The sequence below is a fragment of the Loxodonta africana genome, chromosome 17, assembly GCF_030014295.1.
Source record: "Loxodonta africana isolate mLoxAfr1 chromosome 17, mLoxAfr1.hap2, whole genome shotgun sequence".
Lineage (NCBI taxonomy): Eukaryota > Metazoa > Chordata > Mammalia > Proboscidea > Elephantidae > Loxodonta > Loxodonta africana.
The window spans coordinates 71,289,694-71,361,782 of record NC_087358.1 but is presented as its reverse complement, the minus strand read 5'-3'; the positions used below and the strand labels follow the sequence as shown (position 1 = coordinate 71,361,782).

The 72,089-nt window shown below is 37.8% G+C and overlaps 1 long non-coding RNA gene across 2 annotated transcripts; it reads right to left on the bottom strand.

Moving 5' to 3' along the window:
• Window positions 1–33,501: 33,501 nt before the first annotated feature.
• Window positions 33,502–59,843, bottom strand: LOC111751344 (uncharacterized). 2 transcript variants are annotated; one of them, XR_010318212.1, is made up of 4 exons: window positions 58,929–59,843; window positions 38,754–38,816; window positions 37,705–38,332; window positions 33,502–37,115 (listed from the first exon to the last, which is right to left on the bottom strand). It is a non-coding gene; the product is annotated as an uncharacterized LOC111751344 (long non-coding RNA). The 2 variants fall into 2 exon arrangements; XR_002786421.2 differs by lacking the exon at window positions 37,705–38,332.
• Window positions 59,844–72,089: the final 12,246 nt, after the last annotated feature.

The following is a 72,089-nucleotide window of genomic DNA, read 5'->3' as shown; positions in this document are numbered from 1 at the left end:
CATTGTGAGCATATTTTACCTATTTGTACAAATAATTGTATTTAAGATGAGAACATACATATTACTCTTAAGTTTAAAAAATATTACATTTTAAATTATTTTAATGTAGTGAAAGGAAGACAAACTTAAGTGAAACTGAAAGAATGCTGAGCTTTGAGGAAAATGTTTCTTTACCACAAGAAATTTTATTTCCTAAAATATCTAAGGTTAAAACAATTATGAAAAATTAAGTTTGGTGACTTTTTCTTTTTATCTATATGGTTCAAATTTAGAAATACCAATAGACTGCTGCAAAAAAAAAAAATTTTTTTTTTTTTTTTGGTCATTATTCTGCTAGGTCAAGGCTTTAATGTTTATTTCTGTTTTGTAACACAGATTCCTTTGGCGATTTAGTCTTGATCTGTATTTAAAAATCCTGTGTTCACAACACACCTTGCCCTCTCCTATTTCCTAGCTATTAATTTTGATTCATCACTTAGCTATCTGCTTTTCACTAAGTAGGTTTTTTTTTTTTTTTTTGGTTTGTTTTTTTACAGGGAGTCATGGATGCTATGTCGGCCTTTTTCCTCAATTCTTGAATGACACTTATTTGGATATAATAGTTGTGGGTCATACGGGCTTTGCCTTAAAACTCTGCAGACATTTTTCCTTTTTCTGGATTTGAATATTGTTTAGAGGAAGTCTTAAGGCCAGCATGATTTTTCCCTTTTGTAAATAATTTAGTTTTCTGTCTAGAGGCCTGAAAATTTTTCCCTCCTTTTTTATAGTCAGTAACTTAACCAGGATATGTCTTGATATTATTATGTATTTTTGAACATTTTATTCTACAGATTGAGTCCTTTCATTATTTTGTGGAAATTCTCTTCTGTTGCATCTTTAAGTGCTTTTTCTGATTTATTTCTTGCATTATGTGCTCGGAAACCCTGGTAGCGTAGTGGTTAAGTGCTACGGCTGCTAACCAAAGGGTTGGCAGTTCAAATCCACCAGGCGCTCCTTGGAAACTCTTTGGGGCAGTTCTACCCTGTCCTGTAGGGTCACTATGAGTTGGAATCGACTCGACGGCACTGGATTTTTATTATGTACTCGGAGATGAATCAACCTTATGTCATCTTTATCTGCCTTACATATTTGTTATCTTCTTTGCAATTACTTTGGTCTCCTGTTCTTCTGCATACACTAATTCATTTAAAAAGTTCATCCATGAGCTAGAATTTATTGAGTGGCTACTATGCATATACCAGGTGCCAGTGATAAATAAGATCACACCCCTGCCTTTATGAAACTTAGGTTTTATTGCGGATGAGGGGTGGGAGTTTGTAGACAATAAACTTAAAATGTCAGGTAGTAATTGTAAGGAATTGGGTGCCAGGGGTGGGGGGCAAGGGACTGTGGTGACGCCTCTTAGAACAGGTAGAAACAGGCCTCTCTAAGACGACATTTGAGAAGAGATATGAAGTAAGAAGTTATCTGGGCAAAGACCTGGGCAATCCAGATAAAGAGACAGCAAGTACAAAGACCCTGCAAGTGGGCAAGTGGTCTGGTCAAGACAGTGAGTGACTAGACGCAAATGAGTAAAGGGGAAATGGTGGCAGATGTGACTAGAGAAGTGGATAGGCCAGATCACAAAAGGGATTGTAAGCCATAAAGAGAATTTGCATTTTGTTCTAAGTATGATGAGTAGTCTTTGGAGGGTTTTGGGCAGAGATGGTTTATGCTTTAGAGGAATCTGGCTGCTGCCAAGTGTATCAACAGCAACAATTTAGTTTAAGGAATTGGTTAAACAGGTGTTAGAGAACTAAAAAAGCAAAAAGGGAGCCTTGAGATAACAATAACTTTGGAAAGCAGCTACCACCCCTAGTACTGATAAACACAGAGAAGACTCTGAAGTTATTAGAATCTAGAAGCCAGGAAGAGAGACTCTCCAGGGCTGGGACCCTGGCCTCAGAGGAGGAGGTGCTGCCCATTTGCTGCTGGTACTTCTGAGAGGGTATTCAGGCTGGTCCTAAGAGTGTGGGAAATAGTTGAAATTTGAGCTAACTGCAGCTCCCAGGGTGAAGGTCCATAACTGAGGCAATGCTGACAGGTCCAAGAAGCAAGCAAGAAGGAGCAAGTCTTCCTCTAATGCTGCTTTTATCAATGGAACGTAAGGACTGAACTGGCAACACAGAAATGTAGTGCGCAGAGTCCCAGCTCCAGCATCACAAAGCAGAGTATGGAAGGGTTGATCGATGGGAATTAACAGCTTAATAACGGGCACAAAAGGGGAATTAAGAATGATTTCTAGGTTATTTCCTGAGCAACTAGATGAAAATAACACCGTTTATTGACATTGGAAGACTTGGGGAGAAATAAGCTGCGGGAGAGAAGAAAATCAAGTTTTTTTAAATGTGTTAACATTGAGGTCCTTATGAGACATCTGAGTGGAATCATTGGGGAGGGAGTTGAATATAAGTCTGAAGCTCAACAGAGAAATCAAGGCTAGAATGCAAATGTTATGAGTTTTAAGAACCAATAACCAGAGGCTAGCAAGTTGATTCCAACTTAGAGTGGCCCCATGTGTGTCAGAGTAGAAGTGTGCTCCGTAGGGTTTTCAATGGCTGTGATCTTATGGAAGTAGATTGCCAGGCCTTTCTTCCATGGTACCACTGGGTGGATTCAACAATCTTTCTGTTAGTATTGGATGCAAACTGTTTGCACCACCTATGATGCCTCCTAAGAAGATAAACCTATTGCCTCCCAGTCCATTCCGACTCAGTATCCCTACAGAACAGAGCAGAACTGCCCCCTAGGGTTTCCAAGGCTATATATAAATCTTCACAGAAGCAGACCGCTACATCTTTCTCCTGCAGAGTGGCTGGTGGGTTCAACCACTGACCTTTTAGTCGGCCAGGGCTCCTTCCTAGAAGGAAATGAATGTTGATAGACAAGAAAAAAAGGGTGAGGACTATGCCTGGGGCTCCCAAACATTTGGGAAGAGGAGAAGGATCTGGCAGTAAGCCTGTAGTTGGTGATCTCAACAAGAGCAGTTGAGGTAGAGCTAGGGAGACGATCCTAACTGGAAATGATTGAAGAGATGGTGTAAGGTGGCGATGTAGAGACTAAAGTACAGACAGTTTTTGAAAAGCTTTGTCTCAAAGGGGAGCAGAATAATGGGGCTGTAAGTAGAAGGGGATATGGGGCCTAGGGTGACGGTATTTTTTAGGATAGGACATTTTACCATGTGTTTGCTGACTGGAATAATCCAGTAATGAGAAATTGAGGACGCAGGAAATGGAGGTAATAATCGTAGGAACAAAATCCTTGAATAAGCAAGAAAAGATAGCATCCAGGCCACAAGTGGAGGGGCTTGCCTTAGATAAGGGCAAGGATAGTGATGCATTCTAACAGGAAGAAAGAGGACAGGCAGGTGGTACGAAGATGAGGTACTTCTCTTGTGACAGCTACTGAGTTCAGAGTGGGGCAAGGTGGGAGATTTCGGAGAGAAGAGATGAGACATAGTCATCTTGGAGAATTAAGAATGCATTGACTAGGGAAATGTCCTGAGATTGCCAGCCTTTCCTTTTGCTGTGAATTTGATTTCCAGCTGTGTATATTTTGTTTCTTGCTGTTCCAAATTTATTTATTTTGAAACAGCATTACTTTGGCCTTTGGTTGGTTTAGGTTGTGGACCTTTTCTTTTTTTCAGGTAACTTCTAGTGCTATTTTTATTGTTGTTTGTTTCTTTTTCCCATTAATATAAGGTATTTGAGGAAGGTGATACTGTGTTCTGCCTTCACTCGCTGTTTTTATCTGGAAGTTTAAAATAACATTCTTAAATGAACTGCATTTTATATTTTTTCAGTTCACCCTACATGTAGCAATATAACAGATTAGAATTCATGGTAATATTATATATTACTATAATAGCCACTCACAATGCCTGTGTGCCACTCACTATGCTAGGCACTTTACAACGTGATCTCTAACACTTAGAACAGACCTATCAGCTAAGTATGGTTGACTGTTATTCCCACAAGAAACTTTCTTCCTGTGATGTCAGTTCACAGAATCCTACATGAAGCTCACAGCTGGCCAAAATGAACAAGGTAAAAACCGTTTTTTTCTCTCCTGTTTGTCAAAAATTAGCAATTAAGAGACTGTACTTTCATTATGATTATGTTTTAGGTAAAAGTTTGCGGTACTAATTCGTTTCTCATTCAAAAATGTATACACAAGTTGTTTTGTCCCTGCAATGTGTCAGCACTCTCCCCCTTTCACTCCACACTCCAGGTTCCCCGTGTACATTCCTCCAGGTTTCATGCCCTATCCTGCTTTCTCCTATTTGCTTTTGGGCAGGTGTTTCCCATTTGGTCTCATACACTTGATTAACTAAGAAGCATGTTCCTCATGTGTGTTATTGTTTGTTTTATAGGGATGTACAATCTTTGGCTGAAAGGTGGACTTCAGAGTGGCTTCCGTTCTGAGTGAACAAGGTATCTGGGGGCCATAGTCTCAGGAGTTCCTCCCGTCTCGGACCAGTAAGTCTAGTCTCTATTGGTAAATTTGAATTTTGTTGTACATTTCTCTCCTACTCTGTCTGGGAACCTCCACTGTGATCCCTGTCAGCAGTTGGCAGTAGTAGCCAGGCACCATTCTCATTTTTCTGGGCTCATACTTGTGGTTCATGTGCTCCATTAATCCTTTATCGAGTGCCTTTTCTGCATTGTCTGAGATGATCCTGTGATTCTTTTCTTTTGTGGATTACGTTGATTGATGTTCTAATGTCGAACCATCCTTGCATACCTTGTATGCACCCCACTTGGTCGTGGTGTGTTATTTTTTTGATATGATGCTGAATTCAGTTGGCTAGAATTTTGTTGATATTCTTTGCATCTATATTCATGACAGATATTGGTCTATAATTTTCTTTTGTTGTGTGGTGTCTTTGCCTGGCTTTGGTATCAGGGTTATGCTGGCTTCATAGGATGAATTTGGGAGTATACCTTCCTTTTCTATGCTCTAAAACAGTTTGAGGAGTACTGGTGTGAGCTCTTCTCTAAAATGTTTGGTGGAATTGTCCAGTGAAGCTGACCAGGCCAGGGATTTTTTTTAGTTTTTTATTATTATTTTTTTTAATTACCTCTTCAATCTCTCTTGTTAGAGGACTGAGATTTTCTATCTCAGTTTGTGTTAGTTTAGGTAGGTGGTGTGTTTCTAGAAATTTGTCCATTTTCTCTAGGTTCTCAAATCTGTCGGAGTATAATTTTTCATAGTATTTTGTTAGGGTTCTTTTTATGTCAGTTGGGTCTGCTGTAATATCCCCCATCTTATTTCTTATTTGGGTTATTTGCTTCCTCTGCTGTGTTTCTTTTGTCAGTTTGGCCAGTGCTTTGTCGATTTTGTTGATCTTTTCAAAGAACCAACTTTTGGTCTTATTAGTTCTTTCTATTGTTTTTCTGTTCTATATTTCATTTATTTCTGCTCTAGTCTTTATTATTTCCTTTCTTCTGTTGGCTGCAGGCTTCTTTTGCTGTTCTCTTTGTATTTGTTTGAGTCATAGGGTAGTGTTTTGATTTTGGCCTGTTCTTTTTTGATGTGTGTTCACTGGTATAAATTGACCTCTGAGCACTGCCTTTGTGTGTCCCAAAGGTTTTGGTATGATGTGTTTTCATTCTCATTTGATTCTAAGCAAATTGTTATTCAGTTTACATGTTATTTGATTTTTTTCCCCCTTGTTCTTGCTGCTATTAATGTCTAGTTTTATGGTGTTGTGATCAGAGAATATGCTTTGTATTATCTCAGTGTTTTGAATTTTGTTGAGGGTTGCATTGTGGCCTAAGGTGTGCTATATTCTGGAGAACGTTCCATGTGCATTGGAAAACAATGTGTGCTTTGCCACTATTAGGTGGAGTGTTCTGTATAAGCCTATGAAGTCAAGTTGTTTGATTCTGGCCGTTAAATCTTATGTAATAGAAGAAATTAATGAAATTTAAAAATTCTTAGAATCAACTGAGACTTAAAACACAACATACCAAAACCTGAGGGACACAGAAAAGCAGTGCTCAGAGGAGAATTCATAGCAATAAATGTATACATGAAAAAAGAAAGGGCCAAAATCAATAGCTTAACCCTACAACTTGAACAAATAGAAAAAGAGCAGCAAAAGAACCCCACAGTCACCAGAAAAGAGGAAATAACAAAGATTAGAGCAGCAATAAGTGAAATAGAAAATACAAAAGCAATAGCAAGAATGAACAAGACTAGAAGTTGGTTCTTTGAGGGGATCAATTAAAACAGGCAAAACACCGGCTAAACTGACAAAGGAATAGGATGAGAAGATGCAAAGAACCAAAACAACAAATGAGACGGGTGACATCACAACAGAACCAACTGAGATTAAAAGGATCATAACAATACTACAAAAACTGTACTCCAACAAATTTGAAAACGTAAATGTACAAATTTTAGAAACACTACCTACCTAAACTAACACAAACGGAGATAATTTAAACAGACTCATAACAAAAGAAGAAATTGAAGAGCTCATTAAAAACTCCCACGAGACCAAATGGGCAACACTGACCCAAAAGCAAAGACAGGAAGGCAGGAAGGGACCAGAAAAATTGGACAAATGGACACAGGGAACCTGGGGTATAAAGGGGGAGAGTGCTGACACATTGCAGGGACTGCAAGCAATGTGACAAAACAATTTGTGTATAAATTTCTGAATGACAAACTAATCTGTGGTGTAAACTCTCATCTAAAGCATAATAATAATTAAAAAAAAAAAAAAAGCTCCAGCCCAGATGGCTTCACTGGAGAATTCTACTGAACGTTCAGTGAAGAGTTCACACCAATCCTGCTCAAACTATTCCAGAACATAGAAAAGGAAGAAACACTCCCAAATTCATTCTGCGAAGCCAGCATAATCCTGATAGCAAAGCCAGGCAAAGACACCATTAAAAAAGAAAATTGTAGGCCAACATTCCTCACAAATATAGATGCAAAATTCTCAACAAAATCTTACCCAGCAGAATTCAATAGCATATCGAAAAAATAATACACCATAACCAAGGTATTCATACCAGGTATGCAAAAATGGTTTAACATTAGAAAATCAATAATGTAATTCACCACATAAATAAAACAAAGTAAAAGAATCACATGATCACGTCAGTCAGTGCAGAAAAGGCATAAAATTAACAATACCCATTCTTAAAAAACTCTCAACAAAATAGGAATAGAAGGGAGATTCGTAAACATAATTAAGGGCATATGTACAAAACCAATAGCTAACATTCTTCTCAATGGAGAGAAACTGAAAGCATTCCCCCTGAAAATGGAAACTAGACAAGAATGCCCTTTATCACCACTTTTATTCAATATTGTACTGGAAGTTCTAGCTAGAGCAATAAGGCAAGATAGGAAAATAAAAGGCATCCGTATTGATAATGAAGAATTAAAACTATCCATATTCACAGATGACATGATCCTGTACATAGAAAATACCAGAGACTCTACAAGAAAGATACTGGAACTAATAGAAAGATTTAGGAAAGTGGCAAGGTACAAGATTAACATAAAAAATCCACTGGAATCAAGAGAACTCCGAAAAGGAAATCAGGAAAACAATACCATTTACAATAGCCACCCCTCCCCCCCTGCTCAAAAAAAAAAAAAAAAAAAAGATAAACTACTTGGGAATAAACCTATCAACATACAAGACTTATTAAAACTACAAAACACTAAGAAACCACAAGAGACTTAATAAATGGAAAAACATACCATGCTCATGAATAGGAAGACTTAACATTGCGAAAATGACAGTACTACACCAAGCAATCTACAGATATAATGCAATCCTGATCCAAATTCCAACAACATTCTTTAACAAGATGGGAAAACTAATCACCAGCTTTATATGGAAAGAAAAGAGGCCCCAGCTAATTAACGCATTACTGACGAAGAACAAAGTAGGAGGCCTCACACTCCCCAATCCCAGAATCTACTATATAGTCATGGTAGTCAAAACAGCCTGGTACTGGTACAACAGTGGACACATAGACCAAAACAGAATTGAGAATCCAAAAATAAATCCATCCACCTATGGATAGGTACTCTTCAGCAAAGGGTTGAAATCCATTAAATGGGGAAGAGAGAGTCTAACAAATGGTGCTGGCAAACTGGATATCCATTTGCAGAAAATGAAACAGGATCATACCTCACACCACACACAAAAACTAAAGGTGAATCAAAGACCTAAATTTAAAACCTACAACCATAGAGGTCATAGAAGAAAAAAATAGGGACAAACCTAGGAGCCCTAATTTATGGCATAAATAGACTATGAAACAACTGAAAAAGCACAAACAGCAGAAGATAAACTGGATGATTGAGACTTCTCAAAATCAAATACTTAAACGGCAGAAGATAAACTGGATGATTGAGACTTCTCAAAATCAAATACTTAGGCTCATCAAAAGACTTTTCCAAGATTAAAAAGAGAACCCACAGATTGGGAAAAAATTTTAGCTACAACATATCTGACAAGGACCTAACCTCTAAAATTTATAGAAAACTCCAACAATTCAACAACAAAAAGAAACAACCCAATTAAAAATTGGGCAAAGGGCATGAGCAGACACTTCACCAAAGAAGACATCCAGGGAAGCAACAAATACATGAAGAGATGCTCGCGATAATTAGCCATTAAAAAAACCAAACCCATTGCCTTCGAGTTGGTTCTGACTCATAGCGACCCTATAGGACAGAGTAGAACTGCCCTGTAGGGTTTCCAAGGAGTGGCTGGTGGACTCAAGCTGCCGACCTTTTGGTTAGCAGTTGAACACTTTAACCACTACGCCACCAGGGCTCCATTAGAGAGATGCAAATCAAAACTACGGTGAGATAACATCTCATATGGCTAATAATGACACTGATTAAAAAAAGAAAACAAATATTGAAGAGGCTATGGGGAGCCTGGAACTGTCATACGCTGCAAGAGGGAATATAAAATGGTGCAACCACTATGGCTAACAATATAGTACTTCCTCAATAAGCTAGAAATAGAAATACCATATGATCCAACAATCCCAATTCTAGGTATAAATCCCAGAGAAATAAGACACAAATAGAAATATGCACACCCATGTTCACTGCAGCATTATTTACAAGACCAAAGAGATGGAAACAGCCTGAGTGCCCATCAATGGATGAATGGATAAACACAACGGAATGCTACACAATGTTAAGGAATAACGACAAATCCAAGAAACATCTCACAACAGAGATGAACCTGGAGGACATTATATGCTAAATGAAATAAGTCAATGACAAAAGGACAAATATTGTATTACCCATTACCCACTGCCATCAAGTCAATTCTGACACATAGCAACTCCAGAGGACAGAGTAAAACTGCCCCATAAGGTTTCCAAGGAGTGGCTGGTGGATATGTACTGTTGACCTTTTGGTTAGCAGCCTGAGCTCCTAACCACTGCACCACCAGGGCTCCAATATTATATTAGACCACTGTTATAAAAAATCAAGAAAGGGTTTTCAAAAAATATATATAAGCATGCACAAATATCTTTTGAATACATATTCAACTGTATCTTCATTTGTTTATTCTCCAAACAAGTATTAAGTGCTGACTGACCATCATTTGGTAGCTTCAAAAACTAGTAAAATTGCAGGCTTTATTAAAATTAAAGTTGTGAAAATTCAGGAAAGCTTCTATGCTTTTTCACACTCTACATGCCCTTTCAGAAATTCTGACACACACTTCTCTCTCCAACCTTCTCACTGCCATAAAGATCTTAATATAAAATGGCAGTCACACAAAGACTTTAGTTACATTGCCATTCTGAAAACAGCCCAACTGAGTATTTTTGGTCAGGTTTTCATATACAGAAATAATTAGGTGTGTATACGTATTTTACACAGCTCCATTTATATACGTGGGCCCTGTTTTCTTTCAAAATGTTTAAAAATTATAAACAAAATGTATTAGAGAAATGTTGAAAACCACAAAAAAGTGTTAAGTCACCTGTAATCGCACTAGCCAGAGAAAAACCAATGCTAGTAATACTCCTGTATGTTTCCTCCCCATGTTTGTAAACTATATAGTCACTAAATACTATAGATATCATTTTATATACTTTCTTCCCTCATTAGTTTATAATGATCATTTTCTCATGCAAGTGAATATTTCTGAAAACATGTTTTTAACATCTGCATGTATTCCAGCATATGGATATACCAAAATTTATCCATCCCCTCATTGTATACGTTTAGACTGTTTTCTTTCTAATTTATGCAATTAGAAAGATGTTTGAGAATCCATATTCTTCTGTCTTGTTCCTTTTGTAGGAGCCAAACAAAGTCATACCGATTTCTCTTCTCATTTACTGCAGCCTCTACGTGGCTTTCTCTCAACATAAAAACTCCACTCTGGAGCTGTCCTTTCTCCTTTCTAAAACAGTATCATCCCTGAGTGAGGTCCATATTTCTAGAGCTCCCCTGCAGCAAAAGAATGTGAATTAAAGCCAATTCCATGCCTGCATAAATTCTGGATAATGTACATTTAAGCTTTAGCAAAAGTTGAAATCCATGAGTTTAAAACCCAACCAGCAGACAGACAAGCAGACCATCATTTCAATTAGCTATACCAAAAAATGTGATTTAGCACTAAATATACACACACACATACATGTGTATATAGGAGAGGGACTTATATAAGTAAATAAGTGTGTATATATATATGATTTTTGTATGTATTGAGAGAGAGATATATATATAAAGTTAACTACGACTTTGGTGATTTTACTATGATCCTGAACTTGCTATGGTATGAACTGCTGTTATGCTGAAATTTTAGAGTCTAAATATACAATTACAAAAAGTAAAATTTACGGTTTTAACTGGTAGATTCGGTGAAAAGCTACACAATCTGCTATCTGGGTTTTTTTTTTTTTGTAGCATGCTATGTTATTTAGATTAATATATCATTCTGCATTAGCTTTGATACTTCTCCACCCATTGAATAAAGTACAGAAATCAGAGAGGTGACATACTGCTTTAAAATTACTCTCCAAAAATAAACTAAATGAGTTTTAAAAATTTTCCATTTAATAGCTTTTGCTTGGGAGAAGAGTAGGACCTCTGTTGTGCCCATTTGATTATGAACTGGAGAGAGTTTATAATACCAATTTGGAATTTGAAAGCATACTCACGTTCTGATAGCTGTAGACATTATAGTCATAGCCGGTAACATTCTAGTGAATAAAGGGATCTCTGAGGTCATATAATCCAACTTGCATATTACAGATGAGGAAAGTAAAGCCCATTAATAGAACATTTTTACTACTCAGAGCAGTAAGTTCTTTGTGGGGATGGGGCAGAGAAGTGGGGGGGGGTCCCCAAACACTCTGTTTTGGCCTAAAGCATCCAGAGGGTAATACGTTATGGGAAGCGTATGTAGCCAACACAGTTGAACAAACCCAAGAAAGAGATTTGATTTGGATCCTAAGTAAACATTTTCCTTTTATACTAGGGAGAATAATCCATTCCTTTCCACTTTTCTCTGCTACAACAAAAGGCAAGTGCCCTCACCAATCAAAGCCTATATGCAGTAAAAGCCAAGTTAAGAGAAAAGCTGGAGTTAGTTTGGCAAGCCACAGGGTTGTACAGTTCCTTGGGGAAACATCTACATATGTACATATAGCCTCCTAATTGTGCTTCAGGAGAGGCTGTTGACGTAGATTAACAGGTAAATGGTGCCCCCTGGAGTTTGCATCATTGGGACACTGCATTATATAAGGTTTGACTATGGGGTTGCTATGAGTTGGAATTGACTCGACGGCGCTGGGTTTATATTGAATTAGAGTAGGTGAACTGCCATAACAGATCAACCCAAAAATATATAAAACCAAGCCCATTGCCGTTAAGTCATTCTAACTCATAGCGACCCTATAGGACAGAGTAGAACTGACCCATAGGGTTTCTAAGGAGTGGCTGGTAGATTCGAACTGCCCACCTTTTGGTTAGCAGCCCAGCTCTTAACCACTGTGCCACCAAGGCTCCCAAAAATATACAATAGCTCAAATTTGTTTCTTTTAAACAAGTTAGTTTAATAAGTAGTTTCCAATGTCTTTCAGTATCTTATTTGCAAGGTCTCCCCGGGAAGGGGGGGGTAGGGGGTTATTCTATATTTCGGTCTGTTGGAAGGTTTTTTTTTTTAAGGACAAAAAGGACTCAAAGTAGTACAAGTCACTTTCATTTTCATTCCATTGGTTATAACTTAGTCACATGCCCACACTTAACAGCAAGGAAGGCTGGGAAGTGAAGTTTTTGGTGTGTGTGCCCAAGAAGTGAGGACGTGGAGTTTGACGCCTAGCTATTAGCTCGTGAGTGCTAGAGAGCTCACTCACAGCAGCTCGCTCTCTATCTACACAAGTACACACACATTCTGAAGTAGTTACCAAAAGAAAAATTAACTCACAAAATTATGCCTCAAAATAGAACAAGTTAATAGTGAAAGAAAGGAGCTTTTATTTAAGAATTGCATTCATCTCTACCCTTTTGCTCCTTAAAAACCAAAAAAAAAAAACCAAAACCATTGCCACCGAATAGATTCTGACTCACAGCAAGCCTGTAAATCTTTACAGAAGGTGACTGCCACAGAGCAGCTGGTGGGTTTGAACCGCTGACCTTTCAGTTAGCAGCCAAGTACTTTAACCCCTGTGCCACCAGGGCTCCTACTTTACTCCTTAAAGCAGAATTGTTAATTCATGCATAACAATAGTCAGCTGGCAACTGAAATGTCAAAATGAAGAAAAAACACTTTTGCAAGCATTTGTCGTTATGTATTAGAGGAGTTCTGGCTTGGTTTGCGAAAACTCACTAGTCAAATTCAAAACCAAGACTCATGTTTTAGGGTCACAAGGACATCAAGTTCCCTTTTAACTACACTATTAGTAAACGTTTGAAAAATATTCAACTTTTTACACAATGAAGACAGCAGTCACACAAATGAAGACAGCCATTTAAGTCCAGTGTGTGTGTTTTCTTTGGGTAAGTTGTCATTGTAATCCTCAAACTTCTCAATTATTTGTTTTTTAAAAAAAGCACCGCATGGTTGCACTTCTAAAATCATTAACAGGAAGTGTTCTATACAAATATAAATAAAACTGAAACTCAATTCACTGGTTTACTATTTACTTTCCCCTGTATTTTGAAGTTAATATCTAATTTTATGTATACTTAGAATGATTGCACACAGGCAAATAGTAGTATTTCCTGATCAGTTTGCTTCAACAGCTTAACACTTTGGGACATGAGGGAGATCTGTGGAATAACCTAAATGTTGCACACTTTCATGGAGGGAATGGAAAGGACCTAGAAACTGCTGCTGATTTGTCATCATTTAAAAAAAAAAAAAAAAAACCCACTGCCGTCGAGTCAATTCCTACTCATAGCCACCCTATAGGACAGAGTAGAACTGCCCCATAGAGTTTCCAAGGAGCACCTGGAGGATTTGAACTGCTGACCTTTTGGTTAGCAACCATAGCACTTAACCACTATGCCACCAGGATTTCCAATTGGCATCATTAGAAACTGCTTTTATGGTTGCCCAACTTAACTCTTGTCAGAAGAAGACAGTATGGATGGAGAAAGAGGCCAGAGAATAAATGACACTTCATTCAATTATTTGAAAATCCATTATAGGATACACTGTTACACTTTATACAGTCTTATTTTGATACCTCAGCACTTCCTTGAATGTAATTCCCTCCTAAGACAACAAAGGAGTATTTAGCATAAGTACTGGGAAAATGTAGGATAGTATCTGATTCTTCTCTGTGAAAAAGAAATTAGCGGTCTTCTTATAATTCACTAGTAATTATATATTCGATATAACACTTTCCGTTTCTCTGCTACATGGACATTTCTACGGGAATCCCAAGAAAAGATTCAGATTGACAGATCAGAACTCTTAAATATTTCTAGAGAAATGTTACCAACATATAAATGCTTCTAGAACTTAAAATTTTTTTTTCTTTACCAAACTGTTCCCTTTTTTCAATTTGTTGTTAAACTGAGCACTGAATGAACAATTTTCTCAAATCACATAATCTGTGAATGAAATAGCAAAAAATAGAACCTATGTACCTAAACTCCCTTTCCAAGGCAGACCACTAACTCAGGGAATATGGCTTAAAATACAAGGCCTACCTTCCTATCGAGTATTGACTTTTCTGTAGCACGTGAGACACCGCTGAGTGGCATATAGTACGTTTTGTATTGTTGCTTGCTGCCAAGTAGATCCTGACTCACGGCAGCCTTGTGCATGCAGAGTAGAACTGTGCTCCACATGGTTTTCAAGGCTGTGACTTTTCAGAAGCAGATTACCAGGCCTGTCTGCCAAGGTGCCTCTGAATGGGTTCGAACCATCAACCTTCCAGCTAGTAGTTGAGTGCTTAGGCATTTGTGCTATCCAGGGACACCAGCATATATATATGTAGAGACAGACAGACAGAAAGAGTCAGTCTCTGGGTGGCACAAGTGGTTAAAACCCAAAAAACCAAACCCGTTGCCATCGAGTTGATTCTGACTCACAGCGACCCTACAGGATAGAGTAGAACACCCCACAGAGTTTCCAAGGAGCAGCTGGTGGATTTGAACTGCCAACCTTTTGGTTAGCAGCCATAGCACTTAACCACTACACCACTAGGGTTTCCACAAGTGGTTAAGTGCTCAACTATTAACTGAAAAGGCTGCACTTCAAACCTACCCAGAGGCACCTCAGAAGACATGCCTGGCAATCTACTTCCAAAAGGCCACAGCCTTGAAAACTCTATGAAGCAGTTCTACTCTGCACACTGGGGTTGCCACAAGTAAGAGTTGACTCAATGGCAACAACAAATGTATTTGCTTGGAAAATACAACATATGTAGAAAAAATGTGTTATGTGAAAAATAACATAAATAAGAGTATATTAATGCATTACGAACTACAAATAATTGCTCAGGGGGTATAGGAAACCCTGGTGGCATAGTGGTTAAGAGCTACAGCTGCTAACCGAAAGGCTACCAGTTCAAATCCACCAGGAGCTCCTTGGAAACTCTATGGGGCAGTTCTACTCTGTCCTATAGGATTGCTATGAGTAAGGACCAACTCGATGGCAATGGGTTAAGGGGATGTAGAAAAATGAACTGGTTTAAGAGTATATTGATAACGGATAGAAGCTTACTGGTACAGGCAAATCTTAGATAGAACTGTAAAGGAGCGATGGATTGGGATTGCCAGAAAGAAAAAAATAAGCATTCATCCATCAAATACTAACTGTGTGCCAGGCACTGTTCAAAGCACTAGAGACACAGGAGTAGGCAGATCAGGCAGGTCATCTTTGAGCACAGTAATTAGTAGGAACACAGAACTGAAGTAAGAAGGTAGAGAGACATGAAATAAAAGAAAAAGAGCTGATAATGGGCTTATACTAAAAGACCTTAAGTGCTAGAGTGTTTCTAAACAGATGTTTGTATCACTGTGGTCAGAATATACTGCTTTCTCTTCTTTGTTGGTCAGCTCTCCTGGCCTCCTAGGTAACATTATAATTAACAGTATACCACAAACCAAATAAATTAGTGCACATAGAAAGATTCCCAAGTGAAGTATGTGGAGAACAGAAAGGGAAAGGATGGCCAGCAAAAGATTGAATTTTCTGTCTCCTTTTATCTTCCCAATTGTTATTATGTATTATCATCAGTCTCTTCCTAGCAACAGTCTCCCATTGGTTATTTGTGATTCAATTCCTGAAGGTTCTGCACTTCTGCTTTCCTTCCTGGCAGAACCATTGAAACAATTAAGTTCCCCATATCTAGCCAATCAGGTTTTCTTTACTCAACCTGCAACAGGTCTCTACAGAGTACTACCATAGGTAAAAAGTATTTTACGTTATGTGTAAACCCATTGCCATCAAGTGGATTCCGACTCACAGCAGCCCTATAGGACAGAGTAGAACTGCCCCATAGAGTTTCCAAGGAGCACCTGGTAGATTTGAACTGCCACCCTTTTGGTTAGCAGCCATAGCTCTTAACCACTATGCCACCAGGGTTTCCACATTATGCATAGGTTGGTGGAAGGCGCCCTGGTGGCCCAGTGGTTCTGTGTTTGGCTGCTAACTGAAAGATTAGAGGTTTGAATCCACCAGCTGCTCCATGGGAGAAAAGACCTGGTGATCTGCTTCTGTAAAGATTACAGCCTGGAAAACCCTATGGGGCAGTTCTCCTCTGTCCTGGAGAATCACTGAGTCAAAATTGACTCAACAGCACACAACAACATAGGTTGGTAGGGAGGGATGTGGGCAGGATGGGACATTAGGGAGAAAATCAAGAGCCTACGTGTAGTAAAAGCTTGGATTAAATAGCCAGTTTTAAAAATGAAAAGGGACATAGCTAAAGGACATTATAAAGGAGTAACTATAAGAAGAAACAAGTTCAGCAATAGCTTATCCACGGAAGACAAGAAAATAAAGGAGAGGGAGAATGTGTAAGCTTGAAGGTCCAAAATACTGTGATGTCACCAACAATAGCCAAGAAAGTTGGAAGAAAATGCTTGAAGAAAAAAAAAAAATGAGCCTGATGTCAGATTTAAGATGACTCAAGAAAGGATAAACTATCTGGCCTGGAGATGTATATGTATATGTGAAAGTCATTATCATATAGGAATAACCAAAACTCTATGGGCTAATAAGGGAACGTCAATTTCAGAGCAATTTCAAAGCAGATGATCTAGCTTTGAAAGTGTCTTTCCTTCAGGGCAGACAAAGCTGTCCTTTTTATACATTTATCTCTTCCATTTGGCTGACAAGAGTAGGTGAGGATAACAAATTGAATGAATTAAGTTGAAAGACAGCTTTTTTGGATTATCTCACTCTATGTTCTGACTTTTTATTTGAATGCGCTCCTTGCCAGCTTACACACATTCTGTGCCCTAAGATAAAACAAAGAATGCATATGTGTAGCTTTTCTGTGAAGGCTATGGTTTCAAAATCATAGAATATAAAAGACACATTAATACAAGTCATCCCGATTATTTAGCTTTTTAAATATAGAATTGGCTTCAACATAAAACTGTCAGGGTCAACATGAATTTCCACCTCCTAAAGCAAATCTTGGCTATAGACCTATGTAAACAGAAAACCGATTTTAAAGACCATTTGATGTTAAAATGTGTTATTCTATGTGTTTCTTTAAATAGGAAAGGATTATGCTTAATACTCTCTGAACTAGATGTTTTTGGAATCTACGTGACACATTTTCTGTAAACAAGGTATTATATCATAAAATGCTTTTAGCATTTCATCATTATCCAATCCAATATGGCTTTGGGTTCCTATAGTTAAGAAGAAATATCTTCATAGTAACTAGCAGTAGAATATTTTTTTTAATACATACAGTATGTTGGACACTATGTTAAGTGCTTAATATATACTATCCCTTTTAATGTTCACAACAACCCTATGAAGTATTACTAATCCATTTCACAAATAGGCAAAACTGGGGCTCAAATTAAGTCACTTCTCCAAGGTCATATGGCTGGTGAGTGGGCAGAGCCGGGATTTGAATCCAGGCCTGATTCCAATGCTGTTGTTCTTAGTTAGCACCCTGTGCCACCACTCACCTGTCAGTGGAGGATTGCATGTTGCTGTGATAATGAACAGGTCTCGGCAGTTTCCAGACTAAGACAGATGAGGAAGAAAGGCCTGGTGATACACTTCCAAAAACCAGCTAATGAAATTCCTATGGATCATAACAGTCCAGTTCTGTTCTGTGTGGGGTTATCACAAATTGGGAGCCAACTGATGGCAGCTAACAACAACCCTATGCTCCAAAAAAGTCACCAAGTTTTGTCTATTAAACTCTACCTCAAAAAAAAAAAAAACCAAACCCAGTGCTGTCGAGTCGATTCCAACTCATAGTGACCCTACAGGGCAGAGTAGAACTGCCCCATAGAGTTTCCAAGGAGCGCCTGGTGGATTTGAACTGCTGACTCTTTGGTTAGCAGCCATAGCACTTAACCACTATGCCACCAGGGTTTCCGAACTCTACCTAGTAACGGGATAATTGTTTTAGAAGAGATTGGATTTTATTCTTCATGTGTTCTTGCTTACTCTCTTGGCTTCAGCCAAGAAGATCTGAATATTGAAAATGGAATTGTGGCAAATAAACCAAGTATGTTAAGCTCATGCTTCCTTCTTAGTGCCAAGTATATTCTAATCTACATTCAGCAGTCATACCAGGCAACATGTTGATTGGTAAAAGGAGTGTGGGAGAAGTAGGTAACACAGTCTAAGTTAACAGTTACCTGTAGTAATATATACTGTGTCACCCCTGGTTTTTAAAGGGAGGAAGTCTGGTGTAGAAAAGTATATATTTTAGGATAAAACAAGTTTAAGTTTGAATCTTGACTATACTATTTACCAGTTTTGACCTTGAAAAGGTTACTACCTTTCTGAGCTACAGTTTCCTCATTTTGTAAAATGGAAATAAAAATACGTAGCTTAATGGTTATCTAAAAATTCATTACAACACCAGCCTACTCAGGTTTGAATCTCCGTTGCCTCCTTTCGAAGCTGCGTGACTGTAAAATGGGGCTAAAAGTAGTTTTTACCTCGACAAGTTGTAAGCATCAAGTAATATCTGTAAAGAGTATATAACAGTGCCAGGCACATAGAAACTGATATATTTGTGTATACTACAATTCTTATTTAACACCTACCCAGCACCTGGCCCATATCATGTACCCAATAAATGTTAACCAGTTGCCATTGAGTCAATTCTGACTCATAGCAACCTCATGTGTGTCAGAGTAGAACTGTGCCCCACTGGTTCCCCATTATGTTTCAGTGTAAATTATTTTCCTTTATTCTTCTTTCTGGGTACGTTTTTGTGTGTGTGTGTGTGTGTGCTTTCAGTGAAAGTTTACAAATCAAGTCAGTCTCTCACATAAAAGCTTATATACACCTTGCTACATACTCCCAATTACTCTCCCCCTAATGAGACAGCCCGCTCTCTCCCTCCACTCTTTTCGTGTCCATTTCTCCAGCTTCTAACCCCCTCTACCCTCTCATCTACCCTCCAGGCAGGAGATGCCAACATAGTCTAAAGTGTCCGCCTGATCCAAGAAGCTCACTCCTCACCAGCACCCCTCTCCAACCCATTGTCCAGTCCAATCCCTGTCTGAAGAGTTGGCTTCGGGAATGGTACCTGTCCTGGGCCAGCAGAAGGTCTGGGGACCATGACCACCAGGGTCCTTCCAGTCTCAGTCAGACCATTAAGTCTGGTCTTTTTATGAGAATATGGGGTCTGCATCCCACTGCTCTCCTGCTCCCTCAGGGGTTCTCTGTTGTGTTTCCTGTCAGGGCAGTCATTGGCTGTAGCCGGGCACCATCTAGTTCTTCTGGTCTCAGGATGATGTAGTCTCTAGTTCATGTGGCCCTTTCTGTCTCTTGGGCTCGTAATCGCCTTGCATCCTAGGTGTTCTTCATTCTCGTTTGATCCAGGTGGGTTGAGACCAATTGATGCATCTTAGATGGCTGCTTGCTAGTGTTTAACACCCCAGATGCCACTCTTCAAAGTGGGATGTGGAATATTTTCTTAATAGATTTTATTATGTCAGTTGACTTGGATGTCCCCTGAAATCATGGTCCTCAAACCCCTGCCCCTGCTACGCTGGCCTTCGAAGCATGCAGTTTATTCAGGAAATGTCTTTGCATTTGGTTTAGTCCAGTTGTGCTGACTTTCCTTTCTGGGTACATTTTAAAAGACAGTTTTATTAAGGTGTAATTTACATTCAATAAACTGCATATATTTAACGTGTATAATTTATAACTTTTAATAATATATATTTTTCAATGTACAGCTTTTAAGTTCTAACATGTACACATCTGTCAAACCATCACCAAAATCAAGATAGAGAACAAATCCATCATCCTTAAGAATTTTCTCCTGCTTCTTTATAATCCCTCCCTTCCCACACCTCTCCCCCCCCCGGCAACCACTGATCTGCTGTCACTATGAAGTTTCTAGAATTTTATATATGTGGAATCAGACAGTTTGTACCCTATATTTTGTCTTTCTACACTACTCAGCATAATTACTTTGAGTCATCCATGTTGTTATGTATATTAAGTTTAATCCTTTTTATTGCTGAGTAGTATATTTCAAAAAAAAAAGAACTTGTTGCCACTGAGTCAATGCCAGTGTACATTTCCCTTGTATGAATACATCAGAATTTATCCATTCGCCTGTGGACAGACATCTGAATTGTTTCCAGTTTGGAACTGCTAAAAATAAGGCTTCTGTGAACATTTGTGTACAGATTTTTGCAGGAAGATACCCCTTTACTGAAGAAACGCCTAGGAATGGAATGACTAGATAATACAGTAGACGTATATTTAACTCTATAAGAAACTGCCATTTTCCAAAGTAGTTCTATCATTCTACATTGTCACTAGGAGTGTATCAGAGTTCCAATTCTTTAACATACTCAACGAAAATTTTTCGTTTTAGCCATTCTAATAGGTGTGTGGAGACCTGGTGGCAGAGTAGTTAAGAGCCATTGCTGCTACCCAAGAGGTCGGCAGTTCAAATCCGCCAGCGCCCCTTGGAAACCCTATGGAGCCGTTCTACTGTGTCCTTTAGGGTCACTATGAGTCGGAACTGCCTCGATGGCAACAAGTAATAGGTATGTAGAGGTATCTCCTTATGGTTTTACTTTGAATCTCCCTAAAGACTAACGAGGTTAATGAGGTTGAGCATCTTTTCATGTGCTTATTTGCCATCTGTGCATCTTCTTGAGAAAGTAACTGTTCATATCTTTTGCCCATTTTTTATTGGATTTTTTTCTCACTATTAAGTTTTGAGATTTCTTTATATTGTGGATACAATTCTTTTATCATATATATGCTTTGCAAACATTTTCTCTTAGTCTGTGGCTTGTCTTTTCTTTCTCTTAGCAGCAAAGGATAGAAGTTTTAACTTTTGATGAAGTCCAGTTCATCAATTTGTCCTTCTGTGGATTATGCTTTTGCTGTCATAGCTAAAGCTTTGCCAAACCCAAGGTCACACAATTTTTCTCTTATGTTTTCTTCTACTAGTTTTAAGTTTTACATTTACCAATCTCTCCATTTATTTATGTCGTCTTTAATTCCTCTCAGCAGTGCTTTGCAGCTTTCAGTGCACAGTTCATACCTTTTTGTCAGATTTATTCCTATGGCTTTCATATTTACCATGCCATTGCGGATTTTTTTTTTAAATCTATTTCTAATCGTTCATTGCTAAAATGTAGAAATAAAATTGTTTTATATTGATCTTGTATGCTACAATCTTGCTAAACTAACTAGTTCTATTAGCTTTTTATAGATTCCATCAGATCTTCTACATAGGTAATTATTGTCAGTTTTCTTTCCTTTTTTCCAATCTAAATGGCTTTTATTGGTTCTTTTTCTTGCCTGATTTTACTGGTCAGAACTTGCAATGCTGACTAAAAGTCATGAGAGCAGACACTCTTGTGTTGTTCATGACCTTCTGGGAAAAGCACGCAGTCTTTGACCTTTAAATATCTGTAGATTTTTCATAGGTGCTCTTTATCACATTGATGAAGTACCCTTCTATCAGAATTGGATTTTTTCAGATTATTTTTCTGTATCTATTCAGATGATTATATGTTTTTCCTTTTTTACTTTAATGTGGTGAATTACATTGATTTTTGAAAGTTAAAACAATCCCGTATTCTTGGGATAAAAACCCCACCTGATCATATTATCCTTTTTATACATTGATTTGATTTGTTAAAACTTTTAAAGAATTTTTACATCTATGTTTACATCTATATTTTCATCTATCTCATGAGAGATACTATTTGTAGTTTTCTTGTAATGTCTTTTTTTTTTTGATTATCAGGACAATGCTGGCCTCAACAATGAGTTGGGAAGTATCCACTCCTATTCATTTTTCCAGAAGAGTCTGTATAGTTGGTATCATTTTTTCCTTAAATGTTTGAAAGAATTCACCAGTGAAGCCCTTAGGGCCAGTAGTTTTCTTTGCCATTTCAATGCTTTCTACACGTACAGTAAAAAAAAATAAATTTTTTTTTCAGTAGAGTGACATTAATTATATTTATCATGTTGTGCAGATAGCACTGCTGTTTCCAAACTTGTCATCACCGTCAACAGAAGCTGAATGCACCCTAAGCAATGCCTCCTTCTTACCCCCCTTTCTCCCACCCCTGGTAGAAAAAAAAAAAAACTCTGGTCTCTACATGTGTACCTATTGTAGATATTTCATATAAGTGGGATCACACAGTATTTGCCCTTCTCTGGCTGACGTATTTTACTTAGCATGTTTTCAGAGTTCATCCATGTTGTAGTATTTATCATAACTTTGCTTCTCTTTATGAGTAATATGCCTTTGTATGTATATAGCACATTTTGTTTATCCAATCATCTGTTGATGGTCATTTAGATTGTTACCACCTTTTAGCTATTATGAACAGTGATACAATTAACTTTGGTGTACAAGTATCCAGTTGTGCTGCTGCTTTCAATTCTTTTGGGTATTGTCTTAGTTTTACCGAATGCTGCTATAACAGAAGTAACCCAAGTGGATGGTTTTAACAAACAAATTTATTTTCGCACAGTTTAGGAGGCTAGAAGTCCAAATTCAGAGCTGGACCTAAGAGAAGTCTTTCTCTATCGGCTCAGGAGGAAGGTCCTTATCTCTTCAGCTACTGCTTCCTGATTCCTTGGAGATCTCCATGTGGCTTGGCATCTCTCTTAGACCATCTCTGCTCTGCTCCCTTGTTTAATCTCTTTTGAAAAGAGATTGGCTCAAGATACACCTTACACTAATTCTGCCTCATTAACATAACAAAGACAACCCATTCCCAAATGGGATTGTGACCACAGACATAGAGATTGGGATTTATAACACTTATTTTGGGGGGGTATAATTCAATCCATAACAGGTATATACCTAAGAGTGGAATGGCTGGATCACATGGTAATTCTGTGTTTAACTTTTTGAGCAATGGCCAAACTGTTTTCCACAGCAGTTCTACCAGTTCACAGTCACACCAGCAGTGGTTGCGTGTTCTGATTTCACTACACCCTTGCCAACACCTGTTTTCTTTCTTTCTTTTTTTTTTTAAACCATAGCCATCTTAGTGAGCGTGAACTGATACCTCATTGTGGTTTTGATTTCATCTCCTAACGACAAATGACCTTGAGCATCTTTTCATGTGCTTGTCGGCCACTTGTGTTTCTTCTCTGGTGAAATGTGTATTCAAGTCCTTTGTATATTTCCTAATTGGGCTGTTTGTCTTTTTTGTGGTTAGGGTGTAGAAATTCCTTATATGTTCTGAGTGTAAACCCCTTATCGGATATCTGGTTGCCAAAAATTTTCTCCCAATCTGTAGGCTGTTTCATTTTGTTGATACAATCCTTTGATGACCAGAAGTTTTTAATTTGATGAAGTCCCATTTATCTATCCTGTCTTCTGTTTCTTGTGCTTTTGGTGTAATATCTAAGAATCCATTGTTAAAAATAGGTAATGAAGCATTACCCCTATGTTTTCTTCTAAGAGTTTTATGGTTTTATTTCTTACCTTTAGGTCCTCGATCCATTTTAAGTTAATCTTTATATATGGTGTGAGGGATGGGTCCAGGTTGATTTCTTTGTGGAAATCCAGTTGTCCCAGTACCATTTATTAAAGAGACTATTCTTTCCCCACTGGATATTCTTAGCACCTCTGTCGAAAATCAACTGAGCATAGACGTACGGGTTTATTTCTGGACTATCAGTTCTATTCCATTCGTCTATATGTATATCATTATACTAATACCAGACTGTTTTCATTACTGTAGCTTTATAGTACATGAAGTCACCATAAGTCAGAATTGACTGGACAGCGACTGGTTTTATCTTACAGTGTATTCTGAGATCACATGGTGTGAGTCTTCCTACTTTGTTCTTGTTTTTCAAGACTGCTTCTGCCATTTGGGGCCCCTTGCCATTCCATATAAATTTGAGGATTGGCTTTTTCATTTCTGCTAAGAAGGCTGTTGGAATTTTAATGGGAATCACATTGAATCTACCGTATTTTAACGCAAATAATACATGCCTTTTACATTTGTTTGCTGCTCACACCTTCCCCCCAACCCCCTGCATGAGGCAGCCTCACAAGCACCTCCACGCCAGTCCACTTCCAAGTGTTGCTGTAATACCAAAATGAGCAGACAGCGCTTACTAAAATACCTTGGTCGGGAGAAATGCGGCCAGTCAACAAATGCAGAAGGTGCACATTATTTGCATAAAAATACGGTATACATTCCTGTAGGTACTATTGACATCTTTATTACAACATACATCTCTCGATCCGTGAACAGGGACTGTAGGTCTTCTTTAATTTCCTTCAGTAATTTATAGTTTTCAGTTGTACAAGTCCTTCACTTCCTTGGTTAAATTTATTGCTAGGTATTCTTTTAGATGTTACTGTAAATGGAACTGTTACCTTAATTTCCTTTTCAGAATGCTCATTTTTGATGTATAGAATCCCAGCTGATTTTTGTGTGTTGATTTTTTATCCTGCCACTTTACTCAACTCATTAGCTCTAGTCGCTTTCTTCTGGAGTCTTTAGTCATGTGATCTGTGAAAAGGGATAGTTTTACTTTTTCCTTTCTAATTTACTTCTGGCCTAAATGCTCTGGCTAAAACTTACAGTAAAATATTAAATAGCAGTGCTGAAAGCAGGCATCCTTGTCTTTTTCCTGACCTTAAGGGGAAAGCCCTCAGTCTTTCTCCATCGAATATGATGTTAAAACCCACTGATGTGGAGTCAATTCCAATACACAGTGAATCTATATAGACGGAGTAGAATTGCCCATAGGGTTTCCAAGGCTGTAAGTCTTTACAGAAGCAGATTACCACATCTTTCTTCTGTGGAACGGCTGGTGGATTTGAACCACCGACCTTTTGGTTAGCAGCTGAACACTTTAATCACTGCACCACGAGGGTTCCCGAGTATGATGTTAGCCATGGGTTTTTCGTAAATGTCTTTTATCAGGTTGGAGAAATTTCCTTCTATTTTTAGCTTAAGTGAAACGGTATTGCATTCTGTTAACTACCTTCTGTGCGTCAACTGAGAGGATCCTTTGTTCTAATCATGTGGTGTGTGACATTGATTCATTTCCTAATGCTGAATCACTCTTGCATTCATGGGATAAATCTCACTTGATCGTGGTATATAAGTCTTTTTAATATGCTTTTGGATTCTGTTTACTAATTTTTTTAATAATTGTTATTATGCTTTAAGTGATAGTTTACAAATCAAGTCAGTCTCTCACACAAAAACCCATATGCACCTTGCTACACACTCCCAATTACTCTCCCCCTAATGAGACAACCCGCTCCCTCCCTCCGCTCTCTCTTCTCGTGTCCATTACGACAGCTTCTAATCCCCTCCACACTCTCATCTCCCCTCCAGGCAGGAGATGCCAACATAGTCTCAAGTGTCCACCTGATCCAAGAAGCTCACTCCTCACCCGCATCCCTCTCCATCCCATTGTCCAGTCCAATCCATGTCTGAAGAGTTGGCTTCGGGAATGGTTACTGTCCTGGGCCAACAGAAGGTTTGGGGGCCATGACTACTGGGGTCCTTCCCGTCTCAGTCAGACCATTAAGTCTGGTCTTTTTATGAGAATATGGGGTCTGCATCCCACTGCTCTCCTGCTCCCTCAGGGGTTCTCTGTTGTGTTTCCTGTTAGGGCAGTCATTGGCTGTAGTCAGGCACCATCTAGTTTTTCTGGTCTCAGGATGATGTAGTCTCCGGTTTATGAGGCCCTTTCTGTCTGTTGGGCTCGTAACTGCCTTGTATTCTTGGTGTTCTTCGTTCTCCTTTGATCCAGGTGGGTTGAGACCAATTGATGCATCTCAGGTGGCTGCTTGCTAGCATTTAAGACCCCAGATGCCAGTCTTCAAAGTGGGATGCAGAATGTTTTCTTAATAGATTTTATTATGCCAGTTGACTTAGATGTCCCTGAAACCATGGTCCCTAGATCCCTGCTCCTGCTACGCTGGCCTTCAAGGCATTCAGTTTATTCAGAAAACTTCTTTGCTTTTGGTTTAGTCCAGTTGTGCTGACCTCCCCTGTATTGTGTGCTGTCTTTGCCTTTACCTAAATTAGTTCTTATCTACTATCTAATTAGTGAATGCCCCCTCCTACCCTCCCTCCCTCCCCCTCTCGTAATCACAAAAGAATGTTTTCTTCTCAGTTTAAAATATTTCTCAAGTTCTTGTAATAGTGGTCTTATACAATATTTGTCCTTTTGCAACTAACTTCACTCAGCATAATGCCTTCCAGGTTCCTCCATGTTATGAAATGTTTCATAGATTCCTCACTGTTCTTTATTGATGCGTAGTATTCCACTGTGTGAATATACCATAATTTATTTATCCATTCATCCAATGATGGGCACCTTGGTTGCTTCCATCTTTTTTCTATTGTAAACAGTGCTGCAATAACCATGGGTGTGCATATATCTGTTCGTGTAAAGACTCTTATTTCTCTAGGATAAATTCCAAGGAGTGGGATTGCTGGATTGTGTGGTAGTTCTATTTCTAGCTTTTTAAGGAAGCGCCAAATCGATTTCCAAAGTGGTTGTACCATTTGACGTTCCCACCAGCAGTATATAAGTGTTCCAATCTCTCCACAGCCTCTGCAACATTTATTAGTGTTTTTTGGATTAATGCCAGCCTTGTTGGAGTGAGATGAAATCTCATTGGAGTTTTGATCTGCATTTCTCTAATGCCTAATGATCCTGAACATTTCCTCATATATCTATTAGCTACCTGAATGTCTTCTTTAGTGAAGTGTCTATTCATATCTTTTGCCCATTTTTTAATTGGGTTATTTGTCTTTTTGAAGTTGAGTTTTTGCAGTATCATGTAAATTTTAGAGATCAGGTGCTGATCAGAAATGTCAAAGCTAAAAACTTTTTCCCAGTCTGTAGGTAGTCTTTTTACTCTTTTGGTGAAGTCTTTGGATGAGCATAGGTGTTTGATTTTTAGGAGCTCCCAGTTATCTAGTTTTGCTTCTGCATTCTTTATAATGTTTTGTATACTGTTTATACCATCTATTAGGGCTACTAACGTTGTCCCTATTTTTTTTCCATGATCTTTATCGTTCTAGATTTTATACTTAGGTCCTTGATCCATTTTGAGTTAGTTTTGTGCATGGAGTGAGGTATGGGTCTTGTTTCATTTTTTGCAGATGGATATCCAGTTATGCCAGCACCATTTGTTAAAAAGACTGTCTTTTCCCCATTTAACTGTTTTGGGGCCTTTGTCAAATACCAACTGCTCATATGTGGATGGATTTATATCTGGATTCTCAATTCTGTTCCATTGGTCTATGTATCTGTTGTTGTACCAGTACCAGGCTGTTTTGACTACTGTGGTGGTATCCCACTAGGTTCTAAAATCAGGCAAAGTAAGGCCTCCCACTTTGTTCTTCTTTTTCAGTAATGCCTTATTTATCCGGGGCCTCTTTCCCTTCCATATGAAGTTGGTGATTTGTTTCTCCATCTCATTAAAGAATGTCATTGGTATTTAGATCGGAAGTGCATTAAATGTATAGATCGCTTTTGGCAGAATAGACATTTTCACAATGTTAAGTCTTCCTATCCACAAGCAAGGTATGATTAATATTGCCACTCCTCCTCTTTTTTGATTGTTGTTTGCTTGATATATTTTTTTCCATGCTTTCAGTTTTAGTTTGTTTTTGTCTCTAAGTAGGCAGCATATAGATGGATCTTGTTTTTTAATCCATTCTGCCACTCTCTGTCTCTTTAATCTCATTTAGTCCCTTTACATTCAGGGTAATTATGGATAGGTATGAATTTAGTACTGTCATTTTGATATCTTTTTTTGTGTGTTGTTGACAGTTTCTTTTTCCCACTTGATTTTATGTGCTGAGATTTTCTTTATATATTGTCCTTTCCTCATATTCGTTGTTGTTGATTTTGTTTCTGCTGAGTCTGTATTTTTCCCTTGTATTTTATTTTGATGAGTAGGATAGTTTGTTTCCTTTGTGGTTACCTTATTATTCACCCCTGTTTTTCTAAATTTATAACTAACTTTTATTTCTTTGTATCGCCGTATCTTTCTCTCCATATGGAAGGTGTATGATTACATTTCTTAGTCCTTCTTTATTATTTTAATGTTGTCTTCTTTTATATAGTAGCATCGCTGTTACCCTGTTTTGGGCTTTTTTTTTTTTTTTTAATAATCTTACTTTGCTTTTTTGGATTTTCCTGCCTGGGTTGACTTCTGGTTGCTCTGCCCAGTGTTCTAGTCTTGGGTTGATACCTGATATTATTGATTTTCTAACCAAAGAACTCCCTTTAGTATTACTTGTAGTTTTGGTTTGGTTTTTACGAATTCCCTCAACTTGTGTTTATCTGGAAATGTCTTAATTTCACCTTCATATTTAAGAGACAGTTTTGCTGGATATATGATTCTTGGCAGGCAATTTTCTTCCTTCAATTTTTTAAATATGTCATCCCATTGCCTTCATGCCTGCATGGTTTCTGCCGAGTAGTCCGAGCTTATTCTTATTGGCTCTCCCTTGTAGGTGACTTTTCTTTTATCCCTCGCTGCTCTTACAATTGTCTCCTTATCTTTGGTTTTGGCAAGCTTGATTGTAATATGTCTTGGTGACTTTCTTTTAAGATCTACCTTATGTGGAGTTCGATGAGCATCTTGGATTGATATCTTCTCATCTTTCACAATATCAGGGAAGTTCTCTGCCAACAAATCCTCAACAATTTTCTTTGTATTTTCTGTTATCCCTCCCTGTTCTGGTACTCCAATCACTCGTAGGTTATTTCTCTTGATAGAGTCCCACATGATTCTTCAGGTTTCTTCATTTTCTTAAATTCTTTTATCTGATTTTTCTTCAAATATATTAGTGCCAAGTGATTTATCTTTGAGTTCAGAAATTCTAGCTTCTACTTGCTTAATTCTGCTCCTCTGACTTTCTACTGAGTTGTCTAATTCTGTAATTTTATTGTTAATCTTCTGAATTTCTGATTGCTGTCTGTCTATGGATTTTTCCAGCTTATTAAACTTTTCATTATATTATATTCCTGAATAATCTTTCTAATTTCTTCAATTGCTTTATCTGTGTGTTCCTTGGCTTGTTCTAAGTATTGCCTCATTTCCTTCCTGATGTCTTGAAGGGTTCTGTATTATTAAACTTTTGTATTCTGCATCTGGTAATTCCAGGAATGCACTTTCATCTAGAGGATCCCTGGGTTCTTTGTTTTCAGAGCCTGTTGAGGCAATCATGGTCTGTTTCTTTATGTGACTTGATATTGACTGTTGTCTCCAAGCCATCTATAGTAATCGTATTAGTTTATACTTGGTTACTGTGTTGTAGCTGCTTGCTTTGTTTTGTTTGGGTATACCCCTACGGGTTGCTTGAGTGAGCTAGCTTGATTATTTTCGCCTTTGGAGCTCTGGTGTCCTGTCCCCAGCTGGCTAGAGCTATTATCAGGTATATCAGTCTAGGAGTCCATTCAGTTTTCTTGTATGAATTTAGCTCAGGTCTCCAGGTAGCTGATCATCAGGTGTGTGGTACAGGCTTTGTCCTACAGTCCTAGAGGGGCAGGGGTGATTGGCATATATACTGGTATCTGATTGCAGCAGGGGGTCATGCTTGAACAAGGCAGAGGGCTGAGAACCGACCCCAAGTGTCTCTGAGGAAAACGTGTCTCTGTTCCCTAGAGCATGCTGGTGGGTGGGTTCTGCAGAGGGACCATGAGGACCCAAAGTTTTTGGTTGTCAGGACTGGGAGGTACCAGTTCTCTTTGGACCCCTGTTAGGGAACAAGAGGAAACACTTCCTAACTCATTGTATGAGGCTAGCACTACCCTGATACCAAAGCCAAAGCCACCATAAGAAAACTATATCCCGTATGAATATACATGTAAAAATCCTCAACTTAAAATATTAGTAAACAGAGGTGGTGCCAAGATGGCAGAATAGACAGATGCTTCCAGCGAGCCCTCTTTACAACAACCCACCAACCCAATTTTGTTGTCTAAGCTTGCCTTTGATGCTCAGGGCTCCCAGCTTGTCAGAAATATACTCGTTTCACTTGTTTGGGGTCTTTGCTGGTCTAATAAGAGGTTTGTTGATTTTATTGATCTTTTCCAGAAACCAACTTTAGGTTTCATTATTTCTCTCTCTTGTTTTTCTGTTCTTCGTTTCATTTACATTTGCTTTGATCTTTCTTATTTCCTTCCTTCTAGTAGCTTTGGGTTTGGTTTGCGCTTCTTTTTTAGTTCCTCAAGTCTTAAAGTTAGGTTATGGATTTTAGATCTTCTTTTTCAATGTAGGTGTTAACCACTGTGAATCTGCCATGAAGCATTGCATCCCATAAGTTATTTTTTCATTTTTACTCAGTATGATTTATTTTCTGATTCCTCTCTTGATTCTCTCCTTCGCCCATTAGTTGTGTAATAGTGTGTTGTTTAATTTCCACATATTTGTGTATTTTACAGTTTTCTTTCTGGTATTATTTTTTAGTTTCATTCCATTGTGGTTGGAGAAGCTGCTTTGTATGACTTGTGATTTGACATACGGTCTATCCCGTATAATGCAGGATAGATTATGTGTGTGCTGGAGTGTAGGTATATTGTGCTGTTGTCGGGTGGAGTATTCTCCACATGTCTGTTAGGTTTAGTTGGTTTATAGTGTCATTCAGGTCCTCTATTTCCTGATTGATTTTCTTTCTAGATGTTCTCTCAATTACTGAAAGTGTTAAGGTGTGTATATACTTAATAATTGTTATGTCTTTGTGATGAACCAAGCCTTTCATCATTATATAATGTCCTTCTTTGTCTCTTATAGCAGATTTTGACTTAAAGTTTATTTTGTCTGATACTGAAATCACCACCCCAATTCTTTTTTGCATGGAATATTTTTTCCAATCCTTTCACTTTCAATCTATTTGTGTCCTTGGGGCTAAGATATGTCTCTCATAGACAGCATTTAGCTGGATCTTTTTTTTTTTTTTTTTTTTAATCCATTCTGCTGCTCTCTGCCTTTTGATTGGAGCATTTACTCCATTTAAATTCATGGTAATTACCAATAAGGAAGGACGTTACTTCTGCAATTTTGTTATTTGTGTGTGTCATATACTTTCTTTTTCCTTCAATTCCTCCAATATTCCCAACTTGTGTTTTCTTGATTTTTTTTTTTTTTTTTGCAGTGAACCACTTTGATTCCCTTCTCCTTTCCTTCTGTGTGTATTTTTTAGATATTTTCTTTGTGGTTACCATGAGAATTGTATTTACCATCTTATAACAACCTGGCTTATGTTGATACCAACTTAACTGGTGATACCTAATTAATACCTATTCTTTTCCTCCCCCTCTATTTATGTTCATGGTATCACCTATTATATCTTTATACATCATGTACTCTGTAACATAAATGTATACTTATTTTTTATGCATTTGTCAGTATAAAGCATGAAGGAAACTGCCCTTATACTTGCTCCTGCAATTGCATTTAATGGAAATTTTTTTTCTATGTTCTATGTTCGGGTTCAAGTTATTTTCTAGTGTCCTTTCTTTCCTATTTAAAGGACTCCCTTTAGCATTTTTATAGAACCAGGTTGATGGTTATGAACTCCTCCAGCTTTTGTTTATCTAACCCAACCCCCAGTGCCGTGGAGTCGACTCCGACTCAAAGCGACCCTATAGGACAGAGTAGAACTGCCCCATGGAGTTTCCAAGGAGTGCTTGGCGGGCTCAAACTGCCAACCCTTTGGTTAGCAGCTGTAGCACTTAACCACTACGCCACCAGGGTTTATCTAGGAATGTCTTAATTTGACCTTTATTCCTGAAGGACAGTTTTGCTAGACAGTTTTGCTACTTGGAGTTTGTTGAGCTTCTTGGATTTGTAGATCCATGTCCTTCATCAAATTGGAACATGTTCTGCCAGTATTTCTTCAGATATTCTTTCTGTCCTTTTCTCTCTCATCTCCTTCTGGAACTTAATTATCTAGTGCTGCTATAACAGGAATACCACAAGTGGATGGTTTTGGCAAACACAAGTTTATTCTCCCACAGTTTAGGAGGCTAGAAGTCCGAAATCAGGGTGCTGGCTTCAGGGGAAGCCTTTCTCTTTCAGTGCCAGGGAAGGTCCCTGTCATCTATCTTCCAGTGACCTAGGAGCTTTTCAGCACAGGGATCCCGAGTCCAAAGGATGTGCTCCATTCCTGATGCTTATTTCTTGATGGTATGAGGTATCTTTTTTATATCTCAAAAGGGATTGGCTCAAAATACAACCTAATCCTGTAGAAAGAGTCCTGCCTCATTAACATAACTGCCTCTAATCCTGCCCCATTAACATCATAGAAGTCAGGATTTATAACACATAGGATAACCACATCAGATCACGAGATGGTAGACAACCACACAATATTGGGAATTATGGCCTAGCCAAATTGATACACATTTTGGGGGGACACAAGTCACAACTGATTTTCTTTAGTTCTTTCTCTGTGTTTTTCTTTAGTTCTTTGAGTTTATTTACTATTGTTGTTTTATATTCTTCCAATCTGTTCATTATTGTGCTTCCAAAATATGATTTCGCTCCCTTTGTATTGTTCACTTCAATCAGCCATCATTTCCCATTTCTCTATGTGTCCTGTGATTTTTTGTTGTTGAATCAGAACATTTGAATTTTACAAAGTGTTAGCTCTCTCAGTTCCCTCAAATATACAGTGCTTTTGACAGTGCTGATTCCTGCAAGAAATACTGAAGGCAGGCACTGCCTTCACACTTGGCTTATTACTCCCTCTCTCTCCCAAAGATATCTCTGGTTTAGACCAGAGCCAGGTTTCTGTCCTTCAGCAGCTCCCAGACAAATAAAAAACAAACACTAATGAATATGTCCTCAGAGAGGGCAGTCTTCAATCCTTAGTTACCATTCCCTCACTTGCTCTGTTTTGGCCAGATCATGGTTTCAGACTTTCAGAGTGCCTCAGGACTGGTCAGAATATATGCTCTGAACAGTCTGCTAGCAAGATCTGCCCTGTATTTTTCAGAGCCAGAGATTGGAGCCATTCCCAGTGCACAGGAGGGCTGTGTATTGGCTGGGATGTGGGTGTATCTGTGGTTCCACTGCAGCCATCCATCTGCAGTACTAGGATAAGGAGGGGCAGGAACACCATGAACAGTCTGCCAGAGAGATCTGTTGTATTTATTTTGGAGCCAGAGGTCAGGGCCCTTCCTAGTGCACATGCAACCCATGAGCTGGCTGGGGATGTGGTGAGGCTACAGATCAGGTGCAGCTGTCTGTCTGCTGCACTGGGGGGGGGGGGGGGGGGGCGGGCGGGAGGGCGGAGGAGAGGAATGGTGGAAGAAATGCTTTTCCTACTGCCTGATATTTGCTCTTCTTTTGATTCAGTATGAAGCTCCCTGATGTAGGTCTTTGCTCACCATTTCAGAATTCTAACAGGGCTGACTACAGACTTCTAGTTGCTTTTCTTGTTGGTTGTGAGGCAAGGGTCAGGTTCTTAGATGCACTTATGCTGCCATCTTCCCAGAATCCCCTGGATGAAGTATATTTTATGATTCCATTTTATCTCCTTTGTTGACTTATTAGCTATAACTATTTTGTTATTCTACGGGTTGCCTTGTTGTTTCTGTTCCAACCCATAGCAACCCTATGTGTAAGAGAACGAAACACTGCCAGGTCCTGCACCATCCTCAAAATTGTTGCTATGCCTGAACCCATCGTTGCAACCACTGTGTCAATCCACCTCATTGAGGGTCTTCCTCTTTTTCGCTGACCCTCTAGTTTATCAAGTGTGATGTCCTTCTCCAGGGACTGATCCCTCCAACGTGTCCAAAGTATGTGAGACGTAGTCTTGCCATCCTTGTTTCTTAGAAGCATTCTGGTTGTACTTCTTCCGAGACGTATTTGTTCATTCTTTTGGCAGTCCGTGGTATATTCAGTATTCTTCGCTAACACAATTCAGAAGCGTCAATTCTTCTTCGGTCTTCCTTATTCATTGTCTAGTTTTTGCATGCATATGAGGTGATTGAAAACACCATGGCTTGTGTGAGGCGCTCCATAGTCCTCAAGGTGACATCCTTGCTCTTCAACACTTTAAAGAGGTCTTTTACAGCAGATTTGCCCAATGCAATGCACCTTTTGATTTCTTGACTGCTGCTTCCATGGGTGTTGATTATCCCACCCCAGACCCCAGTGCCGTCGATTATAGATCCAAGTAAAATGAAATCCTTGACAACTTCAGTCTTTTCTCCATTTATCATGATTGGCCCAACTGGACTGGTTGCTTTAGGTGTTAAAAAAAAACCAAAACCAAACCCAATGCTATTGAGTCAAGCTGATTCATGACACCCCATGTATTACAGAGTATAATTGCACCATAGGGTTTTCTTGGCTATAATTTTTACACAAGCAAACCATAAGGCCTTTCTTCCATGGTGTCAGTGGGTGGATCTGAACCATCAACATTTCAGTTAGTACTCAAGAGCAAACCGTTTGTGCCACCCAGGGACCTTATATAGGGGTAAAAGTTTACAACTCTAACTTATTACATTCTACCTTCAAATGATATTATACCACTTTACATATAGCAGAAGAGCCTCACGATAGTACATTCTATTTCACCCCCAGCCTTTATTTTATTTCGTTGTCATATATTTTATTTATGCATATTGTAAATCCCACAATGCTGTAAGTACTGTTGTTTAGTTGGTTCTTTTTAAAAGAGGTTAAATAATAAGAAAAAAATCCTATATATTTATCCATGTAATTACCATTTCCAGTGCTCTTCATTTCTTTGAGAAGATCAGTATTTCTATTTGGTATCATTTTCCTTCTTCCTGAATGACTTTAACATTTCTTGTTGTACAGGTCTGCTAGCAATAAATTACTTCAGTTTTCCTAGCTCTAAAAACATCTTTGTTTTTATTTTTGAATATTTTGTTGGGTATAGAATTCTAGGTTAAGGGTGTTTTTCTTTTAGAACTTTAAAGATGTTGTCCCACTGTCTTTGCACTTGCAGTGTTTTTGATGAGAAATCTGTCATCCATCGCTGATCTTGAGCTGTGTGATTCTGATGTACGCTGGTGTGGGTTTTCTTCTTTGTGTGTGTGTGCATATGCTTGGGATGCAAGAAGTTTCTTGGGTTCTTTAATAGTTTTCATCAAAGTTAGAACATTTTGGGCATTATTTTTCAAATATCTCTTGTTCCCCTACCTCTCTCCTCTCTCTGGGGGCTCCATTTGCATATATGAAGCCTCTAGACATTATTCTCACAGCTCATCAATGTTTTGTTTGGTTTTTTTTTAATTCATTTTTTTTCCATTTCATTTGGATGGTTTCTACTGCTGTCTCTTCAAGTTCATAAATATCTTCTTCTGCAATGTGTAATCTGCCATTAATGTCATTCAGTGAATTTTTCATCTCAAACACTGTCATTTTTATCTCTAGAAGTGTGATTTGATTGGATACAAGGCAATGTGAATTTTATCTTGTTGGGCACTGGATATTTTTCTATTCCTATAAATATTATTGAGTTTTGTTCTGGGATACAGTTGAGCTACATGGAAAAGTTTGATTCTTTGGGTCTTGCTCATATGATTTGTTAAGCAGTGCTCAGTCTAGAGCTCATTATTTAAGGAACTATAATGCAGTAGCTGAATAACATACCACAGGATAAGTTTAGGATGTAGTTCTGCATAAGGCTAGACGACTTTGGCAACATATTTAATCCCCTTCCTAATGAAAGAAATAATTTTAGAATATTTACTGGCATTAAAAACTACAGAGCACTCTGAAAAGAAAAAGTGAGAGGGAGGGAAAGAAAGAAATTGAGGATGGTGGGTGTTTCAGTAATTCTTTTTGTGGGCAGAGATGAGTGTCGGTAAGAATTGTTCTATAATACACCAATGTATTTTATTCTAAGAACAGTGGTTAAAAACATAGATATCAGGGACAGATAAACTTGGATACACATCAGACTCCTCCACATATTAAAACACAACCTGTTTGAGCCTCAGTTTTCTCACCTGTGCACGGCCATGCTTTTTTACAAAGTAAAATGGAAGACAGAAAACTGTTAAGTCTACCAAATGAAAATGTAACCGAGAAAAAGTAATTTAAAATCCCCTGGTAACCAAGTGAATTATACATCTAACTTGGATATTATCCCTTCCCTTTCTCCCTCACAATTTTCTAACGGTTTAAAATGAATCACCTGAAAAATCACAATTACAAAACACATTCCTAGTGAGAATATGTAATTCAAACCATAGACACTTAATCTCTGCTCAGTTTCTTGTAACACAGTTATTACTCTGCCTGTATAAGCCTATTAATACTTTGTTATGTTGATTTTAGAGCCCCATGATTTTTAAACTGAATATGAAGGATAATGCTATACCAGATAGATTGGCAGGCTAAAACTAAATTTGATGTAACTCCTTTATATGCCAATACCAGACTGCCGAGTAGGAGCAAGAACTAATGCTTGAACCTACAGCTAACAACATAAGTGCATTATTCTTGAGTAAACCTTATTAGACAAGACCAGGTCAAATCCTTCCCATTCCTGAAATATTAGCATTTATGACCAAATATGTCATTTATAAGAAGAGAGCATAAAAGCTATATGAATCTCTTTTGTCTGCCTAACAGCTCGAACCAGAAGCTTACAGAATAAAATAGGGTCACTCTGTGCCTACTCCTTGAACTCCTGGCTTGTTTTTAGATTTAAGAAGAAATGATAAAACTCATAATTTGATAAGTATCTTAGAATATCACTAGATGGAAATCTTAAAAAATTACAAATCAGGGACCTCTGCTAACTCACCTTGTGATCTATATTCTTTCTTCTACCAAAGAAGTCTTCATTTAGGAAGCACTGATTTGTTTATTTTTATTCTGGCTTTTTCATTTCCCAGCAGTCTGCCTCATGTCTTCTCTGTATTGCATTCTAAAATGATACTGTCCTCAGCTGTATGCCTGTGTGCCAGATTTGAGAGACAAGAAAATTCAAAACGGTATACTTTGCTTCTTGGATAGCACTAAAATATTCTTAACCTATTAATTCTGAGATCTGAGGGGTGCTTATGACTTACACCCCTCTGCCCCCTCAATAAAAAGGTTGAAAGGAAGGAGAGGGGAAAAGAAAGAAAAAAGACTGTTCTTAGCACAGTTTAAAAAGGGTTCTGTGGTCCAGGAGGGAGTAAACACCATCTCTTGTTACATGTAACTCTTTTCCTTTTGCTATAAATGGAAGGGCCCCCAACTGGGAGTCAAGAAACCCAAACTATAGTCCCAACTTTGCGACTGTTCTGCAGTGTGGTATACAGCAAGCCATTTAGTTTCTCTAGCTGCTTTCCTACTCTAAGCCAGATGAGGCCAGTCAATCCAGTAATAATTATTAACAATGTCAGATGTATTTTACAACTCTCACCCTAAAATGTCAAAACAGACTCTGAAGTATATTACAGAGTTGTTGGGTTTTTCTTGTGTCAGGCCCAGTATTGATTCTATACTATCTAAGCCTTTATACATGAGGGCAGTGATGGTTCAGTGGTAGAATTCTCACTTTCCGTGCAGGAGTCCAGGGTTCAATTCCTGGTCAATGCACTATGCAGTCACAACTTGTCCTTCAGTGGAGGCTTGTTATGTTGCTCTGATGCTGACCAGATTCCAGGGGAGCTTTCAAACTAAGACAGACTAGGAAGAAAGGCCTAGTTATCTATTTCTGAAAATCAGTCAGTGAAAATCCTATGGATCGTAATGGTCCGATCTGCAGCCAATCATGGAGATGGGTAGGACTGGGCAGTGTTTTGCTCTATTGTGCGTGGGGTCATTGAGTCAGGTGCCAACTTGACAGCAGCCAATAACAACAAAAAGCCTTTATATAATTACTACTATAAAATATACAAATGAAAAAAGCTAAGTACTGAGCTCCAAGGCACCGTCTTGTTTTTGCTTATTCCTAACCTAAAACTTTAAAAAATTATTTTTAAGAAAATATTTACAGCATTAACAACATAATTTAATCTTTTCTTAGTGACTTAGGGTCATCATTATGAACACTATACTCTCCATTCCCAGGCCCCTTTTTCACTTGAACCACTGAAACAATGTAGAATCTTCATAATTGGTTTCTCGCCATCATTCTGTCTTCAGTGTAAGCCATTCCAGGTATTACAGCCAGAATTGCCTTCCTAAAACACAAATTTCATCACATCACAAAATCTATCCTTATTCCTTTGGCTAGGGTTGTATGATTGGAAGGGGCATGAGGGCACTTCTGGGTTGTGGTAATGTTCTTTCTCTTGATCTGGGCACTAATTAAAAAAAAAAAAAAACCAAACCCAGTGCCGTCGAGTCGATTCCAACTCACAGCGACCCTATAGAACAGAGTCGAACTGCCCCATAGGGTTTCCAAGGAACGCCTGGTGGATTCGAACTGTCGACACTTTGGTTAGCAGCCGTAGCACTTAACCACTATGCCACCAGGGTTTCCGCGTACTAATTATATGGACGTAAATTCAGTGACATATACACTAATGACCTGTGAAGTCTATAACTTGTTTTATATCAATAAAAATTACATTAAAAATATTGAACTGCTAAGATACTTACAGAATAATGACTTTATCACACGCATCACTGGCATTTAATTAATGAACACAACAACCACTTTCTCTGTAAGATAAAAGCAAAACTCCTTAGCGATCGGATTCATAACATTTCTTTACAATTTTAACTCCTGCCACCATCCAACCACAAACCCTAATACTATAGAAACATTCCCCAAATATATCAGGTACTCTGGTATGAAAAAACCAAACCCGCTGCTGTCAAGTCAATTCCAACTCCTAGTGACCCTACAGACAGAGTGGAACTGCCCCATAGGATTTCCAAGGAGCGGCTGGTGGATTTCAACTGCTGACCCCTTGGTTTGCAGCCTCTTAACCACTGCACCACCAGGGCTCCCATGTGTGAAATCCTATTCACATTTCAAGATCCAGCTGAGCTATCACTTACTTTGTGAAGCCTTCCCAGTCCTTCCAAGTTTGTTAGAAATACATCTAAAATAGAAATAAACAGTCTCCCTCTTAAAGACCCTATTGGAAACTCTGGTGGCGTAGTGGTTAAGAGCTACCACTGCTAATGAAAAGGTTGGCAGTTCAGATCCACCCAGTACTCCTTTAAAACCCTTTGGGGCAGTTCTACTCTGACCTATAGGGTGACTATGAGTTGGAATTGACTGGACAACAATGAGTTTTGTTTGGGTTTTAAAGACCCTATCAGAAAATCTACTTCTAAGACTCCATTGTAAGGAAATAAGATAAAAATGTAGCTATTAGGTTGTTCCTTTTACCAGTAGAGAAGGACTGGAATCAACAAAAGGCCCCCAAATCAGTAACTGGTTAAATCAGGACAAAGCCTAATATTCCATAACCAAATACTTATCTAGCCAATAAAGTAGCTAAATATTTACTGCTAGGGGAAAAAAAAATACACATGTACGTGAAGAAAAAACAGATATGAAACTTTATTAATGAGGTGTTAACATTGGTTATTCCTGAGGTTATTAATTTTTTTCTATGTCTTGCTCATCTGTACAGTAAAACCTGTGAAAGCTGGAACCTGTATACCGTTTCATCTCGGACACCTGTCAGAGAAGGAAAACTCAAATATTTTCCACTAATAGAGAGCGATAGGAAAGTGGTAAGACTGCACCTTGTCAAAGGTGGAAAACTTACAAGACCAAGAAAAACAAGGCAGTCCCATTGAGTTCCGGCTCTCATAGGTTTCACTGTATTTTCTTTAATATTAATTGCTTTTTATGAAAAAAAAATTTTTTTCCTGCCATACTTAGTCAACATGATGTCATTATTTGCTTATTCATTAATTCAGGAAATACATGCAGCATTGAATAAGACAGAATCCTTGCTTTCAGGGCTGTTATTGAGAAGGTAAAAAAAAAAAAAAGGCATGATCAAACAATCTTGGCAATTTTCTATTCCGCTTTCATCCTCATTACTTAGTTGTCCCGTCATTCCCTCCCTGTTCACTGGGGACTTTGGCATTTGACTCACAGTTATCTGTCCCCTCTGCATTTGCTGCCATCATCATGTGCCACATCAGTGTCCACATGGGCAACCCACCCAACCACCATGAATTCTACCAGTTCTCACAACCACTCTGCTTCATTCAGCAGTCCATATCCAAAGCCACATCTTCACCCTTCTGATTTCCAGGAAACTGCTTCACAGCCTGAACTCCAGTACACCGATCCATGACTACACCACTTATCCTTCCTGTTTTTCACTCCATAACTCCCAAGCACCTGCTTTTTACCTGATGTTCACCTCCATTCCTCAACTCTCACCTTTCCTTTTAAACCACGATCTCCCACATAGCTTCATTATCTTTCCTGTCTCACCTAGATTCCCAGGTACGGCAGTCTCTTCTGCTAATAACCTTGTCCCCTAGGTAATTCCTTCATTCCCTAGGGCATACATTTTTATACCATTACTTCAACTCAAACTGTTACTGCACCTATGCCCTTATCTTTTTTATGCCTTCTTAAGGAAAAATCAAAACTACCAGCTACAAACTCTCTCAACTTCTTGCCTCACATTTACATATGACTATCACCTCCTTCCTTCTCCTTCCTTCTAGTCTCAGAGGAGGAGTTATCCATTCTCTAATACCTTTACCTACACCCTTGATCACTTTCATCTCTACAGAATCTTGCTTCACTTTTATTTCTTCTTTTTAATCTCTTCTCTGCTGACTCTCCACATTTTATAAATATGTTAAACTTCTCTCTGATCCTGTAACTGCTCCCTTTTATCATCCTTTATTTCTGCTTTGAAGAAAAAATAAAAAGCCTTGAAATGACATAAATCTCTTGTAATAAATCTATTTTTCCATCCAACACAGAATTCTGCCACCAATTCATTGAAAGGGTTCTGGCAAACATTAAACAAAAACCAAACCAAACTTGCTGCCAATGAGTTGATTCTGGCTCACAGCAACCCAGCAGGACAGAGTAGAACTGCCCCTTAGGGGGTTCCAAGGCTGTGATCTTTACAGAAGCAAATGCTACATTGGGACACTTGGTTCACAGGATCTGTGATGTGGCGTCTGCTTCTGTAAACCTTACAGCCGTGGAAACTCTACGGGGCATTTCTACTCTGTCCCATAGGGTCACTTTGAGTCGGAATCTATCCAACAGGAACAAGTTAGGTTTTTTTTTTTTTTAAGTAGAAAGGAGAGGTCGCTTTACATCCCCAAGTGTTTCCTACTTTGCTCTCTGATGCCTGAAAGACAGAACCTTTTATTCCATCAGATGTTAAAATGCAGTTTCCTAGGGAAGAATAACTATAAAGTACGGTATTCAATAACCCTAAATGAATGATATCCAGTAACATTAATATACAAAAGACAGAGTCTTATTGGGAAGGAAAGGGGAGAGCAGTGTATTGTCAAGAGGCCTTCAGAAGCAATCCTTCCAATCATTCCGGTTTTTTTTTCTCTCAATTTTTTTCTAATATACATGTATTTTATAATTAGGGAAAAAATGTTCAAAAGCAAGTCTACACTTCAAGTTTTAAGTACAAACTAAAGCCATGTGAAAAGTATTTTTACACCAAGTGCTTTAAGAAGGAACCTGGAACTTTATCATAATTAACAACTGCATCTATTACCATTTTTTACTTCTAAAGGACTCAACTTCAGGAATTTCAACTTTATATAAAACAAAAGGATATCTGGATATAAATAAACGTAGACAGGAGGATCATTATATTTAATTGCATGCTACAAGAATTTGTTACGTTTTGTATCCAATGTACTACATTCACAGTCTTGAAGTTTATTAAAAGTACCACAGTTAAGTCACGTCAGCTTTGGATTGTTTTGCCAATGGCATAAACATCTAGCCGTAAAAAAAATCTCAATGCTCATAAAGGTACACCCTTCAGTAAGGGGAAAAAGTTCTTTGATCAAATATGTATGATAATTCTGTACATGGAAAGCTGAAATGAATTTAATCTTATTTCATATCAGACCCATCTCATTATTTTTAAGAGTTTCTTTAAAACTAGGAATGCAGTTTGTATATGTTGTCCTTAGTTCACTAGGTCAAAAGTTAACAGTATGGGGTCATCAAGTAAATTAAATGTTAACAGCAAAAATTAAAGGACTTAAATTAAAAACATAGGGCCTAATCCTATGATGAAGAAAAGCAAGGAAAAATTGTTCCCACAAGAGCTATAAACTGTTCACCTATTTAAAATAAATTACTTCTTCCAGAGCTGCCTTAACAAGTTCATTTGTTTTAAACACATAAGCATTTCTTGGCCAAAAGAGAATGTGCTGTATTTTATTTTATTCTCCTTATTTCCCCACAGATTAGGTCTACAAGAAATAATTTTTATCAGTTAGAAATAGAAACATAGCATGAGTCTCAGCTGTCTTGGAAAACTGGTCACACATCCTCAGCCATATCCTACTGTAGACCAGAGGGTCTCAATTTTACTTCTGTTTACTAAACATAAGAAAGGAATGTTAATAGATTCCTGGTTCCCTACCCTCCCCAGCTTCCAGGCCCAGATTCATCCCAAGTCAGGAATTTCTCTGAGAAGCCCATGAGTTGTAATTTTTTTAAGTTTTTTTTTACTCAATGTAGTTTATTGTGTTAAAACTTTATAATTTTCTTCCTATAAATTGTCAAGAATAGATCCATTTCTATTATTTATCAGTCCTTTTTATTATCTAAAATTGCTCTACAAATATAAAGACTTTAATGGCCAGGAAACAAAAGGTTAATAACCAACCCTGGATAGATTTCAGACCATACAAAGTATGATTTGCCATCTGGGTGTCACCTTTTGAGAGGGGCCCTGTGAAACTGGAGAGTGACCAGAAGGAATGAAGATGGTAAATGGTGTAAAACCGTAGAACTATTAAAGAAACTAAGAATGTTTGGGAGGCAGAGGGAGAAATCCAGTTGTTTTCAGGATTGAAAACAGTAATGGTCAGATTCAAAGGGTTCTCACAGGTGGGTGGGACCATACTGTTCCCCAGTAGCTCCAGAAGGCATTTCAACAATGGGTGGCATGTTTTAACCTTAAGATGCTATGATTCCAAACCTAGAAATGGACTAAGTTTCCTTTATTAAGCTCTTATGGAATTTACATCATTTTAAAAAACAATGTTAAAAAACATCGTATTTAATAGTTGATCTAAGGCCAGCATTTTCACACTAATTTTAGAAAGTGGATAATTGAAACAAATGTATTTATCCCTGTCCAGATATCCTTATTGGTAGAGGAAAAAAAAAAGTTTATACTTTCTCAATAAATCTTAAACATTATTTAAAAAAAAATTTTTTTTTTCATAAACAAATTTAGTTCAGTCCTTTTATTTGTGACCAAATTATTGAAGCAAAGCAGCTCTTCATACAGGAAAAAAAAAAAACCTTAAAGCACCACAGTCTGGACAGAATCAGAGTGAAAATGCTATGTAGTATATGAATTTGCTCTAACCACTTCTAAAAATGGAAGCTCTAGGCCATGCAAAGTGTATTTCCCAAAACAGAAGTACATTTTCTGTATAAATTTTTCCTCAGTGTAAGACTGACAATTTAAAAATCGTATAAGATGAAAAGAAACTATTTTGAGGGTCATCTGAAACATTTATGCATTATACTTATATTGATCTTTCATTAAAACAATCTACCCAACTGCAAAATAAACCTATGTGTGTAAATAGTGTGTTCACTTAAGCTGATACCTAATTACTTAAAGCACTTAGTTATGTAACACTTATGTAACCTCTAAGGAGGATTTTCTGATTGTTTTTTAATATGTACTTAGCTACCCGTTAACCCGTTGCTGTAGAGTCGATCCTGACTCATAGCAACCCTATAGGACAGAGTAGAACTGCCCCGTAGAGTTTCCAAGGAGCGCCACCAGGGTTCTGCTTAGCTATAAAAATAAAAAAAAAAAAGCTATAGGGAAAAGAAATTATCAAAGTTATTTAACAAAACAAAGATATTCTCAACATCTAAAAATGCAAGCCTGCATTTTAAAAAGAGGATGTGGATGGGTTAATCTGTGGGAAAAACTCATATTCCTACCAACGAATTTCAGTTAACTGTATTAAAACAAAACAAAACAAAAAACCTTGCCTTTGAGTTGATTTCAACTCACAGTGACCCTACAGGACAGAACAGAACTTGTCCCATGGACTTCCAAGGCTGTAATATCTTTGTGGAAACAGATGGAGTGGCTGGTGGGTTTGAACGGCTGAACGTTTGGTTAGCAGGCAGGTACTTAACCACAGTGCCGCCAGGTCTCCTCTAAATGCTGTACAGGTACATGATTTTAGTAGTAGACTAGATGCTATATTGCACTGAACAGTTTTTGGCCAGCCCTAAAAAAGATGAACGACTTTTTATCAAATTATTAAACAAAAAAGGCACAGAAAAATACCTAAGTGTGGTATTTTGAAAACTAAAATATATGTGCTTAACATGATTAGAAGTTTAACTTGAAAATTCCAGGTAAATACTAAATTTGAAAAATAAAAAACTGTAGAAACTAAATAGCTATCGGCAGTAGGTGGGTTATGGATATATGACACATTTAAAACTTTTATTTGGTTTATTCGTAATTTACTTGATACTGCTATATTTTCTTCTGAATCATTAATTTTTGCTTATTAATGCCTTTTTCTCAGAATCAACCCCCCACCATGCGCACACACAAAATCTTGATGCCAAATTTTTTTTTCACTCCCCTTTCCCTCCTCCCCCATCTGCTGATAACCACAAATCTTATTTTGTCCTGGTAGATGTACCTATTCTAGATATTTCACATAAGTGGGATCACACAGTATTTGTCCTTTTGTGTCTGACTTATCTCACTTAATGTAGTGTTTCCAAGGTTCATCCATGTGGTGTGCATATCAGAACATCATTTCCCTTTAGAGCTGAATACTGCATTGTATGGATACACCACATTTTGTTTATCCATTCATCTGCTGAAGGACACTTAAGTTGTTTCCAAGATTAGAAACATTTTTAAACTAGCCATTATTAACACTTGGCTTTTTTGCCTTTATTATAATTCTTCTAGCTGACTAGTTATAATATTCCTGGGGAGGGGGAAAAGCCTAAACATAACCATTTATACCACACTGTTTTAAACACATAATAAACAAGTATAAAACAGTCTTACACAGAATATCTTGTTCATAATGGGTACTCAGTAAATATCAATTTATCCCAACCAGAAAACAGCCTTCACACTCAATACATAACAAATATTTACCATTTTACATTATTTATAATTTTAACTCACAGATTATAAGAACACATAAAACAAACATTAAAACCAGTGATTCTCAGATTTGTTCAGGTGGCAGAGCAATTAGTGTCCGTGTTGCTCTTTGCTGAATATCATTCATTCTCATTAAATATTCATAAATACCAGTAACTGTGCTGCGGACACGGAACAAGGACAGACACAGTCCCTGCCATTATGGAACTTTCAAAACCAGGAAATATGTCTCTTTCCGTATGTATGTAGTGTCTATATGTATGTATTCACTACCATAGCCACACATCAACACACGTACAAAATGGCTGTCTACGTATTACATTAGTTTCCTATTGCTAATACAGTCATATGTCACTTGATGTCCACAATATGTTCTGTGAAATACGATGTTGTGTGATTTGGATGTTGTGTGAACACCATATTATATACAGGTAGTCCCTAGATTACAAAAGAGTTCCATTACTGAATCTGTCTTTAAGTCAAATCTGTACATAAATCAGAACAGTTAGGTACAGCTTCTATCTAACATCAGTTAGTCAAATGTTCGTCTTAGTATATAGCGTACCTTTCTATTCATTTAAAAAACATTAAGGAAACACTTCTAGATACACCAAAACATCTTGAACATAATAATACCAGATACACCAAAACATCTTTAACATAATAATATAGTAATAATAATGTTTTGATGCACAGCGCAGAGCAGCACCCATCTGTTATAACTAACCATTGTATATACCTATATGGAGGTTGGGACCATGTTGCCTGAATGGATGTTATGCAGCACATGACTATATAGGAATAGGAACAGTTGCGCAAACAGCTGAGTGCTCTACTACTCACTGAAAGGTTGGTGGTTTCACATCACCCAGACATGCCTCAGAGCACAGGCCTGGCCATCTGCCTCGTAAAGATCACAGCCTTGAAAACCCTGTGGAGCAGTCCTGCTCTGCACAAATGGCATGGCCATGAGTTAGAATTGACTTGAAGGCAACTAATGACAAATTGCTACTGTAACAAATTACAACAAACTTAGTGGCTTAAAATAACCAAAATGTATTATCTTACATTTCTGGAGGTCAGAAGTCCAAAGCGGGTCTCACTGGGCTAAAATCAAGGCGTCAGCAGAGCTGTCTTCCTTTCTGAGGGCTCTAGGAAAGAATCCGTTTTCTCGCCCTTTCAGCTACTACAGGCTGCCTGCATCCCTCGGCTCATGGCCCCTTCCATCTTCAAAGCCAGCAATGGCCAGTTGAGTCTTTGTCACTTTGCATCACTCTGACACTGACTCACTTCCATCTTCCACATTTAAAGTACCCTTGTGATAACATTGGGCCCACTCACATAATCCAGGATTGTCATTTTACTTTAAGGTCAGCTGATTAACAACCTGAATCCCATCAAAACCCTTAATTATCCCTTGCAATGTAATGTAACAGATTCTGGAGATGAGAGTATGGACATCTGTGGGGGAAGGGAGCTGCTACAATGCCTACCACAGGTACGAATAGTTCTTTTATGTTGCTTCAGGAACTCCATGGACCATCACCCATCTCTGAAATTATATACCAATACTTTACATCTGTGGATTATTATAGAGAGAGGGTCTATGACTTTCAGCAAATCTCAAAGTTTAAGAATCATTAACTAGTTCATAGAACACTAATGTTCCTTCAAAGCATAGTTTCACAGTGTCAACAATGCCACATTTTAGACTGGCTTCTTAACCTGTATCTTTTTAACTGTACTATACTAAACCCAAAAATACATTGCCATGGAGGCGATTCCAACTCATGGCAACCCCGTGTCTTACAGAGTGGAACTGGGCGCCATAGAGTTTTCTTGACTGTAATCTTTATGGCAGCAGACTGACAGGCCTTTCTTCCTTGGCACTGTTGCTAATGGCCAATCACAAACTGTACAGCCTGGGAACCATACAGTGCTATGCTGTAGTCTACTATACTATAACCTAATATGGGCTAAGAATTTTTTCTTCTATTTTTCCTCTGAGTGTTTTAATGAGTAGTTGTAGTCATCCATCTTGTATTTATAAATCTACAATTTTATAAATCATTTATAAATAATTTACAACTTTACATTTATAAATACAAGATGGATGGATAGGTAAGTAATTATACCATTATAGTTTTGTATTTATAATTTTTTTCAATAATTATAATTTTTCTTTTGTTAACTGTATACAGAGCTATTCTTTTTTTCTTAAAGACATCTCTTTATATGTTGAGAATATTAACCCTTTATCTCCTTTATAAGGAGCCCTGGTGGTGTGGTGGTTAAAGCGCTCAGCTAACCTAAATGTTGATATTTCATACCCACTATCACTGCGGGAGGAAGATGTGGCAGTCTATTTCCATAAGGATTGCAGCCTTGGAAGTCCTATGGGGCAGTTCTACTCTGTCCTATAGGGTTGCTGTGAGTCTGAATGGACTTGACAGCAGTGGATTTAGTTTTGGTTTGGATCTCCTTTACATGTTGCAAATATTTTTCAAAGTTTATCTTGTGTTTTGACTACTTATGGTGAATTTTCGCATGTATACATTTTTAAATATTTGTATAGCTACCAAACAGTGTTTACTGGGATTCTGTGGTAAGCCTTTTTATCATTCTACATACCTCCCTCAGTGATCTCACCCAATCCCAGAGTTTAAACTACCATCTACAGTAATCTGTCAACTACTAAATCTAGACAATATCCAAACCAGACCTTTTCCCTAAATTCCAGACTTCTAAACCAGAAGTACAGCCAGAATGCACCTTAGAAGCAAGGATGGCAAGACTATGTCTTACTTTGGACATGTTATCAGGAGGGATCAGTCCCTATCATGCTTGACAAAGTAGAGGGTCAGCAAAAAAGAGGAAGACCCTCAACGAGAGGGACTGACACAGTGGCTTCAACAATGGGTTCATCCATAGCAATAATTGTGAGGATGGCGCAGGACCAGGCAGAGTTTCATTCCGTTGTGCATGGGGTCGCCATGAGTCGGAACTGACTCAACGCACCTGACAACAACAAACCAGAAATCCAGTCCCAACCCCATCTCCAGTTATCTCTAAGGTGGGGGAGAAGGGAAATGTACTTAGCCCACAAGCATCTCAAAATCAACATGTCACATATCAAAATGAACCAAACCTGTTGTATTTTCCCTCTCTCAGGAAACAGCACTGGTAGCTACTCAGCTGCCTACACCAGAAACCTAGAAGTCGTGCTGCATACCTCCTTCTCCCTCCTCCCCATATACAAGGCTCTGCACATCTAGCTCCTACACCTCTTTAGTCTTACCTTTCACCTTTCTCCATTGTTACTTACTCTGCGTCAGCCATATGGGCTTGCATTTTCTGGTCCTTCCTACTCAGGATGTTGACACATGCTCTTCCTTTGTTTTTGGCCTAGCTAATTCCTATTCATCTTTCTAGTCTCATGTTAACCGCCCCACCATAGAAAGGTCTTACATAAATCTCCAGTGTTAGTTGCCTATGGTGTACGCTTTCATGTCACCCTGCACTTTTCTGTTATAGTACTGATCACGGTTGCGATTTGTATGATTATTACATTAATGTCTGTTTTCTCTCACTAGACTAGACCATAAGGGAAGGAGCTGTCACTGTTTTGTCTACCCCTGTATGCTCAGTGGAGCCCTGGTGGTGCAGTGCTTAAGCGTTTGGCAGTTAACCAAAAGGTTGGCGGTTCGAATCTGCCTGCCACTCCTTGGAAACCCTATGGGCAGTTCTGCTTTGGCCTATAGGGTTGCTGTGAGTTGGAACTGACTCCACGGCAATGGGTTTGGTTTGGTTTATATGCTCAGTGCCTAGCATAGTACACAGCACAGAGTAGGTGCTAAATAAGTAGCTACTTTGGAATATTTATATTAGTACTGAATAAATAAATCCAATTCCTTTTATACTTCATGTATGTTCACCCCCACTGTACTTCTCTAGTCCAAGTATTTATTTCCTCTGAAGAATTCCTTACCACCTTCTTGCATTTTCTGATCTGCTTTCCATACCCTTGCTCAAAGTAAATTTCTGAAATGCAAATCTGATTATATTACTCACTGGTTTAAGATTTTTCAATTATATCAACATAAAGGTGGCCTGCAAGGCCCTTCATAATGTGACCTCTAGCAGCTTCATCAGGCTGACTTTTCTTGACTCCTACAAGGGCACCTAGGCTACATATCACAACAAACTACTTGAATTTTCTTGAACATGCCCAGCAGTGACCATACTGTTTTCTTATACTCCATGGACTATGCTTAAAATGCCTTCTACGGCCGATTTCTGTTCTCTTTTACATGGGGATGACACATAACAATCTGCAGGCTCAACCAAGGTATCCTTCAAGACACAGCTCAACTGTCACTCCTCCCAAAGAAGTTTCCTGAGACACCTATTCCTAACCCACAGTAACTGCTCCTCTTATACATTTTTCCCATTATAATTTCTTTAAAGTTTCTCTTCTTTTTATTAGACTTTCAGCTTTTTACTAAAAGGGACTACCGATTTTTCATCTCTATCCAATTTTGGTATTAAAGAAATAAAAAAAACTAAACCCATTGCCACTGAGTCAATTCCTACTCATAGTGACCGTATAGGACAGAGTAGAACTGCCTCATAGGGTTTCCAAGGAGTGACTGGTGGATTCGAACTACCTAACTTCTGTTCAGCAGCCAAGCTCTTAACCACTGCGCCACCAGGGCTCCAATTCTGGTATGGACTCAGGTAAATTAATCAGTAGGTTAATTAATTAATCAATCAGTGTCAGTAGATATCAAAACATATACCAAAGCCACTATTCCCAATTCTGAGAAATTTTCCAGTCAATCAAGAAAATAAATTAGAAAAGGCATATGTATAAAAATGTTCATTTCAGAATTATTTTGTAAAATTGGAAACAAATGTCTACCAATAGAGGAATGGTAAAATCTTCTAAATGATATGTAGCAGAGAAATTTAGAATGAAGATTGTGAAAATGATATAATAACTTAGATGCTTGTGACATGTTAAGTGAAAAAAGTTCAAAGAAAACTGTATCATACAACCGTATAAAATTATGTAGATATACAGATTAGCCAAAAGAAAAAATGGAAATGACATGAATTGTGTAGTTAATGGATTATGATTTCATCTTCCTTTATTCAGAACTTTATAAATGTTGCTGTTATCACCCCAGTTATAATTAATTCAAAATTAAATCTATATCATTGTATATGTATTTGTATGTATGTAAGTGTGTGTGTGCGTATATACTTCCTAGAATTATCATACATATTTGACACCTCAGTGGCAATGAGCACACCTAGCTTTGGTATCTAATACCATTTTCCACTACCAGGAAACAGGGCTCCTTAGATAAATAGCTAATTCCATAGCTGGGGCAGGGTGGGTACACAATGAACCTGGAACATCTTGTTATACCAGAAAAATAAGGAAATGTTCCCCCAAAATGATGTGGGCATGTTACAGAGACACAGGAGCAAGACTGAAGGTGCTCCCACAGCTAAATCTGGGACAATTAGAACACCAAAATTATTAAATACATACGTAAGTATTTAAAGGTGAAGTCCATGATGTTGGTACAGCTTACTGTCAAATGGTTCAGAAGAGAATTGTATATAAACATATATACATTAAGAGAAAGGGGAAGCATACATAAAAAGAGGCAAATACAGAAATCGAAAAGCACCGGAATCTATAATTTCATGCAGATAATAACTGAAGAATCGAGACACGGGAGGGCCCTTTGCTTGCAGTAGAATATTGTAGGCCAACTGGAAAATGCAGGAGGAGCACTAGATTTGTTAAATCATCATTTTACAACCATCACGGTAAAACTGTATCAGCAGTAATGGATGCTTTACTTAAGGGAAAATTGTGATAAGGAGCAGGATATTTATTTTCAAAAATCTCCCCACAAATTGCTTGTTAATTGCTAGGAATAAAAAAAACAGTTACTATACAGTGGAATATTTAGGCTACACAGTGACTTTCGTTGCTAGGTGATTGTCTTAGTTATCTAGTGCAGCTATAACAGAAATACCACAAGTGGATGGTTTTAACAAACAGAAATTTATTCTCGTACAGTTTAGGAGGCTTCGAAGTCCAAATTCAGGGTTCCAGCTAAAGGGGAAGGCCTTCTCTCTCTGCTGGCTCTGGGAGAAGGTCCTTGTCATCAGTCTTCCCCTGTTCTAGGAGCTTCTCAGCACCGGAACCTCAGATCCAAAGGACGCGCTCTGCTCCCAGCATTGCTTTCTTGGTGGCATGAGGTCCCCTGTGTCTCTGCTCACTTTACTCTTTTATATCTCCAAAGAGATTGGCTTAAAACACAATCTGAACTTGCAGATTGAGTCTTGTTTCATTAACAGAACTGCCTCTAATCCTGCCTCATTAACATCCTAGAGGTAGGATTTACAACCAAAAAACCAAACCCATTGCAATCGAGTCGATTCCGACTCATAGCAACCTCATAGGACAGAGCAGAAGTGCCCCAAAGAGTTTCCAAGGAGCAGCTGGTGGACTTGAACTGCCAAAATTGATTTACTGAGAATCAAAGCCTAGCCAAGCTGACACATATTTTGGGGGGACACAATTCAACCCACGACAGTGATCAAAATTAACAATAAGGACAGATGGCTGTCATATGCTTCCAGAGATAATACCCTGAGAAGGCCAAAATATCACCTGTGCGGTAGTCAAGTTGAGAACACATAACATCAATCTAATCATGAGGAAACATCAGACAAATGCAAAATCAGGCACATTCTATTAAGGGGGGGAGGTAGAATTGTAGTCATCAAAAATGTCAAGGTCATAAAAGACAAAGGCTGTGGACATGTTACAAAGTAAAGAGACAGGACAACTAAATGTAATACCTGACCCTAAAATGGATCCTGTACTGAAGGGGAAAATGCTATATAAAAGGCATTATTAAGTTAACTTACAAAACTAGAATACAATGTTTCAATATAAATTTATGAAGCTTATTTTTTTTATAGGAAATAAGTATTTAGGGGTTAAGGGCCAGGTTGTATGTAACTTAACCTCAGATGGTTCAGAAAAAAAATTGTATGTAAACAAATGTATAAAGAGAGAGGCATGAAAGCAAGCAAATGATACAGATGTACATTGAACTTTAAATTTTTGCAACTTTTTGTAAATTTGAAATTTCCAAATAAAAAGATTTTTTTTTTAAATTAAGTACTCTTCAGAAAAACAAGATCAACAAGGAATAAAGAAATTTCAAAGCACATTAAGAACTCATTAATCAAATAGTTTTTAAAACATTTACTAGTGTATACTAAATTTTCAAGGAGCCTTGGTAGTGCAATGGTTAAGCGCTCAGCTGCTAATCAAAAGGTTGGCAGTTTGAACCCACTCAACAGCTCCATGGGAGAAAAAGGCCTAGAGATCCGTTCCCATAAAAATTCCAGCTTAGGAAACCTGTGGGGCAGTTCTACTCTGTCACACTGGGTCGCTATGCATCAGAATCAACTCCATGACCACTAAAAACAACTTAAAAACTTGGTTGTTGTTGTTAGGTGCCATGGAGTTAATTCTGACTCATGGTGACCTCATGTGTGCAGAGTAGAACTGCTTCCTAGGGTTTTCTAAGCTGTGGCCTTTCAGAAGCAGGTCACCAGACTTACTCTCTGGGGAGGGGAGGTTCCAACTGTTAGCAGTGGAGCACTTAACCATCCATGCCACCCTGGGTCTCCAGTTTTCAAGTCACTATTCATAATTTTTTTCTTGGGAGTCTTCACTCGTTCTTGAAAACGAAACAGATCTATAGCTTTCACTGTTTTATTAAGTAAGTTAGTATGTCGAAGTCAATCCTCTATCAGCTATAGCTTACTCATTAGAAACAGCAGGAACAGGTCACTAAACTTCAAGTCCTTTGCTCACCACACTACCCATGTTTACCATTTGCTGGCAACTGCATTCCAATTTCCAAGTAAAAACCCAGATTTAAAATTATTATTTCAGTTCTACTCCTGTGACAAGCAAAGAGGAGTGTGCTGAGCTGCAAACTGGGTAGGTGGAAGGAGAGCAGTGGGATTAAGCTCTTCACAGTTTTGAAGATGCAAGAAACCTGAAAACTATTGCCCTGAGTACCTAATAATTAAATGCTTTCTTCCATAAAGTACACCACTTTGTGGAGTATTCATGTTCCGAACAGGTTTTCTTATTAGTGTTTTACCCATGAATCTGATGGTTTAAAGTAAACCCCTCTTTTTTTTTTTCTCTCTCTCAGATTTTATTCAGGAATCTGCGCCCCCTTGTGGTCAAAGATGAAATTCATAGTTTTCAAAAGACCATCTTTTCCAATCAAGCACAGTAACAATGTTGATTTTGTTTTCCCCCATTTTAGTGAATCAAGAAGTTTTACTTAAAGATTTTTTGTTTATTAAATAATATTTTAAATTAAGTGGTCTTAAATATTCTAATAGTGACCTCTACATAAACTTTATGGTTGTGGTTGTTCAGTGCTGTCAAGTTGGTTCCGACTCATAGCGACCCTATGCACAACAGAACAAAATACTGCCCAGTCCTGTCCCATCCTAACAACTGTTGCTATGCTTGAGCCCATTGTTGCAGCCACTGTGTCAATCCGTCTCATAGAGGGTCTTCCTCTCTTCCGCTGACCCTCTACCTTACCAAGCATTATGTCCTTCTGCAGGGACTGATTCCTCCTGACAACATGTCCAAAGTATGTGAGATGCAGTCTTGCCATCCTTGCCTCTAAGGAACATTCCGGCCACCCTTCTTCCAAGACAGATTTGTTCATTCTTTTGGCCAAACTTTTCAATCCATGGTATATTCAATACTCTTCACCAACACCACAATTCAAAGGTGTCAATTCTTAGGTCTTCCTTTCTCACTGTCTTGCTTTCACATGTATATGACGTGATTGAAAATACCATGGCTTGGATCAGGCACGCCTTAGTTTTCAAGGTGACATCTTTGCTTTTCAACACCTTGAAGAGGTCTTTTGCAGCAGATTTGACCAATGCAATGCGTCTTTTGATTGATGACTGCTGCTTCCATGGGTGTTGATTGTAGATCCAAGTAAAATGAAATCCTTGACAACTTCGATCTTTTCTCCGTTTATCATGATGTGGCTTATTGGTCCAGTTGTGAGAATTTTTGTTTTCTTTATGTTAAAGTATAATCCATACTGAAGGCTGTAGTCTTTGATCTTCATTAGTAAGTGCTTAAAGTCCTTTTCACTTTCAGCAAACACGGTTATGTCATCTCCATAATGCAGATCGTTAATGAGTCTTTTCTCCAATCCTGATGCCCTGTCCTTCTTAATATAGTCCAGCTTCTTAGATTATTTGCTCAGTATCCAGATTGGTTGGCCAGGTAGCTGTCTTCCAAATTTCTTGGCATAGGCAAGTGAGCACTTCTAGGGCTGCATCCATTTGTTGAAACATCTCAGTTGGTATTCCGTCAATTCCCCAAACCTTGTTTTTTGTCAGTGCCTTCAGTACACCTTGGACTTCTTCCTTCAGTACCATCAGTTCCTGATCATATGCCACCTCCTGAAATGGCTGAATGTTGACCAGTTCTTTTTGGCAGAGTGAGTCTGTGTATTCCTTCCATCCTCTTTTGATGCTTCCTGCATCATTTAATATTCTCCCCGTAGAATCCTTCAGTATTGTAACCCGAGGTTTGAATTTTTTTCTTCAGCTCTTTCATTAGGTCAACTCTACTTTGAGGCAGCAGCTCTTCCCCAGTCTTACTTCTGAGTGCCTTCCAACCTGAGGGGCTCATCTTCCGGCACTATATCAGATTATGTTCTGCTGTTATTCGTAAGGTTTTCACTGGCTAATTCTTTTCAGTAGACCGCCGGTCCTTCTTCCTAGTCTGTCTTTGTCTGAAAACTCAGGTGAAACCTGTCCAGCCACAGGTGACCCTCCTGGTATTTGAACACCAATGGCATAGCTTCCAGGATCACAGCAACATGCAAGCCCCCACAGTACGACAGACTGACAGACACGTGGGGAACACAAACTGTAGTCCATGCAAAGTACGGAGAATAACTGGCACCCACCTCATGAGTTATTATGAGGATTCAACAGGAAAATACATACATACCAGGTACTCGGTACATGTTATTATTTATCAACATCTAGAATTCTACAGACTGTAGAATACTCTTGATAGACTATACCTAGATAAAAATTCTACAGGTGGATGCCAGGCTGTGTTATTTACCAGTTCACGAAGTTCTAATACAATCCTGCAAATAAGTTCCCTTAACACACCATTTCTCCAGACATTCTCTAGGCTTTTCACCCCACCAAACTGGTTGCCATTGAATAGATTCTGACTCATAGCAACCCTAAAGGACTACCCCACAGGGTTTCCAAGGCTGTAAATCTTTACAGAGACAGACTGCCATATCTGTCTCCCGTGGAGCGAGCAGTTGGTGGGTTCGAACTGTGGACGTTTCCTTTAGCAGTCAAGCGCTTAGCCACTCCTCCACCAGGGCTGCCTTTTCACGCCACAAGTACTTTTTATTTTTGAAGTACAAAGGATATATGTTTATGTCTGGATGTTAGAAATTTGGGTGGCTTTTCTTTCTTTTTATATTTTATACTCGCCTAATTTTTTTCCTTTAATAAACAGAAAAAGAAATAAAACTATTCCATTTCCATATATTACTCTTAGGAAATGGTAAATTAATATCCTTATATTGATCTGACACAAATCATTATTCATATATGATTTATATGGCTGATTTATCATTTTAAGGGGCTAAAACAAGAATGCAAACAACTCAAGGCACCAATTGTAGTTTTATTTTTAAAACACCTATTGAAGAAGCCACTTTAAAAGATCAGTATTAATGACTGTTTCAAAACAATAGCTAACATTTACTGATATGCTATGTACTGTTCAGATGTCTTGAAAATATTATCTCATTTACATCTTTACAACAACCCAATGAGATACTAATATTACTCCTTTACAAAAGGTCAAATTGAGGCAAAGTAACTCACTCTAAGGTTAAGGTCACAGAGCCAGTAAGTGGCAAATCTGAGATTCAAACCCAGGCAGCCCACCTCCTTAGCCAGTGCATAAAACAGCCAGAGATATGACATACTACTCTGCCATGTTACTTCCTGATGATTTCAAATTTGTTAAAATCCATTTCTTTTCTACTTGTATCTCAATAAATGCAAACCTTGCTGGCTGTCTTCCATTTCCCTACTTCTTAGTACTGAAGGCATTTTCATATCCCTTCTCTTATTTAACCTCCCAGTGATGTGATATGATTATACTCATATGGTTCAGCCCAGGCAAAGCAAGTTGTTTTACAACAAACACTGGAAAAAATGTGGCAGTACCTCAGATTTTAAACTGTTGGATTCTTTAGAAAATTGAGATCAGGAAAAAAATCAACTGTCAAAAACAATGTTAAAATCTAATCTGAGCAATGCAATTTTTAAAAGTTTCCTCCTAAGGACCGAATACTGGGCTGAGAGCTGTGGGGACCATGGTCTTGGAGAATATCTAGCTCAACTGGCATAACATAGTTTATAAAGAAAATGCTGTACATGCTACTTTGGTGAGTAGTGTCTGGGGTCTTAAAAGCTTGTGAGCAGCCATGTAAGATACTCCACTGGTCTCACCCCGTTAGGAGCAAGGGAGAATAAAGAAAACTGAAGATGCAAGGGAAAGATTAGTCCAAAGGACTGACAGACCACATCTACCACGGTCTCCACTAGACTGAGCCCAGCACAACTAGATGGTGCCTGGCTACCACCACTGACTGCTCTGACAGGGATCACAATAGAGGGTCCCAGACACAGCTGGAGAAAAATGGAGAAAAAATTCTAACACAAAAAAAGACCAGACTTACTGGTCTGACAGAGACAGGAGAAACCCCGAGAGTACGGTTCCCGTATACCCTTTTTAGCTCAGTAATGAAGTCACTCCTGAGGTTCACCCTTCATCCAAAGATTAGACAGGCCTATAAAACAAAATGAGACTAAATGGGCACACCAGCCCAGGAGCAAGGACTAGAAGGCAGGAGGGGACAGGAAAGCTGGTAATAGGGAACCCAAGGTCAAGAAGGGAGATTACTGACATGTCGTGGGGTTGGTAATCAATGTCACAAAACAATATGTGTACTAATTGTTTAATGAGAAACTCGGTTGTTCTGTAAATCTTCATCTGAAGTACAATAATAATAATTTTAAAAAAGTTTCCTCATGATTTGCCTGGTGGCAGGTAGGGTAACTCTCCAAAATAAATGAATTCTTAAGGTTTTAAGGAAGGTACTAAAATATGAGCAACCTTATCATGACTTATGCTCTATCATGTTGTTGTTAGGTGCCGTTGAGTCACTTCTGACTCATAGCGACCCTATGCACAACAGAAGGAAACACCGCCTGGTCCTGCCATTCTTACAATCCTTGTTATGCTTGCGCTCTTTGTTGCAGCCACTGTGTCAGTCCACCTCGTTGAGGGTCTTCCTTTTTTCCACTGAGTGGCCAAGCGGTCTAAGGCGCTGGATTAAGGCTCCGGTCTCTTCGGGGGCGTGGGTTCGAATCCCACAGCTGCCAACGCCCCATCAAAGCACCCAGTTTAAAAAAAAAATTTTTTTTTTCCACTTAACTGAAAACCCTAGTGCCATAGTGGTTAAGTGCTACAGCTGCTAACCACCAAAGGGTTGGCAGTTCAAATCCGCCAGGCGCTCCTTGGAAACTCTATGGGGCAGTTCTACTCTGCCCTATAGGGTCGCTATGAGTCGGAATGGACTTGAGGGCACTGGGTTTGGTTTGGTCTGGTCCACTTAATTAGTTCTACAACTTTGGGGGAGTTTCTTAATCTGAGTCTTAAATGTTCTCATCTGTAAAATAAGGATGATACCATCTTCATACGGCTGTTGTGAGCACCAAGCACAATAAATATGTAAAGCGTTTAGCACAGTGTCCAGCACATGGTACAGTCAGTACTTGGTAGCTGTTAGTATTTTATGAATACGTTGCTACGTTCAGTTCACGTACCACGCCATGTTATCACGTTACCCTAAGTGACACCCAAAGACTGCCCATTCACATCCCCAAAATAGAGCACAATGTTTAAGGACAAGACGGTGTGAGAAAAGGATTTAATGAATGCGCCTTCGCAACAGGCAGCCGTTGCCGAGAACAACTCTAGCCGACTTCAGTAATCATTAACCCTACCCTAAAAAAAAAAAAAAAAAAAAAAAACCCTAGGCTGCAATAAAGATGTAAACACACACAACCACGCCTCCCGTGTGCGCTCGGATTGGGCAGTACAGCGTGGTAGAAAATGTCCCCGAGTCTAGAATCTGACAGATCTGGACTCGTCCACGTGCTTGCTAGCTGTTCCGCGTTAGTCAAATTACTATATGTCCCTAAGCCTTGTTTTCCTGGTCTGTAAACAGAGAATAACAGCACCTACCTGATAAAGTTGTTCTGAGGTTTAACAGCGATAGTTCATGTAAAACGTTGGACTACAGCGAGCGCTCAGTACTTTGGCGGGGCTGTTTTAAGTACACGTGTATCCATACACAAGGTCTCAGAAACAAATTCGCTGCTTGGAGTCTAGGCACTGGCTGAAAGTCGCTTTTGTTTTCGCCTTAGCTGTACCCTTTCTTGTTTGTTTACCTCGAACAGTGGAATAAGTGTCTATTTAGATACGGACCTATGGACCTTTGGGCTGACAGTCCTCACGGTCGCTTCACCTCCGCTGCTGAATATAGAAAGCGCTGCACGCACGCGCAAGAAAAGAGGTGGGACAGCTGCGACCAAGGAAGCGAAGGGAGAGCGGCGAACAAGGATGATTATGCGCATGTGTAGGCCTGGGGCTTGGGGCAGGAGTTTGCGCATGCGCAAAACTGTCGGGAAAGCAAGAGGCGGGGGGTTGACAGGCTATATTGACAGCTGTGGAGGCAGCCCGCGTTCCCGGCATGCCCCGGGGCGGCGGGGTTGGCTCTAAAGAATTTGAATGAGGAGCCTCAGCGCTTTCGGCGCCATTTTCGAGTGATGCCTGATCTCATCAATCTAGCGGGAGAGACGGGATAACCTGTCCGAGAGTATAGCGCCACTAAGACTTCGCCGAAAAATCATTAAAAAATCGCCAAAAATTACTTCTAGCAAAGGGCAGTTCGCGGAGCTTCGCCAGGGCTGGCGCAGTCGGTAAGAGCCTGAAGAAGTAGCAGAGCGGGACTCCGGAGGTGGCAGTGGTGGGACCGGCAGGCGGTGGGGGGTGCAGGGAGTGGGCACTGGATCCGCCCTCACTTCAGTTGCCAGAAGTCCAAGGAAACAGGGTTGGGGGCAGCTTGGGTGTCCGCGAGTGAGCGGGGGCGGGCGGAATGTGGCGGGAGCGGCGAGAGACGACTGTGGGGGGAGGGGAGCTGCAGTTTGAGCGGGACGCGCACCGGCTGCGGCGGAGCGGCCGCCGCCCAGCGAGCGGATCTGTCAGCACGACCCCCCGCCCGAGCGGGCGAGAGGGCGCGGCGGGGTCTCTCGGGCCGTGGCTCCTTGACAGGAGGAGGGGGCGAGCGCCCGCTCACCCCCGGACCTACCCCACCTCGCCTTTCCGAACCGAGACGCCTTTTCTCGCAGTCTTCGCGGCCGGCTGATGGCCGCCTTCTCATGACAAGAAACTTCGGGTCGACGGAATATGCAGGACCCGGGGTAACGGGTGCCTCCGGTCCGGGGTGGTCGCCAGTGTTCTCCTCGGGACCCAGTCGTGTATGTAGTCGTCTTCTGACGCCCAAGTGCGAGGTGCCCCGGGAATGTGCGTTTCGCCGCCCCACGCCGCCACCCGGTCCGCGCGCCTCGGTCCGGGTAAGGGTGTTGAGGTGAGGGAGCCCCGCCGGCGTCCGGCTTTTCCAGTGCGGGGGTACTGGCGGGGGCAGGCGTTTGATGTTCGAGCGGGCCCCTAGGATAGGTGCTGGGTGCCGGTTCTTGCTAGGAATTTTTGTCATTTGCGCTCACGATATTGTCCTTTCTTGGGGGGAGGGGTGTAATGGGTGCGATGAAAGACGGGGCTTCCAGCTTGCCATTTCCTTCTGCTCTGTACCCTTCCCGAGTCGCACTTTTTTTAGAAGACTTTTTCCTTCTCCAGTCTTTGAACCATGTCGCAAGGGAAAAAAGCAATCTGGGAAAGTGTATTGCTGTTTTCCTCCCGAAAAGTCTTTACGCGGACAACTTAACGGTAATTTTGCAATCTCCACCTTTTCTTGGGAACTCTCTTGACTCCGAGGGGGAGGGCAGAGGGAGGGGTGTTATTTGTCTTTCCCTTTTTTTAGCTCGTGGTTTCTGTCAGTTCTTACTCGACCACTCTTGAAGGATTTGAGGCAGTGACGCGTTTAACTTTAACACTTTACAGATAATGACTTTTGTCAAAATTCCTCATTAAAGATGCATGAGATCCTGAGCCCTTTTCCACGCTGAAAGCACCAGCCGATTAACCTTTGCTGGTGTGGTATTTTGCGTGCGGGGCGCGCGGCTCTGGGTTGCAAATATTCGGGAGATGGTGTTGCAGCAGCTGTTGAGTTGTTCGCAGAGAGGAATAACGCTGCCTGGGAGCCTCAGTCACGCTCTTTAGGACTGCTTGCCCAAAGAGTTTCCCCCCCTGGAATTGATAGAACGCTCGATCGATTTCTTATTTCTATAGAGACTGGGGGACCCGCCCTCCCTGAGAATCTTTCCCGAGGAGAATAGGAGAACGCAATGTGATGTTTTTCAAATTGGGTCTAACGGAGCTCCCTAAACACTGGATTTGTGACCCCCTGATTGGCTGGAAGGAAGCGGGACTGGGGGGTTTGAATGTTGAACTCTAGATTACAATTCTTGCCTTTTCGAAAAAATTTTACTTTTAACCAGAGGACCACGGAAATAGTTATGAAACGTAAGACGAGGAGTTTTTTTTTTTTTTTTTTTTTAAGTTGGTGTTTGATAGTTTTTTCTCCCATTAAGAGCTTTCGGGTGTTTCTGAAATGTGTATTAAAAGTAAAAATATAGAGGCTATTTCCTCAAAATTACATTTCTGCTGGCTAAAATTACAGAACTTTTATATATTTTTACCCTGTTCTTTATTGTTAAAGAACGCGTGGAGGATTTAGTGACCTTTTTTTTTTTTTCTTGACAGAAAATTTTCTTGTCAAGCTACATCTATTTGTTGGATGCAGGTTACGGGGGATTTTTGGGGGGGGGGCAAAAATACCAAATGGAAATTTTAATTTTCTTGATGTTAACGAATTAGCGTTTCCACATTTTCCATAATAATTGAATATATATTAAGAACTCTTTACACTTAATTTAAAATATGTAGATTTTCGTAATTCAGCCACTGCAATGGACTGAAAACTTTAATATACAAGGAATTTATGTTTCTTAGTTTAGAGAGTTACAACAGGCAAGTAGGAACAGGTGTATATATAATTTTATTCCTTTGATAAATTCATTTGAATATATTGTATATGCCAGGGTTGACGTGTTGTGTGTACAGCAGTGTGAATGTGGTGTGTTTTATTTGATAAGTTTTCACTGATTTTTGTTTAACGTTGATTGAGGCAACCATCAGTATATTTCTATTTATTACCAAGCTTATCATTCAGTTTCATTGCATCTTGATAAAAGGCGGGTGTGGTTTTCAAAGAAAAGCAGTAAACTCGCTGATAAACAAAATAGCTGTAGATGCTTTGAAAAGGGATTTTTTAGCAATTTATATCCTCTTATGAGTAGTAATTGAAATTTTGAAACTTGTATTTTCACAGTAGATAAAATACACATTGTTAGAAAATATTCAAATAAAGAAAAAAATTCTGTGACTTTTAAACATCTCTGTAGGGCTGTAAATACAATTTGTTAATAAGTGAAATAACTAAGTTTATACATCCTGCTATGCATTTTGTACTGCTTTTGTAACAAAAGTTTCAATTACAGAACCCATTGTTCATTACCTTATTCAAGGCTGTTTATTTTGGATCATTTCATAAAAATTTCTTCCATAAAATTTGATTTAATTAAATTGTAGGCAATCCCATTTCTATTTTAAATACACCTTAAAGTACAGAACCTAGTGGGTTTTGCTTTTTTACTGTTGTTATTGGTTTTTATTGGAAATTATTACAAGTGACTTACAGATATTTATGGGGGGATTACATTCCACTGTGCTGATAAAATTTAATCATACTTTTAGCGTGTTGGTTTATGAGGGGTTTTGTTTGCTTGAGGGGTGATGGGTGAAGGATTGTTTAATAAGCCATATTTAAGAGAAGCAAAGGATTCCTTCATTTAAAATATATCACTTAAACCTTGAGAATACACTAGCGCCTAAATAAAATTCACAGCATTCAAAATATTTTCTCTAGTATGTGATGCTGGATAAGAGGACAATTTTGGTTTTAGATTTGTGGGCATGTAGGTTTAAGTTCTAACAGATGTATGTTTTTTAATATTTACAAGCTCCTATCCACATTTTGCTGTAGAAACTGATAGCTGTAATTTATCTTCTATTCTAAGAACTAGAAAAGTCCTGTTACCACTGGAAAATGATGCTGGGGGATGGTATTGCTCTAGTAGCTCACCTCTTTAAAGCTGTATTTACACACTGTGGGAGAGTGGGAGCCCAAAAAGGTGTCAGTCTTCCTGGTAGCATTTGCCCTTCACACAATATTTTAAAATTCAAATAAAAGCATGATTTTTATTAGACTTTTTTTCCTTAAGCTGTTAACTTTCTTGTAAAGTTACATAATTTAGCCTTAGGTGTTTGTGTGTAACACTGCATTTTTCCTAATAAATATTTATTTTAATGTTTATCAAAGATTAAGGTTAAGGATGAGAATTTCAAAATATCATCCCTTGTTTCATCATGTTTTGTATACTAAATTTTGGTTCCTTTTATGGAGATAAATATATGTGTACTTATTTATTTTTGTATGTAGTAACTTTTCAGAATGTCACAAGAAATTTTAACCAAATATTGTGGAGATAAATATATATGTACTTATTTATTTTTGTATGTAGTAACTTCAGAATGTCACAAGAAATTTTAATCAAATATTAATAAAATATTGGTCAGCTGATTTGTTTACAAAAAAGAAGAAAATGCCCAGAGACTCAATTAAAAATCAATTATATTGTAAATTTACATACTATTTATAAAAAATTATTCTATAAAAATTTGTCTCCAGTATTTTAAAGACTTACTCGCCAAGACTTACTCGCCTGAAATTGGCATTTGTCCCTTTTTTCTTTTGTTAATGAAACTTAATAACCACACTGATTTCTTTTTTAACCCTTGTTTTAGCAAAAGCAATTATTGGTATAATCATAACCAGAATACACATCTTAGCATTGTCGTATTAGAGTATTAATATGTGTGTAGTTTTGTACTTTTTTTTTTTTTAATTCAGGAAACTTAGAAACACTGTGCCAGGCAGTTAATTTTTTGAAGTAATTAGAACTTTGACTTGCTGAACTTTTGTACCCACAGAGCTCCTAAGACCAAAGAAAATCAGTAACTACCACTTTATTTAAAATAAGTGATACAATGTTATTAAGGTGCATTTGGACTTAATCTTTAGAAGTGACTATTAAAACTTTAAACCCGTGATTGTCTTATAATTATAGTAGTATGTTAATTTTAGAATATCCTATTACTAATATGTCTACATATTAGTCTAATTTATTGCGTATACAAATGACTGTAGATGTTTCATATCAATATTGCTTTCTGGTAGGGAAATGATTTTTTGCTTTTTTTTTTTTTTTTTCCTTGTCTGTCTCAGAGATGCTCTAAAGAATCTTTCTTTTGGAAAGACAGGTTTCAAATATTGGAAATACAGACATATATACACACATTTGTGTATGTATATATGTATTTCAATTTTATTCTTAATATTCCTCATCAAAATATGACAAGTTTAGTATCTTTTGTTTAACCCTGTCTTATTTCATTAAAGAATGTTTGCACTGGTGTCCAGATATAAATAATAAGCTATATTTTGTAATGATTTGAGTTTTAATATTTCAGGGTATTTTTTTACATCATCTTTTTTATTGTACACACTTGGTTTAATATTTGTCTTTCTTATATCCAAACCTCTTTTGTCCCCTGTTATCTAGTATTTTTTGTTTCTCAACTATTTAAGAACTTAACATTTGGCATGTGTTGTTATTTTGGTTTGTACTATTTTTCTTCTCTGATTTTTAAACTTAAGATACTTTAATTTTCAGAGAAGACTTTGTTCCTGTGTTTTACGGAAGTCTATAGAAATAATTTTAATTTTTCTAAGTGTTGTATTTGGATTGGTGTTTGTGAGTTACGCATGAGTGTGTGGGTTTTGTCATTAAACAATCAGATATTTGGCAGCAGAGGAATAAAGGCTTTTTTGATTTCCATTCATTTCTTTCCCTAAGCCATTCTTAAACCAACGTGGAAAACTCAGCAGAGCATTATGATTCATATGCAGTATGTTATAAATCATAGTTCAGGGCTTTTATTTTTATAAACAATAGCTTAATGTTTTTGTATAGTGGGTTGCCACCAAGTCATTAAGATTCAGAAAGGTGAAAACTAATACAAAAACCACTTATATACATTGGGCCATCACCTATACTTGGAAACATTAAAAAACCATTTTCAGTGGTCATCCATTTGTTAGTTGTAAATATTTTAATTTCTTGAAAAAGTAAATTCTAAATTTTGATTGGCTACAATTGTGATCTATTAAAATATTTAGAAATGTTGATATTATTCATTCAGGCATGACAGAAGATTAAAGTTAATGGTAATTTCTGCCATCCTTAAACTGTTTCATGATTGGAGGAAAAAGGCAGTTAAAAATTTTCCCTACCTCTTGAGTAATTTTTGAAGCCATAGATTTTATGAATTCTGTGAAGCACGAAGTATACTTCTGATATTTTCGTTATGGAGTCCCCTTCTACCAGTCCTCTTAACACCAACCTACATACACACTCACACTCACTCATGCTCACTACTTTGAAAATGAATGCCCTAAAGAGAAATGAAAGCAGAAGCATATTAATCTGATTTGTTTGAAAAGGCTTCGATGACAAAAAAAAAAATCACAGGTGTTTCTAATCAAGTTATTTCTATTTAAAAAACATTATTTTCGAGTTAGGGCTTTTCTGAACATAGGCAAGATTAGGGTCATTTTCAAAACCTTGCCTCTGTGTTCAGAGATCAACTGTGGAACTGCAGGAGGCGGAAATCTGTTGAGTGTCTTCATGCTATAATACATGACATTTTTATTGCAGGTTTTGACCTTTAGGAGAGAGCCTATTTTGGAGAACAACCTAACTTCTTTGATTGAATACTCACATAATGCATTGGAACATGATAGAAGATTAAGGTATATTAATGAATTTAACTTAAAAGCAGATAGTTTTATATCTTTGCAATGTAATTCAGCTAGACTGTTGGTAGAGCTAAAACTTTTAGGTAAACTAATAGCAATTTGTAAAGATATATTAATAGACAGAAATCCTGTGAAGTGGCCAATGCTGAGTTGTCAGTAGCCTTGCTGTTAAAACTTCATATGTTTTTGTACAGTTCATATTCTCGTTGCCTTGTAGGTTTGTCGCCAACTGAACTTATGTATTCTAAAAATAAGCAGTAATGATTTTTCTTTCTTAAGTTTGTTATTACAGTGTTATATGTAAAATAATTAAATAGTCAACATTTCACCTTATAAAATGGAGGGTTTAAATCAAATGGCATTTGATGCTTGGTTATTTGACAGGTAGAGTGGTAGATAAAGCCTGCAAAATTAGATAAGATTAATGAGAATATTTTAAGAGAATTAAAAGTATTCCAAGTACTGTTCTAACTAAGAATGGCAATTTGATTGAAACTGAAAAACCCACTTTCTTAAGCAAAAACTAGTATCTTACTCATAGGTGCTCTGAGGAAAATAGTTAAATTGTTCATGTCAAAAGTTGTAAGCTCTTTAAAAATAAAATTGCAGAATGCCTAAACTTCCAGACTTTTATTGTCTTAATCTCAAAACACTTTATCATGCAACAAGATTTCTGGATACTTGTTTTCTTTGATTTTTACTTGAAAATTTCAGATACTATTTGGCTAATAAGATTTTTGTTTGGTTTCTAAATGGTAATCCAGTATCATGAAAACGAATTTAATGAACAGCATTATTAAGTATTACTTGGTTAATTTTTACGTAATAAAGTATTAATCACAATTTTTTTATTTTTTAAGCCATTTGCTAAAGTTAGATTTACTAAAATACAACATACTATGATTTTTTTCTTTGAAATTTTTTACTTAAAAATAACTATATGTTTAAGATACAGGGTATAACAAAGTTTTGTTTTCACGAGAGAAGTGTAATTTAATCTTAACCAATCCAAAAACCCACTGCTGCCGTCAGTTCCAACTTATAGCGACCATAAAGGACTGAGTAGAACTCCCGCATAGGGTTTCTAAGACTGTAAATCTTTACAGAAGCAGACTGCCACATCTTTCTCCTGCCGAACTGCTGGTGGGTTTGAACTGCCGACCTTTTGGTTAGCAGCCAAGCACTTTAACCACTGGGTCACCAGGGTGCCTTTTAATCTTAACAGTGAAATGTAATTATCATCATAGTCATAGAATTCTTATATGCTTTTAACTTTAAACTGTAAAATTTTTTTAAAGCAAATTCTCAAGTGTTTGCCCAAGAGTGAATGTTGAGATAATAGCAAAACCTAGAAATTATTTGATATTTATGTTTAATGAGCCTAGAAACAGGAATCCATTAACAGATTGGATTAAATAAAATGTTAAAATTTAATAAAATTCAGAGTTTAATGAAAGGGTGAGGTTCAGGTACTCTTAAATTGGCATCACTATGCTGAAAGTGGTTGTTTGAGATAAATACAAGGCATATAATGTCTACGTAAGTTCAATTCAAGAATATGGTATGAAAATTAGCCTAGTTTGCATAGGATGAAAATAAGTACGATTTTCCCTCTGACTTTGTTTTCTAGGTTAGAGAACATTAAGATGAAAAGTGAAAATATATCCAGGTTCAATCTCAGGTATCTTTAGACACAGCCTTAATGAGTTAACTGGAGGAAGGGACAGCATTTTAGTTTATGTTATGAAAACAAATCTACAGGTTGTTCATGATTTAGAGAGTTTATGATTTGTGATCTTGTTTGGACACAAACATTTGGCATCATGTAATTCCCTTCTCTATAATTACGTAGCAGCTTACAAACTTCCAAAAATTTTGTTTAGTAAGTAATTTAATATCGCAGATAATCAACACAGTTTTCTTGTATTTGGTCAATTCATATAGGGCGAGAAACCTAGTCGGTAATATGTGTTATTTCAGGATACAGGTTAATAAGGGCTTTTACTGCTATGTGTGATTGCCTATTCATTAATGACCACTTAAAAGGCATTTGGTAAGGATTTTTGGCTGTTTTAAATTTGCAAACTTGAATGTCTGTATCTCACTAAACCTTGATATTTAGTTCATTATGTCAGGATTTGGAGAAATGGATTTATTAAGTTAATTTTCATCTTTTTTCAGTGATAAATTCATATCCTATTTGTGCAGTATTTATGTTTTTGGTTAAATGGGTTTTCAGGGTTAAATAAATTCGTTGACAGGAAAAATTCTTAATTGTCCCTAAAATACAGTTACACTGTCAATGTTCCTGTTTTATTTAAATAGTTATCTTTAGAGGAAGAAAATTTTATTGTAAAAAATATTTGGATAAACTAAAATAAAGGTAATGTAACAAGTCTGTATATGAAGACTTAAAATTACTCATTATTTGTCAGTAATGTATAATACTAGTTTATAAGGACGACTCCTTTTAAGCAATTTTGTAATGTTTCTGAAGATTCAATAAATGGTAGATTTTTAATAATTTTTTTTATTTTAAGCAATTTTGTATATATTTGAATCAGTCTGTTTTTCCCTGAAATAGCAAATACATCCTTAATCTATTTCTGTTGTTTTTATTTAAATAAGACAAGTCATCAGAATTATATTTTTGATAAGCATTTTCAAGGCAATATTTAATTATGTAATAGCATTTTAAATTTTAACGAAAATTAAGTCATTTTGAAGTAGAATTTTTGTTCACAGCACCATCAAACACACTGCTGATATTTCATTATCATATGTTTGGCTTAGTTTTACTTTCCTGTTCTCATGGTTAGAACTTCACGTGGAGGAGACATACATAGCCTGTTTGAAATGTGGTTGCTAAACCTGATTAGTCCACTAGAAAATAGTGTATTAATCCATTACTGTTTCTAAATGTCCTAATTTTTAAAAATCCTCCTTTGGCGTTTGCTGTTAGTCTTTATTGTCTAGCACTTGTACTAAATATATTTAACATTATCTTGTCACTCTCTATCTTCAGAATTATTTCTTTTATTATTAACATTTGTTCCTCATTGAGCTGTTAAAGTAGAAAAATTACTCTTTCAATTTTAAGAAAAATAAAAGATTACTTTTCTTGGGAATCTATGACCCGAATCTGAAACATTAGTACGATTTCACACTTCTAATAAACCTTAAAGCTAGCCTTCTTGACTAGGTATTATTAGCTTCACTTACCAGTCAGTTCTAGCATGTGTGTTGTTTATTTTTCATACTTTATGTGTGTACAATTTTTTTTGACTTTTTAAAATACTTTCTGAATCAAATTGCTTAATGTGCTGAAGGATAAGAATTACTTTTAAACTTAAAGTTGTAGGTCTGTATAAACAGCATCACATTATGTTTAAAGATAATTTAACAGTACAAATATTTCTGTATGTGTTGGTATTCTGTCAGTAATATTATAGACTTACGAAGTTTTTAGCCTTGTACTGCACATTGAAAGTAGGTAAATGGCATGTGGAGTTTTTTTGTTTTTTGGTTTTTTTTTAGTAGTTGGCTTTTTTTTTTTGTAAAAGCCTAATAGGCTAAAATCTTATTTCTTTACTATTAGTATCTGAAATCAAATATATGGTAGTCATTAGATGTGTGGTACCTGGAATCCTGGGGCCTTTTGTTAGCAAAATAAATTTTTTTTTCTTGATTGGAGTTTGGACACTTTATTATTTTGCAGTAAAATAGCTAGAGCAGATATTCTTTTTTTATGAATTTATCCTGAAACTGGTTAAAACTCTTCTGAGAATTTTTATAAATGACCAGTTAAATCTAAACTTAGGAGCTGTAGATCATTACATGTGTTAATTTTCCTTAGATACATCACAGATTTCCTTTCTAATCAAGACACCAATTTTGTCCCTTCCTCTCTCCTACCCCTAAAAAAGTGCCTTTTTAAATAAATTATTTCCCGTAGTGATAAGAGCAAACCTGGTAGATAGGTCGACCGGAACCATTTTTCTTTCTCTATGTTAGTTGCATATGCTTTTCTCAGCTTGCTGCTTAAGGAGCAGCAGCAGCAGTGAATAAACAAGTATCACCACAGCCCTGTTCTTGTCCCTTACAGCTGGGAGCAGGGGCTGGGAGATCTTTGCTGCCTGTCAGCTGTTGTACAGAATAGCATCAGTATGCAATAATGGTGACCAGATGAGCCTGCACCCACCAGTTTTTACAGACCAGGTGGGAAGGGTCCAACAGTCAGTGTACCCACATACAGTATAAAGAATACATTCTTTGACCCCCAAAAATGCATTTTTCTCCTTAAAGCAGCTAAAGAGAATAGTAGGTATTTGTGGTTCTTAGACTCTTAACATTTTACTATTTCTCTGGTCTTCATTTAATTTTTATTCGTTAAGTACATCTGTTAGAGTGGAAAGCTGTCTTGCTTTGGAAAAAAAATATTAATCAGTTGCTGATACTACAAGTTAGGTAATATACTGAGGAAAGAAATGTTGACTATGGCCACACAGGAGGGTTTCTTTCACTTTTGGGCCATACTCTGAGCCCACATTATCTTCATTTTATAGCCCAATTTAAACAAGGTCACATTCTTGTTGACTTCACTGTAACGAAATAATGACCTATACTACTTACTGCTGTGTATAAGCAAAAAAAAAAAGGAGGTTGCAGGTGGAAATTTGTAAGTTTTTACCTTTTCTTACAATTAAAATAATTTAGCTTTTTACCTGGAAAGTTTAGATTATTCTAAATACTTTGAAAATAGGACTTTGTAATTTCAAATAGTACAGAAAAATGGTCTTGATTTTTACAATCTGAATTTGCAAAGATTTGTGTAACTAAATACTTGTACTTTTTTCCTTCTGTATCTAAATGATTCCAGTGGAAGTGAGTATTGGCTTTCTACTAAAGTTCTGATTTCATTTGTAGAATTCTTGGTGGAAAACTAAAAGTACATTTCATTTTAGTATATAAGCCTAAAGTTCCAATTTAAAGCCTGACATTTGCAGTAGCATTCTTTTAAAAAGGTAACCTTGGTTTCTCTCTCGTGGTCTTCATTAAAATCACCCCCAATCACTTCTCCTCTTGATGTTTTTCCTTCACCAATCACAGTAAACTTAGAATATTAATTTCCTTGTGATATTACAAAAAAGGCTTTGTAATAGTATCTGGTTTAGTTATCTGAAATAATTAATGAATCCACAACCTGTTCTACCATTATAAAGTCAAATATATTCAACAATAAGTTGAGATTACTTTTTTTTTTAGCTCATGCTGACGTGTTTTTTAATATGTTGATGTAATTTAACAGATACCTATTAATTCCTCTTAACTACTCTTAGCCAAAAAATGAACTATATAATCTTTTAAATTGAAAATGCTTTGTTTTACTATTGATTACTGTATAAGGTGCCTGTAGACCACCTGTACCAGAATAACATAGAATGCTTATTTTAAAAGCATTTTTTCAGACCTGCTGAATCAGAGTCTCTCAAGTTGGGACTCAGGAATTTACATTTTTTTACAAGCTATAAGTAAGATTTTTTTTTTTTTTAAGAAGCCCCACATGTGAGAAGCACTGCCCAAAATGAAACGAGAGAGGATTCTTCACCCAGTGTATCATTACCTTTTCTGTTTTTGTTTTTGTATTTTTTTCCTCTTCTGTCATCTTGGATCTTTGGTACTATGTTCAGTATCTAATTAGGAATCTTATCATTTCTACCACTATAGTTCTAGACTAAGTGTCTAAATTTCGTCAGTTATGTGAAGAAAATTTCTATTATCAGAGCTTTATTTTTCTGCAAGTGCCTTGGATCAAATTTTAGTCCATCCTATTACCTAATATTTGTACATTTAGTACTTGTACTATACCTAATATTTGATGAATACGAAAGAATTGATCACCCTGGAAGTTTTACATATTTTCATTTAGATAGTACCTTTTTTTATGTACTTTGAAATATTGGAGGAAATACAGAAAGGGGAACTTTTCGTATGCTGCTTATGGGAGCATCTGGCAATATCCTAGTAAAGCTGAAGGTATAGGCTTGAATACAACAGTTCCATTCCTAGATGCCTTAGATAGAACTCAGCCGTAATACAGTCATGTCTATTTTTACTTGTAATAGGAAAAAAATTGAAAGCAACATAGATGTTAAGCAACAGGAGAGTGGCAAATTGTGTTATACAGCTGTTAAAATGAGAGCTGCTTCTACTTCAGCAAACAAAAA